Source organism: Cucumis sativus, chromosome 7 (genome assembly GCF_000004075.3).
Source record: "Cucumis sativus cultivar 9930 chromosome 7, Cucumber_9930_V3, whole genome shotgun sequence".
Classification (NCBI taxonomy): Eukaryota; Viridiplantae; Streptophyta; class Magnoliopsida; order Cucurbitales; family Cucurbitaceae; genus Cucumis; species Cucumis sativus.
Window position 1 is genome coordinate 7,291,464 of NC_026661.2, and position 56,306 is coordinate 7,347,769.

Sequence of the window (56,306 nt, forward strand, 5' to 3'; positions counted from 1 at the left end):
CTTCTTACACTAGAATGTCTCTTGTTCAGAGAGTTTATAGGATTTCTCAAGGCCATTTTTGCATACTTAACAGCTCTTGACAACGGTAGAGAGTCTAAATCTACACTTTCAGGGGCTTCCAACTCCACCACTCGCTGAGCCAAAGATAGAGACGAATCATTAATGATCCAGTAAGCAACATGAAACCTTGTAATTTTGGGGTCAACGGTAGTCCCTCCCATTACTAGCTCAACACTCAAACGGAGTCTCCTGTATAAAATATAAAAATAATACAGACACAAATAGTGAATGAAATCTTGTGACGTAACAAACATAAATTTTATGTATACTGCAATTTGACTAAATATTGAACAAGAAAGCCCAAGGGAATACACAAAAATCCAACGTTTTTAGGGGTCAATTTGAAAAATGGCAAAACTACTTTTTCTTTTCAATTTTAGCAAACAACATTTTTTGCACGTGCATGGTATTTTATAAAATACCAAAATATTCACCTTCTCCAACTATAATTATTTTGTTTTTACGTTATAATTAATTTATGTTATGTATTTATCAACTTTTAATTAATTTTTACTTGAAATAGATACATCAACTCATATCATAACTTTTCTCTTAAAATCTCGGGACTCAACTAATTGATTCAACATTTTAATAACATTATTCAATCTTACTAATTTCAAAATAACCTAATTGAATTTGAATTTCAAAATAACCAAATTGAATTTCAAAATTACAAAATTATTATTTTTTAGAATTTGAGAATCTCAACGATAGATTTTATATCAAAATAACCTTCTCTCAAAATAATTTTAATGACTTGAATATCAAGATAATTAAATTATTATTTTAAAATTGGAAGAAAAGCATAAAAAGCGCACGCCCACTCAGGTACACACGCACACGCGTGTATACGCACACACACCCACACACACACGCACAAACGCGCACACGTGAACACTCACTCCCACGCACACGTAGACACACACACCCATGCACACGTGGACACGCATACGCACACACGTACGCACTCGCGCACACACGCACACACGCACATATGCACAAAGATGTATAAATGAATTAAAATTAAAAAATAACTACAATAATTGTGTTTAGAAAGAGTTTTAAACCATGTTCATTTGACTTAATAACATTGATTAAATATAATTTCTATCAATATTGGCTTAAAAGTGTCATTCGTGTAATTATTTCAATATAATGCGGTCTTATCCAATTTTACCAACAAAAAACAAATCGAATATGGATCAGTAGATCTACACTCTTTGTCATAAGAGACATAACAACGTTTTTAGGGGTCATTTTGAAAAATGACAAAACTACTTTTTCCTTTGAATTTTAGCAACTAGCATTTTTTGCACGTGCATGGTATTTTATAAAATACCAAAATATCAACATTCTTCAACTGTAATTATTTCGTTTCTACATTGTAATTAATTTATGTTATGCATTTATCAGCTTTTAATTATCTTTTACTTGAAATAGATACATCAACTCATATCATAATATTTTTCTTAATATCTCGAGACTCAACTAATTAATTCAACATATTAATAACTTTATTCAATCATACTAATTTCAAACGCACACACGCACAAACGCGCACAAATGCACACAAACACACCTATCCACACGCGCACAAGCACACACACATGCACAAACGCACACACGTAAACACATACGCACACGCGCACAAACATGCACCGAGCACACCACACCCAAGCACACACGCAATAGCCCGCACACACACGCACGCACAAACACATACAAACATGCACACACCCACACACACATGCACACGGACACTCGCACGAACGCATGCACATACACATACGCACACCTACCTACACGCGCACACGTACACACGCACATATGCATAAAGATGTATAAATGAGTTAAAATTTAAAAACAACTACATTAATTGTGTTTAGAAGGACTTTTAAACTATGTTCATTTGACTTAATAACATTAATTAAACTATAATTTCTATCAATATTGGCTTAAAAGTGTCATTCGTGTAATTATTTCAATATAATGCGATTTTATCCAATTCTATTAGCAACAAACAGGTCGAATATGAACCAGTAGATATACACTCTGTCATAAGAGATATAGCAACCTTTTTATGGGTCATTTTGAAAAATGGCAAAACTATTTTTTTTTAATTTTAGCAAATAACATTTTTTGCACGTGCATAATATTTTATAAAATACCAAAATATCCACATTCTCCAACTAAAATTATTTTGTTTCTATGTTGTAATTAATTTATATTATGCATTTATCAGCTTTTAATTATTTTTTACCTGAAAAAGATACATAAACTCATATCGTACTTTTTTCTTAATATCTCGGGACTCAACTAATGGATTCAAGACTTTAACTTTATTTAATCTTACTAATTTCAAAATAACCTAATTGAATTTGAATTTCAAAATAACCAAATTGAATTTCAAAATAACAAAATTATTATTTTTCAGAATTTGATAATCTCAGCAATAGATTTTGTATCAAAATAACTTTAATTGAATTTCAAAATTAAAAAATATCAACTTATTCACTATCTTTATCTCACAATAATATTAATGGCTTGAATATCAAGATAATTAAATTATTGTTTTAAAATTGGGAGAAACTCAACATTAAAAAATATCAACTTATTCACACACAATCACACGCGCACACACACATACACTTGCACGCGCTGCACCCATACACGCACACACACACGCGTGCACACAAGCACACACACACGAACGTACGCACACACACACAAACGCACACATGCACACACACACACCAAACAACACGCACACAAATGCACACGCAAACACGCACACACTACGTACACATGTATGTGCGCATACACACACCCAAGCACACGTGGACATGCGCACACGCGAGCGCACACACACGCACACTGATGGTTCAATTTCATCAATAGTTCCTATTTTTGCTGACAGTTTATTTTTTGCCATCGATAGAGGATCTTCCGACAGACCTATGTGACGGTGTGTGTTGACAGCTTAATTTCGTTGGCAAAAGAAAAGTCGATTAGTTTTTGAAGATTTACTGACGATATTTGTCATCGACAAAGGGTAAATTTCTTGTAGTGCATGTACATCAAACATATCAAATTTGTTAAGTGTACCAATGAAGTATAACAAGTTTATTAGTGGTGTATCAAGTGTATCAAACTTATAAGTGAAGTCTTTAAGTGTATCAAACTAATCAAGTGTATCAAGGCCTCAGGGGTATCAAGTGTATCAAGAAGAATCAAGTGTAACGAGAAGTATTATGTGGAACGAGAAGTATTATGTGTATGAAGATGTTTCAGGTGTGTATCAAAAAGTATCGAGTGTATCAATGAGTACCGAGTGCATGAATTGTATCTATCAAATGTATCAAGTGTATCAGTAAAAAGTATCAAGTGTATCAAGGGTATTAGGTGTATCAGACGTGTATAAGGTGTATCAAATGTACATCAATAACGAGGGCATTTGTGACATTTTACCTCTTGATGTGTGAGCTGGTCTTTGTTTTTGTCACTTTCTCAAATAATAAAGTATGTGTTCTATGGACTTAATTATTATAACTTATTTTGCCATTTTCGCAAGTGTCCCTTAATTGTAATACATGTATATGTGACATAATCTAATCAAACTAACTCATAAATGGACTTAATCGATCTCATGGACCACAAATTCTTCAATTACTTGCAAATTTGGTGAGTTCCTTCAAACGGTGGGCGAAGAGCTTAATTTTAAGAGAGAGGAAAAGTCATGAAGAGTATTTGCTAGAGAGGGGGAACGTCGCCAGAGAGCATTTGCGAGAGAGAAAGACAGCGACGATGTGGGATGAAGTAAGGTTTTTTTCGGTCGTTGTTCACAAGTGGGATGAAAGCTTCGAATTATTTGTTTTAAATCATGACATACATTGACTAAAAAACTTAAATTGATGAGTGAATGTAATAAATTTAATATTAATTATATGATCAATACTTTACACATATATATTGGTATATCAGTCAATAACAGTAGTAAGACAAATTATAAAATATAAGGGATAAAAGTCCTACACATGCATGTATGGTATACTATCTTGATAGCAAAAAGGAGATCAATATTCAGTAAAAATACATAACAGAAACTGGAGAGGAAAAAAGCTAAAATAGAATATGCGGGGGAAGGCTAGCTAGGAAATGCATACATAGCAGAAAATATGGTTTGAAGGAGGGTGAGAAGAATGAGGAAAGTTGCAGCTAGCAATGATAACTTTCGCCTTGTTCCAATAACCTTATTTTGCCTTGCTCCTCTGTCTCTTGCAATTTACACATAAAGCTTTGGCGATTTTACCAAAGTGGGAAGCAGCTAAGGGGACGAAGGTATATTCGGAGAGAGATTGTTAAACAATTGTAAAAAGTAAGCCCAAGAAGAGAGGTCCAATAAAATTCAGCCACCTCTCACATAGTAATTGAAATAGTCTAGCAACTTCAACCATTTCCCTCACAGAAGAAGAAGACCATAGCCACTCGAGGCTTTTGCATAGACAAACACCAAGAAGATGGTGTCTGGTTCCGTATCTGTGCTAAGCGCGTCGTTGTTGACGCCAGACATCACACCTTGGAAAGGCTCTCTTCCATTATATATAGCCAAAGAACTTCCGAATTATTGAAAATAAATATTTTAAACAATTTTATATTCTCCTTTAATTTATATTCACTTTTGTTAGAAGCTATTTCTTCTTCATTTTTCTCACGAAAATCACATAATTTATTTACTGTTCTTGTAAATGTGTAATGATTATTTTATCATTTCATGTGAACAATATGATTTTGTTACCATTTACTCTCTTTGCTTTTTACTATTGAAATCTCCCTAACTATAAACTAATTGCACAATTTTGCTCCTAATATACGATCATGTAGCAACCTATAAGCCAAGAGTAAAAACAAGAATCAATTGAAGAGGGAATAAATTGATATATATCACCCTGGAAGATGAAATATACATGAAAGAGGGAATAAGTTGATACAAAAACCAATCACCATTCATCATATATGAACAAAATATGTAATGAAATGCTTGGAATGAAACATGATGAAATAATTTTCATTAGAATAAAATAAAGGGTAAGAAAATGTATCCATACCTTCGGATGGTATTCAGAAACAATCATCATAGGCAAATTCTGAGTAACGACACCAAAAAACTGAACTACTTTAGGATGACGGATCTTTTCCAATAATGTCAACTCATGTTTGAATGCATTTATGTAGGAAATTCAATAAAATAATAAGAAACCTTGCAATATGTGAGAGATATACGAACTTCAAACAAATTTTACAAGTTTCAGCAAAAATTTTCAAACAACTTTTAAAGTTTAAGCAAAAAGTAACCATAAGTAGGAAGGGGAGCAAAAGTGGGGTCTCGAATTAATTCTGAAAAATTAGTAGGCTTTCAAAATTTAGGTTCTAGAAGTAGAATTATTGCCGAAAAATAAATAATTGCATCATTCAAATTGAATCATACATATCAGGATGTTATATTCTCCACAACGTATAATGGAGTATAAACATAAAGTTTCTATATACAAAGCTATGTATCTCTACCCTTGACTTCTCTTTCTCTCTTTCTACCTTTTTATCCTTTCTTTCTCCCATTCACTCAATACACTTGCAAGAACCTTCATTTTTTTTGTATTTAAATTTTCTTGGCACCATCCTTTTTTTAATTATCAAGGCTTTGTTATTGTGTACCAGTATTGTGTCGTGCCTCCTTCACTTCTCATCATCATTTTCATGTCACATCTCTACCTTGTCAATTTTCGTTTTTCACTCAGCTTTCTTTCTTCTTTTGTCTTCACTACTTTCTTCGCTCCTTCTTCTCAAGCTCTAACTTTTGCTATTATCAACCAGTCTCAAATGACCATTGGAAAACCTATAGCCCACTGAGAGGCAGCCAATATAGTAATGCCTCTAATGATAAACTCCAATGAAATCAAAAGTTCTTCTTTAAGATTTGAAAAAATATATTAGATAAAGCATAATTAGTTGAAAAAGAACCTCAAAATTTTGTGTTAAACAACTACAATTTCAACGTATAATATGCCATATTGACATCATATTTTTCCTACAAAAACATATTAACTAAAATAAGCTCATAAACACGAAAATGCACTAAGTGTTGGTTAACATACACTACCTTGAAATATGACAAAGACTTTATTTCTCCCAACCAGACAGCATAATTAGGAGGTAGTTTGGGAGCAAACAGAATTGACTTAATTTCCACTAGCAATATCCTATAAAAATTTCAAATTCTTGAAATATGGAAACCAGTGGAAGTTTTAGGGGAATGAAGTATAACCTCTAAATACAGAAGGACGACATAAAGGGGAATGAAGACTCAAAAGAAGGACGACTTTTTCGTACAGAAGGATGACAATTTTGAGGGACAACGAATGATGATTTCGGAGTATTAGGGATGGCAGATGGCGGAAGTCTTAGGGATCTCGTACTCAGTGGATGGTGAACGACTGAAAGCGAAGGATCTAGTACGCATTTTCGGAGAGGGCGTGGTGAATGCGGACGGACGGACGGTGAACACGGCAGAAGTGAGAGATCCTCACAGAGAACTTGGCATTTTCGAATGCGGCAGAGACAAGTCTAGGGCTTCGAAGGATTCAACCCAAATATTTTCTTTTATATATAAATATATATTTAATAACACTTGACGTTTTTAAAACGTCAAGAAAAAACGATCTTACTTGACGTCTAAAAAACATCAAGAAATTTTAAAAATAACTCTTCTCCGGCTTTTTATAAAAATTCTTGACGTTTTAAAACATAAAGAATTTTTAAGATATTTCTTGACGGTTTTAAAATGTCAAGTAAAAGTACATATTACTTGACGTTTGAAAATTTTGAAGAATGTTGAATATATAAACATTCTTCACGTTTTAAAAACGTCAAAATTTTTATAGATATTTCTTGTCATTTTTAAAACGTCAAGAAAAAATACATATTAGTTGATGTTTAATAAACGTCAAGAAATCTGAAAATTGACCTACCCACGCCTTTTCGTAAAAATTCTTGACGTTTTATCTTTGGAACTACCCCTTTCTTGATGTTTTTTGAAAAAAATGTCAAGAAAGAAAAACAACAAACGTCAAGAAAGGCCTTTTTTGTAGTAATGACATACGTAAATATATATATATATATATACATACATAAATAAATATATAAATATATATATAATGAATTAAAATGGTTTTGTTGCTTTACTGTTTTACTCTATAAAGGAAGAGCATTATAAATATATTATTGAGGAAACATCTTTCGAAATGACTGGTTTTGGAAGTGTCATTAGATTTTTAGTTAGTTAAGCACATTTTCCTCCAAAATAGTAGTCGAAATACAACTTGTTTTAAGAAGAAGCAACCGAATCCTTCAAACTAGGATAAACCTAGGATAAGAGTAATTACCTATTAACATAGAGTTAAAGTTACAAGGTTGAAGGCTAGAGGGAAGCCCGAAGCAACCTAATCTAACAAAGCTTAAAGTTAAGAGTTGGTAGTAACATCATATTGGTTACAAGATGAATGACGCCTAGACCAAACTCCGATCAAGTTACATATGTCTTCCCACAAGTTAACAATAAACCTTGATTTATCCTTAAAAATTCTATTGTTTCTTTCTATCCAAACAATCCAAAGTAAGCCAGTTATGGAGGGAGGAATACACATTAGAGAGCTCAGTTAAGGATGGAGGAATACACAACTTTTTCTCGTGGTCATTTTCCTCGTGGGCATTCTCTTCATGTTTCTTCTTATTCCGACTAAAATACAAGCATAAATTATTCTTCACCTTCGTATAGGTTTGTTTGAAGAAGATTAAAAAAGTCCTTAATTTATCTCGACACTTCCAAAACCAGAATATAATACCCGTGCTACATAAATCCCTCTTTCCAAATAGTCGAACATGAACTATCCATGCATATCTTGGAATAAACAAGAGAAACCCTAACTAAACCCAAATAGAAAATACGCTGCAATATACTACCAAATATACTATAAGAGACATGCATTAAAGGAGCTGAGGCATGCATACTACCAAATATACTATAAATAAACCAGAATTCTTTTTTAAGAAATTAAACAACTAATTAAATATAAAGAAGAAAGATTAGAAAATGAATGATCAAACAAACTATGACTCATTTATTTTTGATAGGTTCAGCCAGTATCACCTGACAATTCATTTTCACCAAGAGAATAAACATGAGTAGCCTTGGAATCAAGTTTTAATCCATTGACCATTGTTAATAAAGTGTTATTATTGTAATAATTGTTATTGATTATATTATTAGTTTTGTCTTAATAACTCAAATCCAATAAACTAACATCCTAAATTGTTTAATAAGTATTGAATAGTATGTAGAGACATACAAGGATCAATGTTCGAGATCAGCTTAAAGGGTCTATAGTATACGGATAAGACTGGGTACCTTTATCCTGGTAACATTATGAATACGACTCACTTTGTATTTGATACAAATACAATGATCAAATGTGTTCATGTAGTTGACATGCGAGTGAAGGTATCCTATGCAATGAGATTGCAATAGACTAGACTGTGAAATAGTAACCACTTGGTGTTACTACATTAACTAGTTAGGTTTATATTTCACTAGGATGACCTAGATAACTTAGTCTTAATCTTGAGTGTATTATGAACTCAATGATCTTGGATGAATTTGACTTCAAATACAAACTTGGATTCCACAACCTAAACCAAAATAAAATAATATATCAAGTTAAGATGGATTCAGATAGCAACATTTTATCAAATGGTTGCAATGTTTCAAATAAGCAACAATTAAAATTCACATATCGATTTGGCATCTATAAATATACAAACTAAAAAGTACCTAAATGTCAATTATTTACCCAATAAGGCTAACTAAGTAACCAACGTCTAATATGTTTTCAATGAAAAGGGTTGCCATATTGTTAATTTGGCCATATTGTGAAGGCAACCTCTTAGATGTGTTTGTGAGAAAGGAAAGAAATACCAAAATAAGTATGGACTAAGATAGTATCAAATAAAGTTAAAGTTGAATTTTAAAGCTCTATTTTTTTCAAGATTGAGAAATTTCAGCTAAAGAGGAAAACACTAAGGACAACCAAGCAAAAAAGTCTAACAAATATCAAAAGAGAACATGCAGGAAAGAAAGAATGTAAATAAGGTTTTATCCGCACCAAGTAAAAAAGTCTAACAAGTATCAAAAGCTTTATAAGTTGTACTAGAATTCAAAGCTCTAAACTCTAAAGAATGTAAATTTCTTTGAAGAAATTTGTGTATAAAGGTCACACAGTTGAAAATTCAATACCTTTTCAAGAATGTTGTTGAGAAGATTATTGTGATGTATCTTTGAATCCAAATTATGGAGACAAGATAAATAAATGAGTTCTGATTCTAACTGACTGAATGAGAGTTAAGAAAATAAGAACATTGGAGTTGAATTATCAGCATTTATTTTAATCAAACTTACGATAGCAAACCAAATTATAGAGAGAGATCAAATGCTAGGATAAAGGAATAGTCTTACATTTGGTGAGTTCCCAAATGTTGTGGTAGTCACGAGAGTTATTCCACTCGAATTGTCTTAGACAAGAGGCTTCCATTCAGCAAGTACTGGTGAGAATTAAAGTGGAATGACAAACTTAAAAACACCTAATCTTTAACAAACTTTTCTGACTTTTTGCAATTATTTTTTAACACAAGATATCAAAACACACTTAAAAACCATAACAACCAATTACCATAAAACGCTGTCCAATAACAATAATTGGGTCAACCCAAACATCAATAAATTCTTGGGAAAGGTTGTGGACTAGACCTTCACCATCTTGCCCCTAAAGCAAGTTAAAGCTTAAGGAAAGAACACAGTAGAAACAAAAATCATAAACTCATCAGTTAGATAGTATTGGTGGTCAAAACCTCAAGGTCTCACTTCTTCCATTTTATATTACCAAATTTGAAAATGATTTTTAATATATGATCATTCTTGAAACATGTTGGTGTACAAGTGTGAATGAAACTAAATCAAGTTTGTGTTTTATGTTATTGTTTTTGACAGTATATTTATGTGCTATGCAATCCATGAGAGTATATTTATGTGCTATGCAATCCAGAAGGGGGAATGCAACTATACCCAATTCATAATTGTATTTGGAACACTAATGATTTTAGCACAAATTCCATCTTTCCATTCTCTAAGACATATAACCTTATCTCCCTCACTCTATACCTTGGCTATAGTGCTCTTGCAACATATTAAAATTCTCGTAATTAAAAATTCATACACAATTTAAATTAAATTAAACATCAAGACCCTGACGAAGATGAATCTCTGTTCATTTTTCTTTTTATTAACAAACAAAAGTTTTTAGGTCCACTTTTCAACAACCTCCTCAAGGATCCTTAATTATCTCTATCCAAGTTCATAACCACTCTAGTCATGCAAAGATTAAGGTTCATGGCAATCAACAATTAATCTGTGATTAAGATATTATGAACGCTATTCACATAAAAACATGAAAAGATTAAGAGCAAATAATCAGATGCATTACAAAGAATAATTCATAAACTTTGTCTACATCTATCCCTAGGATTAAGAGTTTAGCTACCCATACTTCACAATCTAAAACACAAAACTCAATATAATACCCATAACAAAAATTCAAGGAGATGAAAAGCTAGTGATTCGTATTATTATAATACTGTGTATAACAGTATGTGTTTTTTAATATTCTCTGTTTCCAGCTCCAGTGTACCAAAATATTATCACAAACTCCACAATCCTTCTCTTTCCAATCCCTAAACTAACCAATGAATCATATTCGCACGCTTGGTAGCCTTGTTCAAAATATTATATATTACAATTATAATAACTTGTATCCCCCTTTTCAAGCCTAAAATGCAAAACCTTTCTTCCATTCTCTAAGGCATATTTCTCTCTTTTTAATTTTGCATTCCAATTTTAAATTACAAATTACAAATTTTAATCACAAAGAAAAAAGGAAAATTATTACCTTTAGAAAGGGAAGAAAATGAATGAGTAACCATGAAGGATTTGGAAACGAATAGAGGTTTAGCAAAAGTGGAATGCGACAGAAGGATGGTGAATGTGTTTACTCGTTTTCGAACAGAGAATGTGTTTACGCATTCCGAACGGTGAACAGATGGACGCAAATCAACGAAGGTGAAGGGAACGCAAAGCAGACGGACGGTGACGGACGATGAACGCAAATGAATGAAGGTGAATGCTTATGAACGCGAAGGGAAGTCTTTTCGGCGATGAACGCAGATGAATGCACAGATTAAACGCAAAGGGAAGGTTAGGTGAACGACGCTTTTGATTTCGGGTGGAGAAGGGACAAAGTCGCGGCGAATTAGGTTTAATTAAGAAAAGGGGAAGTGATCAAATTGAAACGTTGTGTTTTGTAAAAGAATATTAACACAATAATTTTTTAGAAATTTCTTGACGTTTTTAAAACGTCAAAAACAAATTAAAATTTCTCTCAATGATTTTTTAGAATTATCTTGACGTTTTAAAAAACGTCAAGAATTTTTTATAAATTTCTTGACGTTTTTAAAAATGTCAAGAACTTTTTAGAATTATCTCGACATTTTAAAAATGTTAAGAATTTGTTAAAACGTCGAGGAAAACTATATATTATTGACGTTTATGTTGAATTCATGAACATTCTTGACGTTTTTTAAACGTCAAAAAATTATTAGATATTTCTTGATGTTTAAAAAACGTCAAGAAAAAATACATCTTACTTGACGTTTAATTGCACAAAAAACGTCAAGAAAAAATGTCAAGAAAGTTGAAAATTGGCCTTTCATAAAAATTCAAGAAAGGAAAACTACAACCGTCAAGAGAGCCTGTTTTTGTAGTAGTGATTTTGGGGACAAGACTGAGTGGAGAGTTGGGATTATAATTGCACAAAATGGAATTCACTCATTTCCTACTTTAGGTTAAGTAGATGAATGTTAGCTTAAATGGTGTCTCCAAAACTTGAACAAAGGGCACGTACCCTCTCTATGACATGAGAGGGGTTTTTGTTTATTAGTAGGACCATAAACAAGTTGTTCATTAGAGGAGCACTTGTTTTTAAGGATTAGAGGTAACATAGGGGTAAAGCGGTAAATTGATCCAACTGGTGTTACAAACACTCGTGAAGGACTAACTTACTATTATTGGTCTATATTCGTGGACATAGAAATATATTTTTAGTGAGAAGAGTTCAGTTGTGAGTCTTTAGTGGAGTGTACACACAACTAACGAATATTGATTAATGTGGTTAATGAGTTTAGCCAATTAATCTTAGATCGTTGTAGCTTCTAATCTGTAGGTCCATTAGGTCCCTTTCCTAGCTCGTAAAGGGTGATGAGATTTATTTATATTGGTTGTAATTTAAAATGTTTAAATTTAACTTGGGAATTAGTATAATGTATAGTGATACATTATAATATAAAGTTTATCAAACTTTACTATATAAATTTAACTTTGGGGATGATTCAAAATTAATTTATGAGAGATAAAATATTTGAATGAGTCCAAATATTAATTTAATGTGAATTGGATTCATATTAAAATTATTGAGAGAAACTTATATTTGAATATGATTCAAAATTAATTTAAGTTAAATATAAGATAAATAATTTAGTGTTATTAGTTAATTGGAGAATTAATTAATAGTTTAGTTTAATATTATTTAATTAAATTCGATTTCATTAATTATTAACTATTGATTAATGTTTAATTAATCAGTAGATTTGAAATATATATTATATTTAATTATTTGTAAATTAATAGAATCTCATGGTTCTCTTCTACTTCATTTTCTGTTCCTAGAAGAAAAGAGAGTTATAATATCTAGAAGAAAACAATTTTCTTAAAAAAATGAATTAATAAAAAAGAAAAAATAAGGCTAACGCTATTGCTGTTTGCAAAAAGAAAAGAGTTTCTCTCAAATATCTCTAAACTTTTTCCCATCCCAATTGGTTCCACAAACCAATCTCATCACAGAGGTACTCTTTGCAATTTAAGCTCTCTTTGCAATGGACAGTCTTCAAAAAAATTTTTAACGATGTTTCCAATGCTTTCCTTTCTCTCTCATGTTTAATAAAACCAATTTCTCTTAAAACCTGTAGGGAGGCTACATCGTATCGAATTTCATACAACTGACGTGTTCATCGAGTTACAACAAGTGCCGCACAGTAGTCTGTTCCGTGTTTGAAAAGTTGTGAGTGTGACACGCTGCACATTAGGTTAGAACGAGACATGGCAAGGCAAGCCCTACGCGCGCTTGCCAACTTCTGCCACAATATTTTGTACGCAAGCTAATGTCTTTGGGCTGTTTTTGTGGTTTTTGGGAAATTTTAAGCAAAGTTTTGATATTTTTATGATCAACGGGAATTAAATGGAATTATTTCCCATTATTTTTCATTATTTTAGATTTGAAGGAGATCGAACAAGTTTATAAGACAAGGGTCCAAGCTACTCTCTATAAGTGACAAAAATGAGTTTAAAGTTGATTTCTAAACATGAATTTACTATCAAATGTTTCAAGCATGCTTTGATGTTTGAATATTTGAGGATACTGACATATAAAGTATTTCCAAAGCATGAATTTAGAAACATTTTGGTAAACATGTTTTTATTGATGAATTTACTAATGAAAATTATAAGCAATTATGATTGTGCTAAGTTTTCAAAATGTTTAAGCTTGAAAATAATATTAGCATGTTTTAGTCTATACCTAAAATATTCTAAGATATATAGCAACCCTTCGGAGAGATTTTCTTGTGCATAGAGGTCATTTGATTTGGATATTCAGTAAATACCTAGCTTTCCATCATTGGTATTAGATAAGAGATGAAGACTTCTAAAGATGCTTAGTTTCCCATCCAAGGGACGAGAGCCTGTACGAATGCCTAGTTTTCCATCTCATTGTAGTTATAACGAGATAGGGCACAATTGATGCCTAGAGTTTCATCTCGTAAGTATCGTATCACGGGATAGGGCTTCTATGCCTAGTTTATTGTTTTTCGTCTCGACGATTCTATGTATAGCAGCAACTGAAAGGGAAAGTTTGAGATAAGTTGTTTGAGTTTGATTTCATTTATGTTAAGAGTTAATTGTTAAATACTTATTATTTCAAAACGATGTTTTATAAAACAATCACTCATTGGGCTATTTAGCTCACTCTTTGGATAAATATCCCCATATGGATTACGTTGTTTGGAAAATTAAACTGTGCTTTAGTACTTCAAAGAAAACTTCCCTCCCATGTCCTCTCACCTCATGTCTGCCCATTTGTGTTGATAACATGAAAAATATTTAGCACCTTTTAATTAACTATGTCTTTATATCGAAATGTTGGTTCCATCTTCTCCAAACATTCAATATTTGTTGGGATTTTTTGCTCAATCAAGGCTTATTCTTCTTTGTTCTCGACCTGCTACCTATGATTTATGATCTTTTTTTTTTTACATATTATTTTATGATTTTGTTTGGTTTTATATTTGTGGCTTTTTTTTTGTTTTGTTTTGTTTTGTTTTTTTTTTTTTTTGAAAAGGAGACAACCTCTTTATTAATATTAAAATAATAATATAATTAGACAAATGCTCATAGTACAAGAGAGTTATACAATGAATATGTAACCATGGATCAGGGGGCACCTTGGCATCTCAACTAGGTTGACACCCCCATAGCACCCTCATCATATCCAACCAAGCTAAAACCCATAACAAAGGAGTAATGTCCAAAGGCAAAACAAACACAAAAAAAGCCTTCTATTTGTGGCTTTTGGTTTTGATCTTGTGTTGTCGCTTTTTGGATGTGATAAGGGCGCTAAGGGGGTGTCAACCTAGTTGAGATGTCCAGGTGCGTCTGTTGATCCTCTATCCTATTGCTCTTTTTATAATCCTCATGACATTGAGCTTTGTCTCTTCATTTTTCAATATTAATAATAGTGAAACTCATATCCTCTTTTTTTTAAAAAAAAAAATATGGGTTAATTTGATAAAAGTGTTGCTAGCAGAGATTTGGTTTGAGCACAACCAACACATTTTCCATGATAACAAAAGGGATTTGCGTGGGAAAATAGATCTATTAGATCTCTTGGAGCAATAAAAAAGAAATAAGATCTTTATGTGAAAGTCGAACTTTTCTTTATGGAGCATTGTGAAGAAAGGCCTTTACTTTTGGGCAACATTGGAATTGGGGCATGGTTGTGCGCTTATTATCAAAAGTTGCCCCTAACGATCAAACGGGTTCACTGTTGCGAACTGGTGGGTTAGTTTAGGACATGTCATTATTCTTGAACCTTCAGATAAATCTCCTTATCTTAGGGAATTAAAAGTTGTTCAACACAGGCTTGAAACAGACATGTATAGGGCTTCTGTATTTTCCCATAAGGAGCCAATGATTGATTATATATTGATCTGTTTTGCAAAGGGAAAGATGTAACGACCCAACTTTTCTAGGTAAGTCGAGGTCATTAATTTTTAACAAAAGACTTTGGTTGATACAAAATGAAACGTAAGTCAATTGAAAAACAAATTTATGTCAGGCCTGATTTTTCAAATATTCAAGAAAACTTAAAAATAATACTATTTACAAATAAAAGTTTGTAAACTAAGTTTTAATACATCTTAAACCTCAAAAGAAACCATAAGCGGAAGCAAAATGACACATTTCCTATGGCAATCACGCTTCCTTCCTGCCCCTTGCCGGTTTGCCACCTTTATTACCTTTACCTGAAAATTAAACATAAGAAGGGTGAGTATAACAATACTCAGTAAGAGACCCTCTACTGGTCCCGTCAGGGGAAAATAGATTGTTAACGTTCTATTGGGACACCCTGTACAGTCGCAGTCTTGTGATCCCGTAGGATGCACATCTCAATCTAACGCCCGAGGGACGTACATATCAGTCTAGTGTTCTGCAGAAACACATATTAGTCTAATGCTCCGAAGGTGCAAAATAAATTGGTGATCCCGTGGGACACCTACAAGGCACACATCCAATAAAAGCTAACAATTTTCCCCTCATTCCATTCAATCCATCTTTCAGTTACTTCAAAACATAAAGTTTCTCTCTCAACGTCGTAACAGTCAACTTATCTCACTTTAGTCATATGTCTGTCAATAATATACTAATACGTCAGTCAATCAAACTATACAGTCAATACACCCCTCAGTTCACCAGCACACAGTCATACTTTAGCGTAACGTACACCCAATCTAAACGACAATCACAAGTTCACATCTGCATCTCATACAAACACAATCTACAATTTTTCGTCCTGTCCACGTCCACACACACATATATATATTCCATGACAATCACAATATGCATTCAACATTAAGTCTACTTCAATTCATATGCATATATATATTTTCAATCAATCCACAGTATACATTCAACACATACAATTCACAATCATAAGTGAGTCCAGTAGAAAATCCCTTACTTTCAAGTTAGTTAAGCTCCTTAACCACGTTGAAGTCTACGAAGAACGAACCTAAACATTAAGACAATTTCTCAATAATTCTCTTCAACGCATCAATCATTTAAATTCAACCCAATGTGAATTTTTTTTTACAACTTACCCAAATCTTCGCGAAACTAGTTCTAACTAGAATCAATTGTTTGCTGCGAACCAAGGAATTCGAACGTTACCTTCAACCTATAATCGAACAGTAAACGATTTCTCCAACCAATTAGTCCTGTAATATTACTTCAATTTATTTTAGAAATAGTTACGAATTTCATAACTTCAATCTTACCAATCAGAATTTAATGACTCGTGGCAAAGTAGGAACGACAGCTAACGACCCAATCCTGTGGCAGGACGAAGAAGGAACTCGACGCGTAGAAAGTTGGATCTGGGGTCTTTAGTTCAGTTCACGGCAGATGTTATTTGCGGAAGAAGTCGAGCAGTAGCTTTGCGAAGAGAACGACGTGCGACGGAGAGACGATACAGACGGACGGAGAGTCGCGCGACATTGCAGACAACGGAGGAGAAGGAATCGAAAACAGAGGAGAAGGAGAGAACGGATGGGGCGACGGTTGCTGCGAACGGGAAGGAGAAGAGAACGGATAAGGCGGCGGTTGCTGCGAACGGAAGGAGAAGAGAACGGATGGGGGTCGCGGCGCACGGGAGGAAGAAAAAGAGAGAAAAGAAAAGAAAAGAAAAAGGAAAAAAAAATAAAGAAATTTTCTTTTTCTTTTCTTTTTATTTAAATTAAATATTAAAAAATATATATATAAAATAAAAACAAATATATATATATATACCTTTGGGGCATTACATTCTTCCCTCCTTAAGAAACTTTCGTCCTCGAAAGTTTTAATCCTGAAATAACTCTGGATAACGAGTCCTCATCTCTTCCTCTCGCTCCCATGTCGCCTCTTCAATTCGATGATTCCGCCACAAAACCTTTACTAATGGAATGCTTCTATTACGAAGCATCTTTACCTCTCTAGCCAGAATCTCCACAGGTTGTTCTACATAGCTCAAATGCTCATCAATCTCCAAAGGTTCGTAGTCCACTACATGAGACGTATCGGCCACATACTTTCTCAACATCGAAACATGGAAAACATTATGAACTGCAGAGAGTGATGGTGGTAATGCCAAGCGATACGCCACAACACCAACCCTCTCTAAGATCTCAAATGGTCCAACAAAACGAGGACTTAACTTCCCTTTCTTTTCAAAACGCATAACACCCTTCATAGGTGCTACCTTCAAGAATACTTTTTCTCCCACATCGAACTTAAGGTCTTTTCATCGTACATCTGCATAGCTCTTCTGTCTACTCTGCGCTGTTTGCATACGTGCTCTAATCTTTTGAATAGCCTCATTAGTAGACCGAACTAATTAAGGTTTCACCAACCTCACTCCAACAAACAGGGGTTCTACAACATTTGCCATACAAAGCCTCAAATGGTGCCATACCGATGGTAGCCTGGAAACTGTTGTTATAAGCAAACTCCATCAAATGTAGATGAGAGTCCCAACTACCTGGAAACTCTAGAACACAAGCTCGTAGCATATCCTCTAAAACTTGGTTCAAACGTTCAGTTTGACCATCAGTCTGTGGATCAAAGGCTGTACTGAAATCCAATCTCGTACCCATAGCAGTCTGAAGTCCCTTCCAAAACTTGGAAGTAAACCGTGCATCCCTATCAGAAACAATCGATACAGGCACTCCATGCAGTCTCACAATCTCAGTTAAATACAACTGTGCCCACTTACCAGTAGTATAAGTGGATTTCCCTAGTACAAAATGTGCCGATTTCGTAAGCCTGTCTACGACAACCAAAATCACTGTGAAACCCTTCAGGGTCTTAGGCAGCCCTGAAATAAAATCCATCGACACATTCTCCCACTTCCACTCTGGCACACTTAAAGGTTGTAACAAACCTGCTGGTTTCTGTCTAGGTGCCTTAACATGCTGACATACTAGACACTTACTAACAAATTCCGCCACTTCCCTTTTCATATTCCGCCACCAATAAAAACGTTTTAGATCCTGGTACATTTTCGTGCTACCAGGATGCATGGAAAATGGAGAATTATGGGCTTCATCTAGTAAGTCAATCTTAACTGTACTGTTCGCTGGCACACACAAACGTCTCTCAAACATCAACCCACCATCAGAGGATATGGAGAACTCATCAGTCTGTCCCATTCCAACAAGGCGACGTCTCTCTATCAAATAAGGGTCACTACTCTGAGCATCAACAATCTTCTGCCTCAGAGTCGGTTGCACCGTTAATTGAGCTAACTGTGAGGTGACTCTCCCACAGATACTGCAATCTCAGCTCTCTCCAAGTCTCGATGCAATGGTACCTGTCTAGTAATGAGTGCTGCCGAATGTGATACTTTTCTACTAAGAGCATCAGCCACCACGTTTGCCTTACCAGGATGGTACAATATCTCGCAGTCATAATCCTTTATCAACTCGAGCCACCTTCGCTGTCTCATATTCAACTCTTTCTGAGTAAAGAAGTACTTCAGGCTCTTATGGTCAGTAAAGATTTGTATCTTTTCACCGTACAAATAATGTCTCCATATCTTCAATGCAAAAACCACTGCTGCCAACTCCAAATCATGTGTGGGGTAGTTCTGCTCGTGACTCTTCAACTGACGAGAGGCATAAGCAACCACCTTACCTTTCTGCATCAAAACACAACCCAGTCCTTTCTTGGAAGCATCACTGTAAATCACAAAACTTCCGGATCCATCTGGTACTGTAAGGACCGGTGCAGTAACTAACCTTTGCTTAAGGTTCTGAAAACTATCCTCGCAAGCTGGACTCCAAACAAACGAGTTCCCTTCCTTGTCAACTAAGTCAAGGGAGTAGCCAAACGTGAAAAATCCTCCACAAACCTCCGGTAGTACCCTGCTAAACCCAGAAAACTACGAACCTCACTAACTGTAGAGGGTCGAGACCAACTGGTAACCGCTTCTATCTTTGCAGGGTCTACTGAAACTCCCTCACTGGAAACCACATGACCAAGAAAAGCCACCTGCTTCAACCAAAATTCGCACTTAGAGAATTTAGCATACAGTTTATTGACTCAAAGAGTCTCTAACACCTTATGTAAGTGTTCCTCATGTTCGGCCTCAGTCTTGGAATAAACCAAAATATCATCAATGAAGACTATCACAAAAGTGTCTAAGAAATCCTTAAACACCCTGTTCATCAAATCCATAAATACAGCAGGTGCATTAGTCAAACCAAAAGACATTACTATGAATTCATAATGTCCATACCTCGAACGAAAAGCAGTCTTAGGAACATCACGGTCTCTAATCCTCAACTGGTGATAACTTGACCGTAAGTCAATCTTAGAGAACACCGTGGCTCCCTGTAACTGATCGAACAAATCATCGATTCTGGGTAAAGGATATCTGTTCTTGACTGTTACTTTATTCAACTCTCTATAGTCAATGCAAAGACGCATCGACCCATCCTTCTTCTTCACAAACAATACTGGTGCACCCCAAGGTGACACACTAGGTCGAATAAAGCCTTTGTCAAGCAATTCCTGTAACTGTACCTTCAGTTCTTTCAACTCAGCAGGAGTCATCCTATAAGGGGCTCTAGAAATAGGAGTAGTGTCTGGCTCCAACGCAATGGCAAAATCAACCTCTCTATGTGGCGGTAGTCCTGGAAGATCTTTTGGAAATACATCTGGGTATTCTCTTACCACAGGTTCTGAAGTTAAAGAAGTCTCATCTTCCTTAGTATCCACCACACTTGCCAAAATACTCCAAGTACCCTGGTTGAGTAGTTTACTAGCTTTCATAGCTGAGATTACTTTAGGCAGTACTACTGTTCCTACCCCCTTGAATTTAAAGCTAGATGCAGTAGGGGGACTGAACACAACTTCCTTACGAGAACAATCAATACTAGCATGATTAGTAGCTAGCCAATCCATACCTAAAATTACATCAAAGTCACGCATATCTAATACCAACAAGGTTACGTCCAGCACACGACCAGCTATCTCAATTTCACACGCTTTAATCTTTTCCTTAGACAACATAATTTCTCCAGACGGTGTAGACACTGACAAAACATAATCTAAGGGTTCCACCTCTAAGCATGCATGCGTCACAAAAAGCGATGAAATAAATGAGAAGATCCCGAGTCAAACAAGGTCAAGGCAAAATGCCCTAACACTGGTAATGTACCTGTCACCACTGTGCCGGCCTTCTCTGCCTCTGATCTATTAGTGGCAAAGATTGTACCCCGCTGTGGAGGTCTCTCTCCCTGACTGCTCTGTCCAGCCCCAGTAGATCTCAAGGGACACCTATCAGCCATGTGTCCCTCTTGCTTGCACTTATAACAGACTCTCGTTCCCATCAAACAACGACCCAGGTGACGTTTCCCACACGTATTGCATAATGGCTTCTCTCGAGTAGTGTCTCCTGCCCCGCCAGAACTCTGCTGGAAACTGCGAAAAGGATCGCCTGGTCTCAAGTTCCTCTGAGGAACTCCAGTTCTCTGCTCTGCTTTTCTCTTTTGACCAGACGACGATCCCTTATCAAAGCTCCTTGGCCGTATTTCATCCTTCCCAATGCTCATATCCACTGCCAGACGCAGCGCTTCAGCCTGGGTAGTGGGCTTTAGTGCTCGCACAAAGTCCCTAATCTCATCTCTCAATCCCTTGACGAACCTATCAGCTCTAGCCTGCTCGTTACCAACAAGTTCAGGGGCAAAACGTGACAGCATATCAAACTCCTGGTCGTACTCCTCGACTGTCATATGTCCTTGCTTCAACTCCAAGAATTCCTGGCTTTTGGCGTCTCTAAGGTTAGCCGAGAAAAACTTGGTATAGAAGCAGTTTTTAAACTGATCCCAGGTAATCTGCCTCACATCTCCACCTAGCATGCGCATTGTAGTCCTCCACCAGATAATGCCTCTGTCCCTCAGTAGAAAAGCAGCACACTGAACTCTGTGCTCCTCGGGACATCTCATGTAATTGAATATGGTTTCCACAGAGGACAACCACAACTCAGCTTTAGTAGGATCCTCCAGTGACCCATCAAACGTCTGAGGGTCATATTTCCTAAAGTCCCTCAAATGTTTCGCCTCAGCAGAAAGTTGGTTCGGTAATATCTGCGGCTGTTGTGCAGCCAATCCTTGTGCAGGAGGGGCTGCTGGTGCAGGTGGAGCTGCTGGTACAGGGGGAACCACAGGTGCAGGTGGAACTGCAGGTGCCTGCTGGTTTCGAGCTATAGCCGTCATAAGTTCCGTAAACCTCTGCTCCATGTGAGCAGACAGTGCATCAAACTCGACGTGAGTCACGGGTGCAGCAGGAATTCGCTGTTCAGCTTGACCCTCAGTAGGCTGATTACGACCTGCTCCTCTACCTCGGCCTCCTGCTCCTCTACCTCGGCCTCTACGACCTCCTCTACATACACCTCCCCTTGGCGGCATAATTCCTATTATCCACCAACAACACTCTTTAAAAAAAGTCTTTATCGTCATGCAATCTAGTTTAATTTAGGCAAAGTCATGCAAATAAACCATACATATAAGCATCAAGCATACCTGACGAGAGACGAAGGGTCGCGTTAGCCATAGGAACACAAAAACATAGACTTACATCGTAAGTCAGTCTACAGAACCTAAAACTTAGGCTCTGATACCAACTGTAACGACCCAACTTTTCTAGGTAAGTCGAGGTCATTAATTTTTAACAAAAGACTTTGGTTGATACAAAATGAAACGTAAGTCAATTGAAAAACAAATTTATGTCAGGCCTGATTTTTCAAATATTCAAGAAAACTTAAAAATAATACTATTTACAAATAAAAGTTTGTAAAATAAGTTTTAATACATCTTAAACCTCAAAAGAAACCATAAGCGGAAGCAAAATGACACGTTTCCTATGGCAATCACGCTTCCTTCCTGCCCCTCGCCGGTTTGCCACCTTTATTACCTTTGTTAAAAATTAATGACCTCGACTTACCTAGAAAAGTTGGGTCGTTACAAAAGATTTCCCTAACACGTATTGTAAAAAAATATGTAGTTGGCTAGTAGTGAAAAGTTAGCAAGGCTATTCATGTTTCTCTTGGTGTTCCCTCTTACTCATCTTGAAGCTTATTGTGGGCATTTTGTCAACTTACTTTGGGTTTCTTTTGTCTTCTGTTTTAATTAATTACTTCGTACTTATTTTACATTTTAGTTTTCATTAGTGCGTCCTGGATAGAGGATTTTGTTTAGCTCGTTGTTATTGTTGATAAAATTAAAATGCCAACGATTACAATTCTTGAGAACGGACTCATCTGTTTCCAATTCAGATGCCCAAAACTTGTTGAATGGATCCTATCACGTTGATCGCGACATCTTGCTGGCAAAAGTATGCTCCTCTGTAAATGGACTCCAGGTATTGTCCCTAAATCCTTTGTTTTTTATTATGTTCCTATATGGATTAAACTAGGTAGGATTCCAATGGAGTTATGGACAGATGTCAGTTTGACTGTTGTGGCTAGTGCTATAGGCAAACCTCTATCTTTAGATCTAGCTACTAAGGAAAGACGAAGGTTGTCACATGCTTGAGTATGTGTTGAATCAAATGTGGACTCTCCTATGCCTGCTGAATTTACAATTCACCTTAGGGGAGAGGATTTCGTTATGGCTGTGAATTATGAGTGGAAGCCTCGAAGGTGTAATTTGTGCCGGTCTTTTGGGCATTCTAGTGGTAAGTGTCCTAAGATTGTGGAAAACAAAGTTCATCGAGAGGAGGATGTGAGTAAGGTGGTTTCAAACAAAGAGGAGGAACGGACAATTGTGTCTTGTGGATGTGGTGTTAGACTTTAAATAGTTGGAGGAAAGTAAGACTAATAGCTCCCCATTAGGCATATTAAGGAAAAGGAGGTAGGTAATCGAGATGAAATTACTCGTTATTAGGAAGAAAAGAGAGTTGGTTTATGTTCGAGAGAAGGGTAAACGTGTGGATGTGATTATGCCTAACTCTTTTGGCAGCCTTATGAAGTTGGGTGAGGGAGACAAGTGGACCTTATCTATAGTGGATGACTCCCCTCCCCCCTTACAAGTGGATGATACCGCTATTGTTCTTAGGCGTATGTTATTAATCACCTTATGATAATTTCAAAATATAAATATATTTTTAGTATAAGTCCTCACGTTTGACTCTAGACTCACCAAGAAACCTTATTTGGATATTACGAATATGACAAAATTAGTGATATTAGATGACTATCAAACGATAATCATAGGGTTATCAACTTTTAAATTTACTACTTTTAAAATTTAGAAAATGTAGTGACATGAGTCATGTGATTATAAATGTTTTTGTTATTTTTGCAGGGTTCCAGAGAAAAAAGAAAAAAGTAAGATGTGATTGATAATATGTGAAAAAAGGAAAAAAATTAAAGAAATATAACTCGATATATCTAATTTGTTTAAAAACGACCCCATTTGTAATTTTTCTTTTCAAAAGTCACACAACATCTTTTTGGAAAGTTTTTTTAGAGAAGCATGCCAATACCTTCATCCTACGTATGTAGATGTATTTATGAATAATTTTTAAAAGTTCAAAACAATTTTTTTTAACATTTCAAAGTTTAAGGTTATTTTTTTACACAAACTACAAAATTCAAAAGAATTTTTTTTGTAATTTAACTAAATACTGTTGTATGTATATATATATATATATATAATTAGTTATCTTTTTTAGTCCTATATTGTAAAAAAATATGATTATCGATTTATCGAAATCTAATTTGTAAATGGCTTAAAACATTTAGTTTGTTGAAAAAAAAATGACAAAACAATGGACCAATGGACAGCTAATACGAGTCGGTGAACCGAATACACAAAATTCTCTAAATCCAATTAAGCAAGATTTAAAAAAAAAAATTCTAATAAAAACCCTACATGTACAGTCTCTCTCATTTAAAATTTCTTTCTCCTCTTCTCTAACGGCCAAGTCTCCCTCTCCTCCCTCTCCTCCCTATCATACCCATTTCGCGGATCCATCTCCATCTTCTTCTTTAAGTCGCGGATCCAATCTCCATCTTCTTCTCTTAGTGCGTCCTTTCCATTTCTTCGTACACTCCATTTTTCCTTTCTCTTTTCAAAACCCTAAGGCCTATCTCTCAATTTTCGTTTCTTTAAGGAAGAAACCCTATCATACCCATTTCACCGATCCATCTCCATCTCTCTCTTATCGCGTCCTTTCCATTTTTTCTTCTTCCTTTGTTTACACTCCTTTCTCTTCTCAAACCCTAATTCTCTTTAATTAATTAATTCTCTCTTTCTCTCTCACTTCCTCCTCTTCCATTAATGGCAGGTTCTCCTCATCTTCCTCCTTTCTCCAGTGTTGATTCCTCCTCTACTTCGACTGTGATGCTCTTTTCTTCTTCCCTCGCAATTTCGATTCCACCATCGTCACCGATTTTGGTTGCAATTTCTACACTCTTCAACCTCAACCTTCTGGATTCCCTCACTCTCACCGGATTGACTTCAATGTCCTTGGAACCTCCACTACTACTACTAGTACTCCACTCATCAAAGAATCCGCTGGAATTATCAGACGCTCCTCTTCCTTTCCTTTCTAACTTGTCTCTCTTCTAACTCCAGTGGTGAGCCCCGAACAAATCGCATTACTCCGTGAGTTCCCAATTAATTCCATCTTTATTTAATATTCAATTGTCCTCTTTCCATTTGTTTCAATTATTGAATAGAAAGTTAATTGAATGAACTATGTTCCAATAATTTCATGTGGTTCTGGTAAAGCACAGTGCATCCGGTCGAACTTCCCCCATTATGTAATTTTATGGAGGTAGTTTTGTAAATTGGATTGAAACAGAGGCTATTCAATGTGTATGCATAAAATATAGGGATTGTTTTTCAATTAAATATAAATTGATTGAGCCTCTGATGTGCTAGTAAGCATCAGATCTCCTCTGTGTATATATAGTTAGGTACTCTTCTTTTTTTATTGGTTCCGTCATATATATCACGGTCTGAAGTTGTAGCTAAACTTGCTTTCATCTTCAGTTTCTATCACTATTTAAAGGTCAGATTTTGTTCGATTAGAAGAATGTAAATTTGTCAAGGACAATAGCATGCTTAGTTTAATTGTACTCAAATATTGTTACTAAAACAATTGCTTTATTTGTGTTGATACCATTATTTGTGTGGTAGATCTCTTGATTCATTTTGATGTTTGTATTTTGAAGACATACAAAGGTCATAATACTAGTTGCTATTCTTTTTATCTTGGTACGTTTCATTTTTGTTTTAATGTTTCACTGTCTCTATAATTGACTGTACAAACATATCATCATTCAATCACTTTTCAAGTTTTAGATTCTGAAATTTGTACATATTGGGGTTTTCCTTTTTCTTTATTTTGGATTATTTCAAATCTCCAAAGATCTTTCTTGTAACATTTGCATATTTTAGTTTGTTAAAATCTTCGAAAGTAGAGGAGAAGGCTCCAAAGCATTCTGTCTCTCATTGCCTTGCCCTAACATTATCATCTGTGTAAGATGTGCCAATGAGTAGACCATTTTCTTTTACTTTTTTTTCCATAGCTTTTGAACCACTTTCCCTTTCTCTCTTCTCTTTCATTCTTCTTTTATGTTAATTGGAAGAAGCTTTGAGGCCTCTCTTGAAAATAATGAGGTTTTGAAGGGATAGAAAGAGAGTGATGGTGGGATCCATCAAAGGTTTGGGATTTCACACAATGTTCGCATCACTCTTTTAAATGTAATTAGAGGTTGAGGAGTTGATCGTCGATCATAGATAAGGAGGGGCTGGTTAGTGGCTTGGAAAAGAATTCAGACAACATTAATTTTTTCTAAAAAATAAAACCAACCTTCCGACGGTTGGTTAACACTCCTCGACAGTCGAGATAGGGTAAGACTTGTATTCTGGTTCTGTTGATACCTATATTTGTGCTTCATCACTTTATAATTGTACTTTTATTTATCCCCTTTGTATATTTCCATGTGTTTCATGTTTGTCTTTTATGTTTCTTCTATTTATATATTTCTTCATGTTCTTCTCCATTCGGGTTTGCTCTTGCGGAGGTTACACATTCATTGTTGTGCTGGTACTTTAGTTAATGATGTCTAGTAATTTTTGTTTTGCAAATTTTCTTGTTAGTGCTCAAGTTTGATTTCATACTGCCTTTAGCATAGCTTTACGACTGCAGAATTCAATTGCACATTGCCCTTTTTTATTTTGTTATTACTGATGGACTTATTTGTGATACCTTTAAAGAAGAAAATTTATGGCTATTTGTGTTGAAGTTTATTTGTTGATTATTGGTTGGTTTTTTCCCTCCACTTTTCTTAATATTTTGAAGTGTGTAATAAGGTAAGCAATTTTTTAGTCCCCTAAATTTGTTTTGTTGATGAATTGTTTCCTTTTTTTTCTCGGTTTTGTTTTCAGGTTTTCATCATTATTCATTTGGTGGCTAAATATTACTCATGGGTATTTGTTCGATCTTATTTTGTTGTGATCAATTGATATACATAATATGCACTATAAATTTGTTAAATTGTTGGATTATTTGCTTTTTTAATAAGGTTGGAGGAACCTCAAGGTACGTTTTGTTAAAGCATATTTTATATTGATAAATTTGAAGTTGTCAAGTCTATAACAATGATAATGTTAATACGAGTAAATTTATAGCAAATTTAGTTGACTTAACTTATTTACATGCTGGTTGCTCGGACTCTTGGAAAAACCTTACGTGCATTTTAACCCACGATAAGAGGACTTAAGGTTGTTATGACTTACATATCAGTTTTTGAGATTTTCCTTTGTAACTTTTTCATAGACCTTATTGTAGTTTTTTGTTCTTCATTTTTGTTTGTAGGACGTTTCTAGAGAATGCAAGACCATGTTTGAGTGAGAAATTGGTCTCGATGAAATTGAGAGTTCAATGAACAGCACATACAATGCAAGTAAATCTACCTACTCAAACCCATCTTCTATTTCTAAAGCAGAAGGGCTTTCGGTGGCTGAAACAAGTGAGTGATTAAGTTTTTTATCACCCGTATTATTTGTTATCACTAGGAAAGAAAGCTGAGTAGAAAAAGTAGAATGCCAAATGGAAAAAAAAAGATTAGTAAGCAGCGTTATTATTTTAAAATAGAAAACAAAAATTAACATTATTGTTAAACCGAGCCATTCTCGAGAACATGAAATAGAATTGGATAGCTGCCATGCATCGTGTTTATGAATGTTAAGAATGAAACTATCGGTAGGGTTATAGAATAATCATTCTATCAGCCTCAATTATGATACAGGGTTTATGAAATAGAATTTTCTTATGTATTGTAATAGTAGAAGATTCTTCGTCAGGAAGCAAAGCTTATAGCTTTGAAGAGTATCTAAAGGTTACAGAAGAGCAACCGAAAGCTTACGATAGCTCCAAACCAATTTTCCAGCACAAAGCCAGAGTGGATCCCAAGTACAACGGGAAGGTTGTTAAAATCAAATCTCTTATGTCTTATTTCATAACTATTTAGTTTTGATCTTAACTACAACAATTTTCATTTTTTTCTAGGTGCATTGTATGTGCTTAGAAATTAAGTGTTTTGAAAATTAGAGGTGAGCAATCACACTTAGAAACTAAGTGTAGAACCATAGAAATGTTACCCCATCGGTTCTAGCAATGCCTAGTTACCGCAGTTCATAACAAAGAAAGAAAAGAGGCTCGTAAATGCAGACCATAAAAAAGTGAGACAATCAACAATTATAAAAAAAAACATATGCAATATGCATTAAAAAAAGCTCATAAAAAATACAGAGTCAAGTCGGTTAGGTCAAGTAGAACATGTTGAGTTCCCTAGCTATTAGAGCTTTTGGGGGAAAACATCGCTTTTGGCCTAACCAAAACTAGACCATCTATTTTTAGTTTTAAACATAACGTCAAGTTTGATTGAGGGCTTTGAAAAGAGGAGGAATCCTCCTCGATCCACAGTAGGGCGAAAACGAGGCTTGTTGTCACTTCGAAGGGAGCAGTCAAACTTAGCATTGAGTTTGATTTTTTTTTTTGAAAAGGTAATGATAATATTATACAACAACAAGGTGGACCTCACACCTGAGGTCAAGACAAAAGAGCGAACAACACTCACAGAACAAGTAGTTAGACAAAACAACCCATAAGTACCCAAAACAACCCCACATCTCGGGAACAAGAACTAAAACCAAAAGAAACCAACTAGTGTTCCAAACATTAAAAGGACAAGAAGAAGAGAGAAAGACAACAAAGTTAATAAAGAGAAGAGAAACCCACAGCCCGGGACAAGCAAACGAAAAGAACATTAAATAAGACCATGAACACCATCCGACCAAGAAGCAGCACGCGCTTTAATACACGACCGAATGAGCTGGAATACAACCATAGCTCGAACAGCACCTCCATGAAGACGATGATTTCGCTCCTGCCAAATGAAATAAATTGTAGCACACCAGAGAAGGCGCCACAGTTTTCTCCTCACACTCTTCCCAATACCCTGATTATAAATCCAAGATAGCTCAACCCCCCAATAACCGATTCTATGAGAAGATGACATAAGCAAAAGGATCCTCGACCAAATCTCCCACCCAAAATGACAAGAAAAAAACAAATGATCACGAGACTCATAGTTCCCTCCACAAAGCAAACACGATAAAGGAATCGACCTATCCCACCGACTTAACCTATCTCTAGTACCCAACCTATCCCTGATGGCCAACCAAGCAAGAAGGAGTGCTTAGGAATATTTCCCCCACCCCATAGTAAATCCGACCAGTCAACCCTACTACTATGAGGACGAATAGTCTCCCACTCACTGGTGATCGAAAAACTATCATGACTCCCCGCACCCAGACCCACCTATCCTCAACACTCGGACTCGGCCTCACTCCCTAAACCCTATCCCAAATGTCCATCAAATCCAAAGAAACAAGCAGCCACCTCCAATCACCATCCCGACCCATGAAATCCACCAGCCTCGCATCCCACCGACACATCATAGATCACCCTCTCCCAAACTGCTGGATAATCGGCCCACCCTGAATCCATGGAACCAACCACACTCTACACTTCCTTCCATTGCCCACCTTCATCTTAACATGAGCTTTAAGGATATCCCGCTTACGCAAGATTTCCCTAAAGCACCAAGATCGACCCACCCCAGCATCGATCTCCACAGCGATCTCCCTTTAAGGATATAAGATTCCACCAAGCAACCCACAAACTACCAGATTTAACAAGTAGCAACCATAATATCTTCAACGTGCTTGCTATATTCCAAGAAGATCCATCGCGAATATCAAGACCTCCTTCATCAAAAGGAAGACAAACCTCATCCCAGGCAACTTTAGCACCACCTCTTCCCTCCTCCTTACCTCTCCACAGATAAGCCCTCAAGATCTTATCAACGTCTCTGTGGACTTTCATAGGAAGCATGAACACACTAGCCCAATAAACCTGCAGGCTCCTAAGGACTGAGCGAACAAGCTAAATTCTACCTGCAAAAGATAACACTCTAGCAGACCAAGACCGAATATGATTGGTAATACGCTGAATAAGGGGATCACAATCAGAGCTCCGCAATCTTCCAGAGAGGAGAGGAAGCCCAAGATAACGAACAGGGAGATGACCAATGGAAAAATCCATGTTAGCAGCAAGCCAAGAAGCTTTCGAACTATTAACCCCCACAAGAAAATTTGAGCTTTTAGCAAGATTAGCAAACAGTCCTGAAAGCTCACCAAACCTCTTAATAGTCTCTTTTATGAAACTCATAGAATGATTATCAGCAGTACAAAAGATCATCAAGTCATCTACAAAAGTAAGATGAGTTAACCTGACCTTTTCACAAAACTGGTGGAATTGAAAATTCTGAGGTGGGCTGTTCAACATGCGAGAAAGCACCTCCATGATCATCACAAATAAGAACGAGGATAAAGGGTCACCTTTCCTAAGTCCTTTCCTTCCATGGAAAACACCTTCCAACGATCCATTAATCATAATGGAGAACATCGGAGAGGTCACACACGCTCGAACCCAACTCACAAATCTTAAAGGCGTACCTATGGCAATCAGCAGGCCAAAGAGGAAATCCCAATTAACAGAATCATAAGCTTTTTGGAGGTCAACCTTCATAGTGCATCGAGGTTTACCTCTATGCAAATGGTATGCCCCTACAAGCTCCTAACAAAGAAGAATATTGTAAATAATACTCCTCCTAGGGATGAAAGCTGGCTGATTTCCACTAACAAAAGAAGGAAGCCACATACGAAGCCTATCTGCCAATATTCTTGAAATGCACTTATAAATAACCCTGCAACAAGATATAGGGCTGAAATCCTCCAATCGATCAACACAATTCCTTTTAGGAATAAGTGTAATAGTAGTCGTATTCACCCCTTGAGGGAAGTAATTGGTCTCAAAGAAGTGTAAGACGACATCACAGAAACCCTCTCCAACCACCGTCCAAGCTCCTTTGAAGAAGCCAACTGAATACCCATCAGGGCCTGGAGCCTTTCCACCATCCATGGAGAACAGAACACGTCTCACTTCCTCCCTGCCAATAGGCGACTGGAGGGCCTGGCAACACTCCTCAGTCCATCTAAACTGAACAATCTCCTCAATACAAGTAGAGAGCTCTCTGTAGCTAATATTCTGAGAACCCAGACTATCTTTGAAATAATTAACTACCACCTGAGTCACCTGATCATGGTTAGTCAATCGATTTTCATCTGGGTCAATAACTGATTTCAAAGCATTGCTGCTCTACCTTGATCGAACAGATCGATGAAAAAAGGCAGTATTCTGGTCATCTAGCTTCAACCATCTGACTCGCGATTTTTGGCACATAGCGGCTTCCTCCACTCTAACCGCTTTCCAAAGTTTACCCTGGCTAAGCTCGCGTGATTACTCGCCTCCTCCGATAGAGACTTCGTCTCCATCTCTCTTTGAGCTCAGTCCATGGTATCATTGGCAAGATGAGCATCCTCACTGATGGTCCGGATATGCCTACCAAAATGCCTGCGAAGAATCGACTTGAGATTTCTTAAGTTCCTCACAATATTCACAATTGGATAAACTCTAGTATCTTTGGTCTAAGCAGCCGAGTGAGAGAACTTGGAAATCCTAGAGAGACACGTGTGAGGGACACGCACCTGAGATGAAATTTTTTCCTTTTTACTCTAATTGAGTTTGATTGAGGGCTTTGAAAAGAGGAGGAATCCTCTTTGATCCACAATAGGGGAAAACGAGGCTTGTTCTCACTTCGAAGGGAGCAGTTAAACTTAGCATTGAGTTTGATTGAGGGGTTTGAAAAGAGGAGGAATCCTCTCTGATCCACAATAGGGGAAAACGAGGCTTGTTGTCACTTCGAAGGGAGTAATCAAACTTTGAAACTAAGTGTAGAACCATAAGGAGATTACCCCACCGGTTCTAGCAAGGCCTATTACCATATTTCATACCAAAGAAAGAAAAAAAAGGCTTGTAAATGCAAACCATAAAAATGTGAGACAATCAACAACTATAAAAAAAACATATGCAATAATTGAAAAAAGCACATAAAAATTAGAGAGTCAAGTCGATTAAGTCAAGTAGAATGTGTTGAGTTCCCTAACTATTAGTGCTTTTGGGGAAATTTTCACTTTTGGCCTAACCAAAACTAGACCACCTATTCTTAGCGTTCTAAACATAGCATCAAGTTTGATTGAGGGCTTTAAAAAGAGGAGGAATCCTCCCCAAACCACGGAAGGGGAAAATGAGGGTCGTCACTCTGAAGGAAGCAGTCAAACTTAGCATTGAGTTTGATTGGAGGCTTTGAAAAGAGGAGGAATCTGATAGACCCCCTATATTACATCTGTACAGCGGAAGAGGGACAAAGAAATTAAAAAAAAAATATCACGTGCACATGAATAGCATGTGCTTTCAAAGTGTTTTGGCATAATAGAAGTGAATAACAACTTTCAATTTAGAACTACAATATCAAATTTGAGGTCTCTTGAATTTAGATGCCTACTAGAAGAGTGCAAATGGTTTATTAGGACATCTCGTTATAAGAAGCGCGAGTTGTGGATGCTATGAAAATACATTTATGAACATGACTGTTCATTGAATACTAGTTTTTTGTTATAAGGGAATGTCCTTCAAATGCTTTCGCTTTATGTTTTTTGTTTTTCCTTTGTACATGAGGTTGTTTAAAAATTTTGTGATGGAACTGAGTTTACGAACTGTTGTTTTGTAAATAGTACTTTTAAAGTTTTGGTTATTTGAAGTAGGGCCCGAACTTAAGTTTGTTTTCTTTGATCGTATGATTTCAAGTGAATTTTACTATATTTTGTGTCAATCACGGTCTCTTTGTCAAAATTAATGACTTCAACTTAGTTAGAAAAGTTGGGTCGTTACGACAAAATTTAAGTATTAATGTAAGAATTATGTACTTCATTATAAAGATCGATAGTTTAAAGTTTTTGACGATAATTTACATGGAATTACACGATCAGTTACCATTATCAATTACACGATAAGAAGAGCGAGTTGTGGATGCTATGAAAATACATTTATGAACATGACTGTTCATTGAATACTAGTTGTCACATGCAAGCTTCTTCAACAGTAATTGACAGTTGCTTGATAGATGAGTTCAGGTTCATGTCTACTGATCGTTTCATTCCAAAAGCAATTGTGCATAAGGCATGTACAAATCTTGGAGTTAATATAAGTTAGCAGAAAGCTTGGTAGGCAAAAGAACACATAGTAAAGATATTAAAAGGTGACACAGTTAAATCATACATGTTGATTCCAAGGTTCTTTGATAAATTGGTTGAATCTATCTCAGGTATAATGAGTTTCATATATAGAATGATGACATCAAATTGTGTAGACAGTGTAAATTTAGTTTTTAAAGATCTTAGAGAACTACCTGTAGCTACCATGCTTAGTTCAATTAGAGATGTATTGCAAAAGTGGTTTGATGAAAGAAGTAAAGCTACTTTTACAATGAAGAGTTGTTTGACTTCTTGGGCTGAGAACGTGTTGCATTTAGAATAACATGAAAAGTCAAGAATTTTATTGGTAAGGTTTTTTTTTTTTTTTTAATGTTTGTATCTTAGGTAGATATAAATAGACTGCTATTTTTGTCCATCCGATAGAGAAATATAAAAATTTATGTGTGCTTGTTTCAGATAGATAGAGATAGATAGCTATCAATGTCTATTTGTCTCTATTTGTGCATGCTTTTTTTTTTTTAATTTTTCTATATTTGTTTTATGTATTAGGTTGATCCAATTAGTATGACTGAATACAAAATAATGGATGATACAAAATGGTAATGTGATTTATTTATATTGGTTCTAATTTGAAATATTCAAATTTACTTTGGAAATTAGTTTAATTAGTATAATATATAGTGATACATTATAATATAAAGTTTATATGTTAATGAAACTTTATTATATAAATTTAATTTTAGATAAAGTTCAAAATTAATTTATGAGATAAAATATTTGAATGAGTTCAAATATTAATTTAATGTGGATTTGTTTCATATTAAAATTATTAATTATGAGATAAAGTTATATTTGAATATGATTCAAATTTAACTTAAGTTAAATATAAAATATTTAATTTAGTTATTAATTAATTGAAGAATTAATTAATAGTTTAGTTTAATATTATTTAATTAAATTAATATGAAACTATAAGGTATTGGAGAGATATTCATTCAATAAGATTTAAATGAAATATTAATTAAATATGATTTAATTAATTATTAACTAATTGATTAATGGTTAATTAGTTAGTTGATTGGAAACTTCTATTAATTTAATATTTTTTAAGTTAATAGAATCCTATGATTTTCTCCTACCCCGTCTCCTACTCAATGAAAGAAAGAGAGTTATAAATATGTAGAAGAAAAACAGCTTTTCTTAACCAAAATAAAATCGATGATTTTCTTTTCTGCAAAATAGATTGTAACGACCTAATTTTTTTAATTAAGCTGAAGTTATTACTTTAAGACTAGATTCATCCTTTAACCATAAGACTTTATAATTTAAAAAAATATATTTTTTAACAACATTAAAGAGTTTTTATTCGGGCTCTATTTCAAATAAAATTTTGAAAGTGTAAAAGTATCGATAATAAAAGTCGTTCAATCATGAAACCCAAAACAGTCTCAATTACTAAAGAAAACCAAAATAAAAAAAATATAAAGTAGAAGCAATTTGAAGGACATTTCCCTATGGCAGTTTCGCGGAAAAAGATTAAACATAAAAGGGTGAGTATAAACATACCCAGTAAGAGACCCACTACTGATCTGTTAGAAGAAAAATAAAATTGTTAACTTCCTATTGGAGGTGCCCTGCACTTTAAAAGTCTTGTGATCATGTAGGAATACACATAATCAGTCCAATGCCCTAAAGGACACAAATATTAGTCTAGTGCTCTGCAGAAAGCACATGTCAGTCTAGTGCTCTCGAAGAATGCACATGTCAGTCTATTGCTCTCGAAGAATGCACATGTCATTCTAGTGCTCTCGAAGAATGCACAACAGGTGGTGATCCCGTAGGACACCTGCAAGGCACACTACCCAATCGACAAAGCTAACAATTTTCCCTTAGTCCGTTATAAACATTTAATCAATCCATTCCTAGTATAGTCAAACTACTCCATCATATCATCAATCCAACTTAACACACTTACGTTCAATCTATTCAATCTATCACAAAATCAGTTGATACTATAACAACACACCAGACAGTCAAGATATATATATATACATAACACCTTTCTCAGTTTACAAATACATTATCCATCGTATCTACTTCTATACCAGTCTGGCATAATATACATTTGTCATCATATCTACTTCTACATATATTGGTAAACCATACTAAGTCCAGAGATCCAAACAGTCAACACATTTCAAAACTTTCAAAGAGTCCAGTAATAGAAACCCCTTACTTTAATGTTACTCAAATTTCTCGAACGAAGGAAACCTAATAATAAGAATATGGAACTCAATTACTTTCACAATACTTTCTTTCATTTAATTTCCTCAATGTAAATTCTAGCTTACCAAAGTTTGGCGAATCGAACTCCAACAAATCTACAATTTAGTTGTGAATCCAACGAACTCAAACGCTACCTTCAAGAATCAATTAACAATTTAACTAATTATCCAAAACTACAACCCAAGGATAATTACAGTGTAAAACCACCACACTCACCAATACAACTTACCACAAAAATCCCAAAAATTAGAGTAAAATGGAGGCAACAACTTCGAATAACTGGAATCGACGCGTGTAATAGATCATATCTAATCAATAAATGAAAAACAAACTTCAGCTTACAACCCATGGCTGGAAGGTGAAGAGTTGCGCGACGACACTTCGGCAGACGCGACGACACTTCGATATACGCGACGGCACTTCGACAGACGCGACGGGCTCAGGTTTGGTCGACGGCTGCTTCAACTAAGTAACAACGTCGGTGAGATGATAGGTCAATCGGTGACGTTCCTCGTCACCTGGAGCAGAATGTGGTGGCGCGAACGTCGAAGGAGCTACGCGCGAATGAATCACAGCTTGGCTGGAAAACAGAGGTAAGACGCGATGCCGAGAGTTCGAACTCACGACGAATGGTGCTTCGGCTTCAACGGAGACGAAGAATTCGGTGACGTGGCCGGCTGACATCCAAGAGTAATATAAAATGGCTAAGGGAGGCAGGCGGCGGTGGGCACGGGGAAGAGGAAGAGTGAAGGAGAAAGAGATGGAGTTGCACGTGAATCAATAAAGAATTGATATTTTAAATTAATAATAAGATTAATTTTATTATTATTATTTATTTAATTAGTATTAGTATATTTTTTCATAAAGCCCTTCACTTCCTGCTAAATCCACACCACAACCAAATCCTTAAAATCTAATAAAATTTAAAAAATTTAGCTTGAGAGAAATACCTTGATATTGGGGGTGTTACATAGTTTCTCTCTAAATTTTTTTTTCATTCCAATTGTTTTCCACAAACCAATCTCATCTTCGAAGATAGGAAGGTCTCCAACGGGTTGGTGTCCCCAATTCGGTGGATTATAGATTCAGAGACGTCAACAAGAGTAAGTTCTATGAATCTTTTAATTTAAAAGCATATTTAGTTCTTTATTTAAAACTTTGATTCTAAATATTGTCAATGTACTGGTATTTTGGAATTTTCAAATTAAAACTGATGAATGGTTTTGTAAAGTCTTCACTGCCAAGAGCTTTTATCCCTTTAGGGCACACATACCAATTAAACTAATGCAAGACCTTTGACAGTAGTTAATGGTAGCATCTCACAAAGTGGAAGTGGTTGGCTTACCAACGGAAGATTTTCAATCATTTCTAGCAGTCCCGTTTCTGTTTGAGTATGACCTTCCATATTTTTGCTATATTACTTATAGTTAATATCAAATGTGCATCTCTGCCATCTATGCTAATATCACTGCCTAAGTGCTTTGATGTTGAGGCGTTGTTCATTTTTGTTCCCTACACATAAAAGTAAAAAATTATTGTTGTTTATTTATAATCTAAGAAATTTTAAACAATACAAAGCGGTAACTAATGAATTAAACACTAACTGTTGAGTTTCTACAGTAGATTCTTGAAGATGTGACTCTTGAACAGATGGATTCTCATGGATGATCACATGTTTGTTATTTTGATGGTCATCATTCTTGTCCAGATTGTGATGACTAGAATCATCACGAAGATCATCATACATGTTGTTAATATCATCAAACAATTGATTCTGATTCTAGTATAGAAAGAAAAAAGGATAATAAAAAAAAATAGTTACAAATGATCGTGTATCCTTAAGCAAACAATCGTGTAGAATATCTAAACGGTTGTTTTACCAGGGTGATCGATATTTCAGATGGGATATGCGATCGTTCATATGTGATATGCGATCGTGTAAAGATATATAAAACCTTTGTTCTGTCAGAAGTCGTGCTAAGAAGAGTTGAAAACTTGTAATAAGATCCATCAAAACTGAAAGATTTTACATCAACACGTTCTGACACAGTAATGCAGTATCAATGAGCATCAAATTACGTGAGATACGTATTAGAAAATATCTAACTGCTCTGTTAATTTTTTTGGACATCAAATCACCTTTTTTCAAGCTTAAGGAAGGAAATGTCGGCACTATATATGTCAGAGTTGTGCATTGCAATGGAAGTGCCAACACGAGGTGATACATGTGTGTCTTTCTGGGATGTAAATGCCACTCCCGACTAGGACCAGCATAGTCTTAGGGAGAAAGCATGCTAGGAATTGGAGTTGTGTCCTCAATTTCTTCAAGGACTTGAGCATTTCTTCTTACACTAGAATGTCTCCTGTTTAGAGAGTTTATAGGATTTCTCAAGGCCATTTTTGCATACTTAACAGCTCTTGACAACGGTAGAGAGTCTAAATCTACACTTTCAGGGGTTCCAACTCCACCACTCGATGAGCCAAAGATAGAGACAAATCATTAATGATCCAGTAAGCAACATGAAACCTTGTAATTTTGGTCAACGGTAGTCCCTCCATTACTAGCTCAACACTCAAGTCTCCTGTATAAAATATAAAATAATACAGACACAAATAGTGAATGAAATCTTATGACGTAACAAATGCAAATTTTATGTATACTGCAATTTGACTAAATATTGAACAAGAAAGCCCAAGGGAATACAAAAAATCCAACGTTTTTAGGGGTCAATTTGAAAAATGGCAAAATTACTTTTTCTTTTCAATTTTAGCAAACAACATTTTTTGCACGTGCATGGTATTTTATAAAATACCAAATATTCACCTTCCCCTATAATTATTTTGTTTTTACGTTATAATTAATTTATGTTATGTATGTATCAACTTTTAATTAATTTTTACTTGAAATAGATACATCAACTCATATCATAACTTTTCTCTTAAAATCTCGGGACTCAACTAATTGATTCAACATTTTAATAACATTATTCAATCTTACTAATTTCAAAATAACCTAATTGAATTTGAATTTCAAAAGAACCAAATTGAATTTCAAAATTACAAAATTATTATTTTTTAGAATTTTAGAATCTCAACGATAGATTTTATATTAAAATAACCTTATCTCAAAATAATTTTAATGAATTGAATATCAAGATAATTAAATTATTATTTTAAAATTGGAAGAAAAGCACAAAAAGCTCACACGCACGCGCGCGTATACGCACACACACGCACACGCACACGCACAAACGCGCACACGTGGACACTCACACCCACACACACGTAGACACACACACCCACGCACACGTGGACACGTGCATACGCACACACGTACGCACTCGCGCACACGCATGCACACACCACATATGCACAAAGATGTATAAATGAATTAAAATTAAAAAATAACTACAATAATTGTGTTTAGAAAGACTTTTAAACCATGTTCATTTGACTTAATAACGTTAATTAAATTATAATTTTCTATCAATATTGGTTTAAAAGTGTCATTAGTGTAATTATTTCAATATAATGCAGTCTTATCCAATTTTACGAACAAAAAACAAGTCGAATATGTACCAGTAGATGCACACTCTTTGTCATAAGAGATATAGCAACATTTTTATGGGTCATTTTGAAAAATGGCAAAACTACTTTTTCTTTTAAATTTTAGCAAATAGAATTTTTTGCACGTGTGCATGATATTTTATAAAATACCAAAATATTCACCTTCTCAAACAGTAATTTTTTCGTTTCTACGTTGTAATTAATTTATGTTATGCATTTATTAGCTTTTAATTATTTTTTACCTGAAAAAGATACATCAACCCATATCATAACTTTTTTCTTAATATCTCGCTGTGTAAGATGTGCCAATGAGTAGACCATTTTCTTTTACTTTTTTTTCCATAGCTTTTGAACCACTTTCCCTTTCTCTCCTTCTCTTTCATTCTTCTTTTATGTTAATTGGAAGAAAGCTTTGAGGCCTCTCTTGAAAATAATGAGGTTTTGAAGGGATAGAAAGAGAGTGATGGTGGGATCCATCAAAGGTTTGGGATTTCACACAATGTTCGCATCACTCTTTTAAATGTAATTAGAGGTTGAGGAGTTGATCGTCGATCATAGATAAGGAGGGCTGTTAGTGGCTTGGAAAAGAGTTCAGACAACATTAACTTTTTCTAAAAAATAAAACCAACCTTCCGACGGTTGGTTAACACTCCTCGACAGTCGAGATAGGGTAAGACTTGTATTCTGGTTCTGTTGATACCTATATTTGTGCTTCATCACTTTATAATTGTACTTTTATTTATCCCCTTTGTATATTTCCATGTGTTTCATGTTTGTCTTTTATGTTTCTTCTATTTATATATTTCTTCATGTTCTTCTCCATTCGGGTTTGCTCTTGCGGAGGTTACACATTCATTGTTGTGCTGGTACTTTAGTTAATGATGTCTAGTAATTTTTGTTTTGCAAATTTTCTTGTTAGTGCTCAAGTTTGATTTCATACTGCCTTTAGCATAGCTTTACGACTGCAGAATTCAATTGCACGTTGCCCTTTTTTATTTTGGTATTACTGATGGACTTATTTGTGATACCTTTAAAGAAGAAAATTTATGGCTATTTGTGTTGAAGTTTATTTGTTGATTATTGGTTGGTTTTTTCCCTCCACTTTTCTTAATATTTTGAAGTGTGTAATAAGGTAAGCAATTTTTTAGTCCCCTAAATTTGTTTTGTTGATGAATTGTTCCCTTTTTTTTCGATTTTGTTTTCAGGTTTTCATCATTATTCATTTGGTGGCTAAATATTACTCATGGGTATTTGTTCGATCTTATTTTGTTGTGATCAATTGATATACATAATATGCACTATAAATTTGTTAAATTGTTGTATTATTTGCTTTTTTAATAAGGTTTGAGGAACCTCAAGGTACGTTTTGTTAAAGCATATTTTATATTGATAAATTTGAAGTTGTCAAGTCTATAACAATGATAATGTTAATACGAGTAAATTTATAGCAAATTTAGTTGACTTAACTTATTTACATGCTGGTTGCTCGGACTCTTGGAAAAACCTTACGTGCATTTTAACCCATGATAAGAAGGACTTAAGGTTGTTATGACTTACATATCAGTTTTTGAGATTTTCCTTTGTAATTTTTTCATAGACCTTATTGTAGTTTTTTGTTCTTCATTTTTGTTTGTAGGACGTTTCTAGAGAATACAAGACCATGTTTGAGTGAGAAATTGGTCTTGATGAAATTGAGAGTTCAATGAACAGCACACCCGTATCACCCGTATTTCTATTTCTAAAGCAGAAGGGCTTTCGGTGGCTGAAACAAGTGAGTGATTAAGTTTTTTATCACCCGTATTATTTGTTATCACTAGGGAAAGAAAGCTGAGTAGAAAAAGTAGAATGCCAAATGGAAAAAAAAGATTAGTAAGCAGCGTTATTATTTTAAAATAGAAAACAAAAATTAACATTATTGTTAAACCGAGCCATTCTCGAGAATATGAAATAGAATTGGATAGCTGCCATGCATCGTGTCTATGAATGTTAAGAATGAAACTATCGGTAGGGTTATAGAATAATCATTCTATCAGCCTCAATTATGATACATGGTTTATGAAATAGAATTTTCTTATGTATTGTAATAGTAGAAGATTCTTCGTCAAGAAGCAAAGCTTATAGCTTTGAAGAGTATCTAAAGGTTACAGAAGAGCAACCGAAAGCTTATGATCAGCTCCAAACCAATTTTCCAGCACAAAGCCAGAGTGGATCCCAAGTACAACGAGAAGGTTGTTAAAATCAAATCTCTTATGTCTTATTTCATAACTATTTAGTTTTGATCTTAAGTACAACAATTTTCATTTTTTTCTAGGTGAACATTGTATGTGCTTAGAAATTAAGTGTTTTGAAAATTAGAGGTGAGCAATCACACTTAGAAACTAAGTGTAGAACCATAGAAATGTTACCCCATCGGTTCTAGCAATGCCTAGTTACCGCAGTTCATAACAAAGAAAGAAAAGAGGCTCGTAAATGCAGACCATAAAAAAGTGAGACAATCAACAATTATAAAAAAAACATATGCAATATGCATTAAAAAAAGCTCATAAAAAATACAGAGTCAAGTTGGTTAGGTCAAGTAGAACATGTTGAGTTCCCTAGCTATTAGAGCTTTTGGGGGAAAACATCGCTTTTGGCCTAACCAAAACTAGACCATAGTGTTTTAAACATAACATCAAGTTTGATTGAGGGCTTTGAAAAGAGGAGGAATCCTCCTCGATCCACAGTAGGGCGAAAATGAGGCTTGTTGTCACTTCGAAGGAGCAGTCAAACTTAGCATTGAGTTTGATTTTTTTTTTTAAAAGGTAATGATAATATTATACAACAACAAGGTGGACCTCACATCCTGAGGTCAAGACAAAAGAGTGAACAACACTCACAGAACAAGTAGTTAGACAAAACAACCCATAAGTACCCAAAACAACCCCACATCTTGGGAACAAGAACTAAAACCAAAAGAAACCAACTAGTGTTCCAAACATTAAAAGGACAAGAAGAAGAGAGAAAGACAACAAAGTTAATAAAGAGAAGAGAAACCCCATAACCCGGGACAAGCAAACGAAAAGAACATTAAATAAGACCATGAACACCATCCGACCAAGAAGCAGCACGCGCTTTAATACACGACCAAATGAGCTGGAATACAACCATAGGCTCCCAAATAGCACCTTCATGAAGACGATGATTTCGCTCCTGCCAAATGAAATAAATTGTAGCACACCAGAGAAGGCGCCACAGTTTTCTCCTCACACTCTTCCCAATACCCTGATTATAAATCCAAGATAACTCAACCCCCCAATAACCGATTCTATGAGAAGATGACATAAGCAAAAGGATCCTCGACCAAATCTCCCACCCAAAATGACAAGAAAAAAACAAATGATACGAATCGCAAAAGGTAGAGAACAAGGAAGATATATGTCAGGAAGCAAATCTTTCTAGATATTCTGGAGAAAAGGTGATAAACTCCCATAATAGCACCAAGCCTAATACCATTGCGAATACAGAAGAAAGTAAAGGAGGAATGAATTGGCCGATGAGAACTATTACTCTACGAGGAACAACAAAAGAGGAAGTACGGAAAGAGGGACAGACGAAGCACTTATTTGATGCTGAATTTCAATCTAGAAAGAAGGGATTGTTCTTTCGCTGTAATGAGAAATATTCTCATGACCAAAATGCAAGATGAAAGAGCAAAGGGAATTGCGAATGATTGTTGTGAAGGAAGAAGGCGAGGAGTATGAAATTATTGAAGAAGGAGGAATTGATCAGAAAGAATTGAATGCCCCTGAGATCGTAGAGGAGAGTCAAGTGATGGTGGAATTATCCATTAATTATGTGGTGGGATTATCCAACCTAGGGAAAATGAAGGTAAAAGAGATGATACAAGGGAAGGTGCCTATAGTACTAATTGATTGTGGAGTCACACGCAATTTCATTTCAGAAAAAAAAGTGAAAGAGTTGCAACTGAGTATAAGAGAAACGTCGAATTATGGAGTTATTTTGGGCTCGGGCACTGTAGTCAAAGGGAAGGTAATTTGTGAAGATGTTGAGTTAATGCTGGGAGACTAGAAGGTAGTGAATGAGTTTTTACCCTTGAAGTTGGGAGGGGTAGTTGCCATACTTGGAATGCAGTGATTGTATTCCTTGGAACGACTGGAGTGGATTGGAAGAATATGATGTTAACATTTACATATCAGGGGAAGAAGGTGATAATCCAAGGAGATCCGAGCCTAACCAAGGTCAGGGTCTGTCTTAAGAAGTTTATGAAAACATTGGGGGAAGAAGATCAAGGCTTTTTAGTAGAGTGCATAGCCTTAGAGAAAAGTGAATCCTTAGAAGAAGAGAATTCGTGGGAGGTCGAATTAATAGTAGAAGAATCAATAGCGATGATCCACTGTAGGAGGAAAACTTCGAACTTCGAAACTAAGTGTAGAACCATAGAAAGGTTACCCCACTCGTTCTAGCAAGGCCTAGTTGCCACCTTTCATACCAAAGAAAGAAAAAAGAGGCTTGTAAATTCAAAATACAAAAAAGTGAGACAATCAAGAGCTATAAAAAAACATTTAATGGAACAATTAGTATTGTTTGCTTTGGAGTAATACTATGGTTGTCCAATTTTGAGTTGAACATGAAATTACTTGATGTATATATACTCGTTCTAAAGTTGGTGTAGAAAATGGAATTCGACAAGTTTAGGAAAGGTACCTTAGACCAAAAAATCAGAGATTCGATCTCTATTCCCATCTGTTGAATTAAAAAAGGGTGGTTAATGCTATTTGTTGTGGGAAGCAGTTCTTTAACAAAGGTTGTCCAACTTATGTTTGAACATAAAATTATTTATTGATTTAAATGGTTAAAACAGGAGGAATGGATGGGTGACACAAAAGATCACAATCCACATATCACTTGAATCAAAATCTTTTGACAGTTTTGATTCAAAAAACTTGTTTGTTTGCAAGATTTACATATACTGTTTAGTTTTAGACAAGATAAATTGATACAGTTTTATTTTGGTACCTTTGCTGTTAGTACTTGCCAATTAATATCCGACTGCATAATATATAGATTCTGGCATCTTGCTTGTCCTTTTGCAGCTGCACTTTGTATATAAATCTTGAACTTCTCTTTCTTAGTTGGCTATTTTCTGACAAGGATATGTTTTTTGTGTATGCTTGAACTTCTGAAAATATCCATATTTTTTTGTATCAAAGCTGCCTACAATGAATGACAATGTGGATGTTTATGTGCTTGATTATGCAGTTCCTGTGAACTAACATATTGATAATTAACTTTTGGTCTAACTGCTTCTAATGATATCTAACATATTGAAATTTAGATTCTAGTAATTCAAGTTTTGTGATCCACATAATCCTTGAGTTCTGTCCCCTTGAATTTTCTTGAAATGAAAATTCGAATCATGTTTCTATCTAAAGTTGAGTTGCATTATCTTTTTTTTTTTTTTTTTTGAAAAGTTAATATCATAATACAACAAGGATGACCTCACAAGAGCGGACAATGCTCACAAAAACAGGAAGAATCAAAGTATCAAAAGAAAGAACAATAATAAACCCAACAAAATTAAGAAGCAACAAAAACATAAAAAGTCCAAACAACCCACAGCCCGAGAACAAGCAGATAAAACAAAAATCAAAAGAAAACAAGTTAAATAATACCATGAGCATCCTCACGCAAATAAACAACACGAGCACTGATACAATATGGAATAAGCTGAAACAGAACAATGAGCTCACGAGCTTGACCACCATGGAGACAATGATTATGCTCCTTCACAATAAAATAAATCGTAGCACACCAGAGAACATACCACAACTTCCTTCTCACACCTTACCAATACTCTAATGACAAACCCCAAACAACTCAACCCCCCAATACCAATCCTGTGAGAGGAAGCCATAACCTAAAGGACCCGAGACTAAATATCACACCCAAAAGGACATGAAAAAACAAATGATAACGAGACTCTCAATCCCCTCCCCACAAGAAACCTATCCAACGAACCTTAACACTACGAGGATGAATAGTATCCCATGCACAGCAATCAAAAAAACCACTATGACGACCAAGAACCCAAACCCACCTATCACCAACATTAGGACACGAACTTACAACTGAACCCTATCCGATAATTAATCAAATCCAAAGATACCTCGACGACCTCCACTCCCCTTTCGAACCAATAACTTAGAGAGCCTAGCCTCCTATCTACTCGTTACTTATAAGTGCTCTCTCACCAACTTGTTGAAGGATATGACCACCCTGCCAACCATGGATCCAGGCACAGTTTACAATGCCTACCATCCCCAACTCCATCTGAACATGCTCTTTTAGACTATCTCGTTTACACATGATAGCGCAAAGACACCAAGACCGACCAACACAAGAATCAACCTCGAACAATGACCTTCCTTTATGAATATAACCTCCACCCAAGCAACCCGTAGAAAACTCGAACTAGTCAGCAACAACCAAAGATTCTTCATAGTACTCACAAATTCTAAGAAGGCCCATCAAGAATAGCAAGACCACCCCTTAAAAGAACACACCTCAGCCCACGCCACCTTAAACACCTCCTTTACCTTCCTCCTTACCCCTCCAAGATAAGACCTCAATATTTTATCAACCTCATGATGCACACTCACAGGCAACACAAACACGTTAGCCTAGTAACCTGAAGATTATCAAGCACATATCGAACCAGTTGCAATCTACCTGCAAATGATAAAACTCTAGCAAACCAAGAATGAATCTGACTAGTAATACGTTGAATAAGAGAGCACAATCAGTAGGTCGTAACCTCCCAGAAAGTAAAGGAAGCCCAAGATAACAAACAGGGAGATGCCTGAGGACAAAACCCAAACTGGTAGTCAAACGATAAACATCATCACTATTAACCCCTACAACAAACATAGAAATTTTACTAAGATTAGTAAATAGCCCCGAGAGCACCAAACTTTCGAATAGTCTCGTTAATAAACTCAGAGAGGAATCATCAGCAGTACAAAAATCATAAGATCATTAGCAAAGGTCAATGAGTTAAGCTAACCTTCTCACAATGCCTGTGAAACTGATAGCTCGGAGGAGGCCGATTGAACATACGAGAGAGGACCTCCATCACCATGATAAAAAGGAAAGGAGATAAAGGATCACCCTACCGCAAACCTTTCCTCCATTAAAAAACTCTTGAAAGAGCCATTAATCATAATGGAGAACATCGAGAGGTAACACAAGTTCTAAGGCAAATCACAAACCTCTTGACTTCTAACACATGAAGGCTTCCTCCAATCTAACAGCCGTCCAAAAGGCCTCAATGGCAAGACTTGCTTGGCGACTCAAACATCAGACATAGGATTTTGCCCAACCTTTCTCTGAGGTTTATCCATGGACTCTTTAGCAATACGAACCTCCTCACTTAGGCTCTAAATGTGCTTACCAAACTGTCTATGGAGGGTAGGCTTGTGGTTATGTAAATTTCTCACGAAACTCACATCAGAGAAACTCCTACATGGTGACTCCAAATCGAAGAGACAACATCAATAAATAAAGAATCCTCAACCTAATGGTTGAAGAAACAAAAAGAAACTACCCACTGTCTCTGCTAAAAGTTGGGATAAAATAAAACGGGAGTGATTAGAAATACCTAAGTTATCTCATCAACGTTTACTTAGAACATTGTGATGGAATAAGTCGAATTGTTTGAATTGAGAGAAAAGAGAGAAATCGACAAGTATACCGACAAGGTGCACCTTGAGGACATGAAAGTCATGTTAAGAAAGACTGAAAAGAATTAAAACTTAATACCTATACCAACAATGTGAACCTTTTTTTTCGGTGGCTCGATTATAGGGACTTCAGAGTTAAGCGTGCTTAGCTTGAAGAAATTCTATGTTGGGTGACCTCTTGGAAATTTTCCTAGGATGCATGTGAGTGAGGAAAAGCATGCTGAAAGATTTCGTGTTGGTTTGTGAAGAGGAATTTCATTCTAATAAGTTTTTAAGAATAGTAAGGATGATGCTGCCAGGTCGCAGGGGATGCAGAGAATGCTGGAGATACGAATTCCAAATCCTAAGTTTAAGGTGTTACATTTTGGTTTCAAAAACTTTTGGAATTTTGTGAGAGGTATAGACGTTCATATTCGAATAGATACAAAGGTATAATATTTCCTAAACCCTAATTCTTTTAATTTAGGGTTGCAAGTTAAATAGGTGCAATTAGGGTAATTTTGTATTCCATTTTTCTACTGCGCATGTCTCTTTCTAACATAGACTATGAAGAAACTTTCTCTATCGTTGCCATGCTAAAGTCAATTAGAATAGTCTTATGCATCGCCACGTTTTATGATTATGAAATTTGGCAGATGGATGTCAAGACAACTTTTTTTGAATGACAATCTTGAAGAGAGTATCTATATTACTCAATTAGAGGGGTTTATAGATCAAGATCAAGAACGAAAGGTTTGTAAGATTCAAAAATCCATTTATGGATTAAAACAAACATCTAGATCCTGGAATATAAGATTTGATACTATGATCAAATCTTATGGCTTTGATACAAAAGGTTGACGAACCTTATGTTTACAAAAAAGGTCGTCAATTCCATTGTAGTATTCTTAGTCTTGTATGTAGATGATATTCTACTTATTGGAAAAGGACATAGGATTTCATACTAATATCAAGAAATGGCTAGCTATGCAATTTCAAATGAAAGTTCTGGGAAATGCACAATACGTTCTTAAGATCCAAATTGTACAGAACTGCAAGAACAAAACACTAGCCATGTCTCAAGCATCTTATATAGACAAAATGTTGTCTAGATATAAAATGTAGAATTCCAAAAAGGGTATGCTATTATACATCTACGAAATTCATTTGTCAAAGGAACAATGTCCTAAGACACCTCAAGAAATTGAGGATATGAGAAAAATTTCCTATGCTTCCGCTGTTGGAAGTTTGATATATGCAATGTTGTGTACTAGATTTGACATTTGCTACTTAGTAGGGATGGTCAGTAGGTATCAGTCCAATCTTGGACGTGATCATTGGACAACCGTTAAGAATCTTCTAAAATATCTTTGAAGAACAAAACACTACATTCTCGTGTATGGTACAAAAGATTTGATCCTTACTGGATACACTCATTATGATTTTCAAACTGATAAAGATGCTAGAAAGTCTACATCAGGATTAGTATTCACTCTAAATAGAAGAGTAGTAGTTTGGAGAAGCATAAAACAAACTTGTATAGTTGATTCCACAATGGAGGTAGAATACGTAGCAACTTTTGAAGTAACAACAGAAGCATTATGGCTAAGAAAATTCTTGACAGATCTGGAAGTCGTTCCAAATATGCATCTATCAATCACTTTATACTGTCACAAAAGTGGTGCAGTTGCAAATTCAAGAGAACATAAAAGTCGTAAACGGGGAAAACATATCGAACGTAAGTACCATCTTATCAGGAAAATTGTACATCGTGGTGATGTTGTAGTAACCCAGATTTTTTCAGAGAAACTGTGGATGTCGTCCGCTTTGTAGTTAGTACAAATGAGGTGATTCTGAATCGTTCCAGTACATTCATGAATGACCCGTTAGTTAACGAATGTTGATTAACTCAGTCTATAAGAATTTAGTCAATTAATCTTGAATCATTGGAGTCCATGATATATAGGTCCATTAGGTTCCCTTGCTAGCTCATATGGAATAAACTTAAAACAGTGTGATGGAATAAGTCGAATTGTTCGAAAGAAGAGAGAGAAACTGACAAGTATATGTGTTATAGCCATCGAATTTCATATTAGAAATAGATCTTTGAGTTGTTGGGCTTTAGTATTCCATGGACATGCAATTTTGTATGGAAAATCCTTATAAATAGGGTCGTTGACCTCATTTGATGGGCTGGCTATTGAATTTGGGCTTTGTACCAAATTGGATTTCTTTTTCTTATTTACATAGAAAAAAAAATTACCAAGCCCATTTCTTTTTCCATCTATTTCTTTCTCCCGGTACTGAGTCTAGAGGATAGTAGGTGAACCCTATTTTAGAATATATTGAAGGATGAAACGTAACTCTTTCACGGAAGTGGGGGCTCTCCACTCCTTAATAGCTCACAACTTATGTTCGTCCATTCAAATCTTTCTACATTCGATGATGTGACCCAGAAAATTTATACGCTATTTAGCAAAAACACTTTTCTCTTTCTTGAAATATAACTGATTATGTTGGATTTTGTCAAAAGCCAAACTCTTCGACACGCTCTTCCATTTGTGCGATAGAACTTGAAGAGCTACTTCCACGTTCAAAACTACCTACTTTGGTGGTTTTATGTTCTAACGAATCAACCCTCAGCGCCAATTCATTTATGGGTAGTTTGTCTATTTAGGCATTCAATGCGTCTATTTCTCTGACTTTTTCTTTAAACATCTCAAGCCGGGTCTGGAGAAATCTTACTTCTTTTGGCAATTCTTTCATATCCAAGAATTCCTCTTCAATCTCAGTCAGTCGCTTAGATTGCAACTTTGATAGTTGTTTCATTGTCGACATAATTGCATCTCGCTTAGCCAAGGAGCTAACAAAGCTTTAATACCACTTGTCACAAAATGCAACTTTTCAAATACGGGACGGGCGATTGTGCAACACTTGTTCTAAATTGATGAACAAGGCAACCTTGTGAAATTTGAAAGTTGCGGACAAACTTGTGGTACGATGTAGCCTCGCTTCATCTTTTGAGAGAAATTGGTTTTATAAAACGTGAGAGATAAAGAAAAACATTGATAACATCCTTAAAGAAAAAATTGAATATTGTCAATTGCAAAGAAAGCTTAGATTTGCAAAAATCACAATAGGCCTTAGTTGGGGATTCAACTACCATGCCTCCCCTACAATACATCTTAAACTTTTTTAGCTTTGACAACCTTGCATATGAAAATTGCGAAACGACGCACCTTAGGTCGGTGACAACAAAAGGAAAGCAGTTGACTAAACTAAGTACAAAGCATAAAGATAAAGTGGTTTGAGGATATTCGAGCATGCGGCCATAGGCAAATAATGCCTTGGACAAGCCCACTTGTGACACTCTGCGTGCCACAATCGAAATCTTTCAAACATGGAACGGACAATTGAAGAACACTTGTTTTGCTCAGTCAATAAGTCAGTCATGTAAAATTCGAAAATCACGAACAAACTCACGATATGATATAACCTCCCTTCCCGTTCTTGAAAAAATTGTTTTATAAAATGTGAGAGAGAATATCATTAAAAACATCATTAAAGAAAGCGTTGAAGACTTTCAATTGCAAATAAAAATTTGATTATAAAGAATACGATAAGACATGGTTGGGGATTCAACTATTGGGTCTCTCCTATAGTACAGTTTAGACTTTTTGAGCTTTGACAGGTTTGCAAATGACAGGTTTAAGATTATAGTATCAATAACGACTTTATTGAATAGATTATGATTACAACGAGTTTTAGGACATAAATTACAACATCTAGTTCTTACAACTTTTGATTCTAGAGTGTCAACTCTTGTCAACAACTCTTAAATGGGTAATCCATCGAGATGATCGATCATTGCAGCAATAGTGTTAGTGATATATATTAAACCACCAACTGTACCTCTGTAATTATCATAAAATAATAAAACTACAAACACAATCTTTCGATTCTTGCGTTTTCACGTAAGCTTTGGTTTCGTATATATTGCTTTCAATATGGTATTAGAGCTCATTAAGCCTAAACGGATATTTGGTTCAAGATAGGTGAAACCAAAGAGGCACCATCTTGAAGGGGCATGTTCCCACAATTGAAAAACCAAGGAAACTTAGACTCCTTATAAAATAGATGAGCTACTCCTCTCATTGCCAATTGGTATTGTGATGAAACCTCATACTTTGGTAATATATAATTAAATTTACCTTCAATCACTAGCTTAAGCTTTTGGGTGAATTTGGGGTTTAATATGGTATTAGAGCAGGTGGTCCAAAAGGTCCTATGTTCAAGTCCCTGTATTGGTGTTTCCTTCCCAATTAAAATTGATTTTCACTTGTTGGACCTTTTAGATATTTCGAACCCATAAGTGGGGGATTGTTAGTGATATATAATTAAATTTACTTTTAATCACTAGCTTAAGATTTTGGGTGGTGGTTTAATTAATAGCATCAGCTTTCTAAAAAATTTCTTCAAGGCGGGTTTCCAAGAAGCGAATTGAGTTAGGAACTTTCATTAGGTAGAGCATTTGATCTTCAACCTTTACCAGTCGGTCCACATGGGCCTTGCCCGACTATTTTGTTATGGACATGTTTACATTTTAACCGTTAATAAGCCAACTTAGGCTATCACACCCCACCACGAGCACCTACTTGCGTGGCTCGAGATATGGCGTGAAGCCAATCGATAGCACCCACGTCAAGAACGACACCATCTGACCCTTAGCCTGAACCTTTAAACTCTAAATAACAGCGGAAACATAACACATAAATTTTACTAAAACCAATTGGGCTAAACCTTTTTCATTTAACAACCTTAGACAAGTTTTACATAGACAAAACGTAATCTTATTTATCTAGAACAAAACCTTATAAAACCTTCCCAAAAGCCTAAGTCTGATAGCACAAAAGACTAATTTATCATTAGTGCAAAATAACAGGGCACATACGATAACAAAATGAAATCCTTTAGTAGACAGGTAGCAGCAAGTTAGGCTTAGAGGACACGATCTCTACCTAGAAAGTGGGAAAACATTTTGAATATTATGCATTTTGAAGAGTAAACAATATGCTTGAATAAATACCTTTAAACAATAACACGCTTGAAAGACTTTTTATAACATAACTTAAACATTTTATCATAAATCCGTCATAAATCATGACTTAAGAACATGCTTGAAATCACTTTAAATAAAACATTTTCCACTCACAGATACAAGCTCAAATCCTTGGTTTATAAATTTGTACGATCTTCTCATGTCCTGAAATAATGGTAAAATAGTACAATTAATTATCTTTTGCCAAGAAAATATCAAAAGTATACTTAAAAAACTCAAAAAATTACCAAAAATAGCTCAACACGCAATATGACATTGCCTGGCACGAATGGGTGGGCGGCAGGGCCTTGGTTGGGCGCTGGCTACTGTGTGTGAATCTCACAAGAGGCTTTTCACACGCGTTGGGCATGCCTGCGTGCTAACCTCACACACAAGCACATTGTGAACCTCACTTGGTTGCGTGCTTGGCATTTTGTGTAGCCCTCCTCGTGTGCATTCTTGGCTAGTGCATTTCTTGTGTCACAATCGCGAGCTTTCAAACACGAGAGGAGCGATTATGTTGCACTTGTTTTACGTAGACAACAAGTTAGCTGATCAAAATCCAAAAACCACGGACAAACACATGATACGATGTAGCCTCTCTTCACGTTCTTGAGAAAATGTTTTATAAAACGTGAGGAGAAAGAAATTCAATGAAAATATCGTTAAAGCAAGCATTGAAGACTGTCAATTGCAAAGAAAAACTTTGATTGCGAAGAGTGCAACAAGGCTTGGGCAGGGACTCAACTACTATGTCCCATCTATAGTACATTTTAGACTTTTTTAGTTCTGGTAGGCTTGCATAAGAAAAAGCCAAGTCACACCCAAGGTTTATGAAATAAAAAGGAAAGCAAAAAGTAAAACTAAATACAAAACATTAAAACAATGTAAATTGGGGGTGTTTGGGCATGCGGCCATAAGCAAACAGCGCCCTGGACAAGCATGCTTGTTACATTCTCCCCACTTAAACAATTGACGTCCCTGTCGACTGGCGAAGCTAGAATTCCTCGATCTTCTTCTTTCACGCTTCAAGGTCTTCAGCACATTCCTAACGTGTTTCTTCCACATGGAGGTTCTTTCACTTCAGTAGGAATTCATGTATCCTCTTCATGGGTATACCCTTCCTCACTCTCTTAGGAAGGATTTCTTCCATTTCTTTATCGTCTTTCTGCTTTAGGTCACTAGATGACCATACACCATTGTTGCACTACTGTCATCTGGATATTGATGGTAAGGTTTCAAGTTGCTCACATGAGCTACTAGATGATTTTTTATCCATGCAGGCAACGATACCCCATAGGATGCATTTCCAATTTTCTTCAGAACTTCAACAGGCCCTTCGTATTTTCTAGTGAGATGCTGATGTTGATGTCCTCTAAATCAAATTTTCTTTGCTTTAAACTCTATGAAGAGTTGGTCTTCAGCTCAAAACTTGAGAGGATGATGCTTCTTATCATACGCTTCGAGACTTTCTCTTAGTATGCTCGAGTGATGTTCGTAGTCTTCTCCCACTTTTTCGTAAAGTTATGAGCTTGAGGATTTTTTCCTGCATAAGGATGATCAACAATATGAGGCAGTATAGGTTGTCTTCCACTCAAGATTTCGAAAGGACTCGTTCTTGTGGATAGACTAGTTTGTGCATTAAAACAAAATTGAGCCACATCCATCAACTAGGCCCAATTCTTTTGTCCAAAATCAACAAAATGTCGTAGATATTCCTTAAGCATACAATTGAATCCTTCAGTTTGGCCATTCGTCTGAGGATGGCAGCTTAAGGATATATTTAGGCGTGTCCCCAAGAAGGCGAATAGTTCGGTCCGGAGAGTACCAATGAATCTACCATCCCTGTCACTCACATGCTTGATGGAACTCCTCATCACTTCAAGACATTCTTAAAGAACAAGTGTGCTATCAGCTCGACAGAACATAGTTTTGTAATGGGGATGAAGGTGGCGTACTTCGAGAACCAATTGATTATAACCTTTGGGATGTGTAATAAAATCCATGGATTTCGCACATTCAGGGAATTTCAATGTGTTCGACTACTTTCCAAAGTTACTTTCTCTACTAAAGCCTGAAGCCCCGTATGCTGCAAGAATCAGTGTTGCCAATCGAGGTTGCAACGTTTCAAATTCAACTGATCAGCATACCATTCAAAATTTGAATTTTCAACATGACGAGTTTGTAACTTTAGTGCCCCTTGGAGAAGAAAATGAAATTCAGGGTATATGTAATTCAGGTTTTGTTCCACAAGATAGTACAATTTAAATTATTCTCCATATGTTGCTTAATTATCTCATAACGGTTTATTTAAACCAGGATGCAGTGCATGATAGCAACGGTCCGGTTTCTTTTGCAGAAATAGAGAACAACACGACAGCTAGTATTGTAGAATTATCCAATACTCTTGGTAATTTGGATGAGACACATTGTTCTTGCTCTAAACATAGCGCAAAGAGAGTTTGGGAAGCATCACTTTCTTCCTTGAAGTCAAAGAAAGTAAAAGGAGTCAATCTGGACCATTTTCATTCTCACTCTAACAAAAATCTTGATCCTGAAAGTGATATATACGATACCTGCTGTCAAGGATGCTCTTTAGCCAATTCAAAGCATGAGATTTTATCAAGTATTTATCCTAAAAATCCAACCAATCAGTGTACACAAAATTTCTGTCAAGAACTTGGAAGTGTAAATGTGGCATCAGAGGACCTCAATTCTGAAGAGAACACATTAGGAAAACCATTTAAAATTATGCTGATGAACATTGCAGACGAAACTAAGAAAACTCAGCTCATGAAGGTACGGTACCAATTTATAGTCTTCTAAAATATTCATCATTCATGTTTCTTTTATGAGATTTTCTATTGATAGTATTGAAGTTTTATATCTTGGCTTAGTATTCTTTAAAGGGGTGTTTGGCACAAGGAGTGGTCCAAGAAGTTGTGAAATCTAGAAAGTTTTGAACTCTTAGGGCCTAGGACATACAAAGTCAATAAGGCATAAAATTGAAATTTTCTTGTCGGGAGTCCACAAACACTTTTGGCCAAACAAGAGCGGAAAACTCCACACTTCCCTAATCCTACTCTTCCAGCTCCTTGGCTCATACAGCCTCTACGATCTCTACATACTGATAGGCCCATGGTAGTGAAGGTGTACACCCGTAGGCACAAGAAAGGATTCAGGAGAAGAGGATGGGAAGCTGTTTTTGTTGGTCTGAATGCTGCTAGTTAAGGGGGCCATGAGTCTTTTATGCTTTCATATAAATACTATTATGATTGTTTGGGGAGGGTATGTTTTTGGCATAGCTTGTATCAGGTTTCTTAGAATAATTGGGAGAGCTAGAGAAGCTTCTGATTCTTCCCTCCATTATTGATAAATAAAATTGAGGTTAAGGCTTATCATATACATACCCAGTCATTGAACTTCTCCATATTCCTTAAGAGGCATATCTTGCTTGGCTTATTTGGCTGGCTCTACTCATGTAGGATTTCGAAAGGCGAATCTGACATCCTGCCAAAAATGATTAATCAGTTTCTTTAACATGAAGTTTAGGGATTCAATCTTTATATTATTTTTAAGAGTTATTCAATATCCCTACCTAGAATAGACAAATGAAGCTTGAAACTACCTATAATATTAATGTTGTTGTTTAATTATGACATTTTGTTATCAGTCTTTCTAACTTACGAATATCCATCTTCTGATATGTGTTCACATGCATATTTTATGGGTGTAGATTTTATAGTATTTCTTTATTTATTTTATATGGCATTAGCTGTATACTTTTTTTCTAAAATATTAATATAAATATTAAACCACGCATTCACCAAAAATTTTAAGCTGATGGTTGAAAGAAAATTCAATTTATAGCCTTAAGCTTAAGCTACTTTGGTGGACTAGAAAGTATAATCTTAGAAACACTCAATCTGATCAAGTTCTCTGAAGCAAGAATTAAAGTTCGGAAAAATCTTTGTGGATGCTTACCAGCAACTATAGAATTATAGAGTGAGAACTGAGGAAATTTTTCCGTTAATTTTGGGGATTTTGAACCCTTAGAAGCTCCTGTAATAATCCAATATGATCTATTTCAAAGTGATTTTTCCAATCCTATTGATTTATGTAGAATAAATTCAGTGGTTTTAGATGAAGGGCTCCAAAGTGATGGTCTACCAGATACCTTAATTTTCTCAAACAGAATGGCTTATCCATCTCAAGAAATCCTTTCGAAGCACTTAGGAAGTTGGGTGATGAAGAAGAAAACCTTGTTCGACCGAAAAGAGTTTCAGCCCTTGAAT

The 56,306-nt window shown here is 35.5% G+C and overlaps 2 long non-coding RNA genes across 4 annotated transcripts; one reads left to right on the forward strand and one right to left on the reverse strand.

Annotated features, from left to right (window-relative positions):
* Positions 1-15,821: 15,821 nt before the first annotated feature.
* On the reverse strand, positions 15,822-16,758 carry LOC116404979. Its single transcript, XR_004218006.1, has 3 exons — positions 16,708-16,758; positions 16,569-16,619; positions 15,822-15,852 (listed from the first exon to the last, which is right to left on the reverse strand). It is a non-coding gene; the product is annotated as an uncharacterized LOC116404979 (long non-coding RNA).
* An 8,485-nt stretch (positions 16,759-25,243) lies between these two features.
* Positions 25,244-27,648, forward strand: LOC116405197. Of its 3 annotated transcripts, none has more exons than XR_004218359.1 (3): positions 25,244-25,257; positions 27,049-27,090; positions 27,479-27,648. It is a non-coding gene; the product is annotated as an uncharacterized LOC116405197 (long non-coding RNA). The 3 variants fall into 3 exon arrangements; XR_004218358.1 differs by lacking the exon at positions 25,244-25,257 and adding an exon at positions 25,614-25,666; XR_004218360.1 differs by lacking the exon at positions 25,244-25,257 and adding an exon at positions 26,488-26,511.
* The last annotated feature ends 28,658 nt before the right edge of the window (positions 27,649-56,306 follow it).